This window comes from Cajanus cajan, chromosome 11 (assembly GCF_000230855.2).
Source record: "Cajanus cajan strain Asha chromosome 11, NIPB_CcT2T_4, whole genome shotgun sequence".
Classification (NCBI taxonomy): Eukaryota; Viridiplantae; Streptophyta; class Magnoliopsida; order Fabales; family Fabaceae; genus Cajanus; species Cajanus cajan.
In genome coordinates this window covers 33,075,803-33,147,891 of record NC_138527.1, presented here as the reverse complement: position 1 = coordinate 33,147,891, position 72,089 = coordinate 33,075,803, and the positions used below count along the sequence as shown (strand labels likewise).

At 30.0% G+C, this 72,089-nt stretch overlaps 5 protein-coding genes across 9 annotated transcripts; 1 reads left to right on the top strand and 4 right to left on the bottom strand.

The window, feature by feature from the left end:
- The first annotated feature begins 18,737 nt into the window (after window positions 1-18,737).
- LOC109800442 (putative gamma-glutamylcyclotransferase At3g02910) lies at window positions 18,738-19,322 on the top strand. Its single transcript, XM_020361222.2, has one exon. The coding sequence runs from the start codon at window positions 18,738-18,740 to the stop codon at window positions 19,320-19,322; it is 585 nt and encodes a 194-aa protein (XP_020216811.2).
- Window positions 19,323-26,080: 6,758 nt separating this feature from the next.
- On the bottom strand, window positions 26,081-27,594 carry LOC114916037 (uncharacterized). Of its 2 annotated transcripts, none has more exons than XM_029271917.2 (3): window positions 27,435-27,594; window positions 27,010-27,168; window positions 26,081-26,486 (listed from the first exon to the last, which is right to left on the bottom strand). In XM_029271917.2, exons 1-3 carry the CDS (start codon window positions 27,464-27,466, stop codon window positions 26,294-26,296), a joined length of 384 nt encoding a protein of 127 aa, XP_029127750.2. In that variant the 5' UTR covers window positions 27,467-27,594; the 3' UTR covers window positions 26,081-26,293. The 2 variants fall into 2 exon arrangements, with proteins under 2 accessions (XP_029127750.2, XP_029127749.2); XM_029271916.2 differs by having other exon boundaries at window positions 27,415-27,588.
- A 14,123-nt stretch (window positions 27,595-41,717) lies between these two features.
- LOC114915992 (uncharacterized) lies at window positions 41,718-43,597 on the bottom strand. The gene is made up of 4 exons (XM_029271697.2): window positions 43,132-43,597; window positions 42,457-42,599; window positions 42,276-42,373; window positions 41,718-42,125 (listed from the first exon to the last, which is right to left on the bottom strand). The coding sequence occupies exons 1-4, from the start codon at window positions 43,325-43,327 to the stop codon at window positions 41,951-41,953; spliced, it is 612 nt and encodes a 203-aa protein (XP_029127530.1). The 5' UTR covers window positions 43,328-43,597; the 3' UTR covers window positions 41,718-41,950.
- Window positions 43,598-43,870: 273 nt separating this feature from the next.
- On the bottom strand, window positions 43,871-47,878 carry LOC109801567 (ubiquitin carboxyl-terminal hydrolase 20). 3 transcript variants are annotated; one of them, XM_020362673.3, is made up of 8 exons: window positions 47,186-47,874; window positions 46,982-47,102; window positions 46,569-46,679; window positions 46,163-46,329; window positions 45,724-46,053; window positions 45,488-45,610; window positions 44,417-44,975; window positions 43,871-44,324 (listed from the first exon to the last, which is right to left on the bottom strand). In XM_020362673.3, exons 1-8 carry the CDS (start codon window positions 47,546-47,548, stop codon window positions 44,023-44,025), a joined length of 2,076 nt encoding a protein of 691 aa, XP_020218262.2. In that variant the 5' UTR covers window positions 47,549-47,874; the 3' UTR covers window positions 43,871-44,022. The 3 variants fall into 3 exon arrangements, with proteins under 3 accessions (XP_020218262.2, XP_020218263.2, XP_020218264.2); XM_020362674.3 differs by having other exon boundaries at window positions 44,181-44,337; window positions 47,186-47,878; XM_020362675.3 differs by having other exon boundaries at window positions 44,182-44,319; window positions 47,186-47,878.
- Window positions 47,879-53,087: 5,209 nt separating this feature from the next.
- LOC109801448 (putative ADP-ribosylation factor GTPase-activating protein AGD8) lies at window positions 53,088-60,881 on the bottom strand. 2 transcript variants are annotated; one of them, XM_020362522.3, is made up of 7 exons: window positions 60,616-60,881; window positions 60,419-60,537; window positions 58,623-59,055; window positions 58,227-58,493; window positions 55,042-55,158; window positions 54,146-54,247; window positions 53,088-54,036 (listed from the first exon to the last, which is right to left on the bottom strand). In XM_020362522.3, the coding sequence occupies exons 1-7, from the start codon at window positions 60,688-60,690 to the stop codon at window positions 54,013-54,015; spliced, it is 1,137 nt and encodes a 378-aa protein (XP_020218111.1). In that variant the 5' UTR covers window positions 60,691-60,881; the 3' UTR covers window positions 53,088-54,012. The 2 variants fall into 2 exon arrangements, with proteins under 2 accessions (XP_020218111.1, XP_020218110.1); XM_020362521.3 differs by having other exon boundaries at window positions 53,454-54,036; window positions 55,042-55,164; window positions 60,616-60,824.
- Between the last annotated feature and the right edge of the window lie 11,208 nt (window positions 60,882-72,089).

The following is a 72,089-nucleotide window of genomic DNA, read 5'->3' as shown; positions in this document are numbered from 1 at the left end:
TAATATGTAGAGGGGAAAGAAACATATATTTTAAACATTTATAATTTTGTGGTGTCGGTGCTGGTTTTTGGCTTTGGTCGGTTTGTTAATGTGATAGATTTTTTAACTAGCTAGCTCTAGATCTTGTTTCAATAACGACCTACCTCTGGTTTTCTCCACTAAAAGATTTATTTTTCATTTTTAATATTTTAGGTTGTAACTGGATGCAGGATTGATTGTTGATTCCTCACAAACATGTTCCAAATAAAATGTCCTTCAACTACTTATAATTGATCCATATTCATAAATATTTTCCGAGCAATATATATACTACTATAAATTTTTATATTCAAAATTACATACAAAATTTGTGACATAAAAGTACGAAGAGAACATGAAAAGATCCACACATAACAATATATACGACATTCTATAAAGATTCTTTGTGATAAACAAGCAATTTGATATGCTTTATGTGCTGGTCTCTAGAGTCTAAACCAAAAAACTAAGAAATAAATAAATGTTTAGAGTCACCTATTTTACCTTAATCACGTGTGGTTGCAATATTTTTAATACGGGTTGAGACTTGCGAATCTTTAAGTGGATTTCCATCCCTTGGTGTAGCACAAGCTGTGACAATATTTTATGTAATAATTTGGAAGCTGAGCACATGAATTGGATTGTGAAGATATTTCTACGATATGTTTTGGTGAGTAACATTTTTTTTATTTTTCAGCTAATTCTTTTAATATATTGATCAATTTGATTTGATTTTTGCATGATTTGTTAAAATTGATTGTTCCTATTATAAATGTATTTTCGCCTAGCATTTGAGCATATTAGAATTTAAGAGAGCAAAACTAACATCTGAATCAATTTTCTACCTCCGTATTTCCTCAAGATCACTCACTCTTACTAATTAAAGGTGTGTTACTGATTATTTGTTGTCACATCTTCTAAACTGTTAAGTAAATTTCTGTCGTGTACCCAAATTGGCCATTTTTTTAGGGAGCAGGAAACATGGATTAGTTGATTCATCCAATCATAACTAACCGGAAGATAGTATTATATGCCTCTTAAAATTATTGACACAATAAATAAAAAACTCTTAATTAAAGTATTGATTATTATTTCTTGATCTTTTGTTGCCTTACAGTTTTTTTTCTTCTTCATTTCAACCAAAACACTGTGTAATGTATAAAAGGGCTAGAAGTACGAAGTTGGATTGCGTTTTAGATCGATTTAAGCAAAAATACCCATGGAATACATCGACCGTTATGGATGCTTAAACATCATACGATATTGGGATATCAATAAAAATTAATCTAGATGATTTTTATTCATTTTTTAAAAAAATATGTGTAATCAAAAGTTAATAACTAATTTCTCAAAGTATCAACATTTATTTAAAAAGTTAATTTTTTTCAACAAGTATTTTTTTATACTGTGAATTACATATCAAATTTTTAACCACATATTTAAGAGGACAAAATTATCCATTAATCAATAAATTAACCTTGATGATAGAGCCAATAAGAGGACACAAGATTTGGAGGTGTAGCGTTGCCACCTTGACCGCCAGTGATAGAAAAACATGGAAGTTTCACAACCTTTAAGATTATGAGAAAAATTATATGGATGAGAATTTGTGTTGTTTAAAATGATTGGAATATTGAATGATGTGTTCTACTCAATATCAACTTTAGAATTGGTGGAAGAAGAGATAGAATTTTCCATGCTAGAGGTAGAGGTTATAGCCATGAGGATTAATTAAGGAGCAAATGAAGTAAGAGGCATAGGAATTCAAACACCATCAAGGGTTTTAAAATAAGCTGGATCTTGTTAATTAAATAGGCATATAGATGCTTATTATTCATATATATTAATTTACAAACGAATTCAACAAACTCCATCTGTCTAATACTCTAGAAGAAATTTAAAAATGAAAAACGTTGGTCACGATGACAATACATATAGAAAACAAACTATGTAATAGACTACACACCATATGAGCCACCAAGATGTCAATATTTAAACAAAAAAGAGTAAAATAGTAATATGTGATAAAAAAAAATTGAAACATATATATTTATTTAAAAGCTGCGGCATTTGATTGCTAAAGATTATGAGAGGATACTGCTGCTGAAGAAAACAAAGACAAGAAAGCAACTCGAAGAAAAGGAAACCGATCTTGAATTTTTAATCATTCTCGGTTCAACAAGAGTTGAAATTCCCCCTAATCCTGGTGGTGGTGATGTTTTCCTGCATTAACAAACAAACAATTGGGCAAAATGCCAAGTCGTGTCCTATTTTTTGTGTCTTTTTCTCATCAAGAATAATTAATAAACAGAAATTTGTATAGTATTTATAAAATTGGATCTGAGAATTCGGGATATTCTTGAAATATTTGGTGTTGCATATATACATATACATAAGCAAGATAAACCAAGGTTCGTAGAGAAGCATAGGAGAATGTTAAAGGGAGATGAGAGGAATAAAGTGTGTTGGCAATTGGCATACGTGTGAAGAGAATCTTGGGGTCTGACACGTGCTGAATGAGTATGTGGTTACAAATAGATATTGAGGGAGGGAGGAATACGATAGATCATGCCCCAATCTAGTAAACTGCCAAATGAAATTGGATACGATAGGTGATACCTCAATCTAGCAAATAGCTAAATGAAAATGCACATACACAGTGCATTAACCCTCACTCATGATTTTTGTTGGGTATCAGAAAGAATGAGCGGAATGCGGAAGCACCGGATCAAGTTAATTAGAGATAGAGAGAAGTAAGTAGAGAGACAAGAAATATAAATACACACCAAGTTTACGTGGAAACTCCAAAGACGGAGAAAAAACCACGGGCGATCAAGAGCAAGATAATTCCACTATGTAGAAATAGGAGAGTACAAAAAGTTCTCTAATATCATGAGAACAAAGAGATAATCTCTCAAATATAGACTAAAAATACTCTCTTGAATCTTTCCTCTCTATGTATGATTTTTCTCAAGTGTGTAGATTGCTGAATCAATTGCAATTTGCTCCAAATGCTTGATGCCTTATATAGGCATTGAGAAGAAGCGTATGCACCCAGAATAAGGAAACCTGGAACAAAACAAGGAGCGAAAAAGAGGAAACCATGCATGGAATCATGGCCTAAAATCAAGGAAACGTGTTTTCCTTAAAACAGGAAATATGGAAGAAATTTGTGCCATAACTTTACAATCTCCACCTTGGCTCAAATTTAATAAGTTGTTCATCGCCAGATAAAGCCCCAGAGGGGCAATCATTTGTTGTAGAGACCAACCAAGCCCAAACAATGTTGAAACTTGGCATTCGGAAGTGGCTTAGTAAGCATATCTGCTGGATTCTCAGATGTATGTACCTTTTGTAGTAGAACTTCACCAATAGTAACAATATCTCGGATAAAGTGATGTTTAACATCTATGTGTTTGGGCTTGTCGTGGTAACGACTATTCTTAGTCAAATGAATGACACTCTGACTATCACAAAATACAGTAAGAACATCTTGTGTGAGACCAAGTTCTTTGACCAAACCTCGGATCCAGAGAGCCTCTTTCACACCCTCTGTTGCTGAAACATATTCTACTTCTGTTGTAGATAATGCTGCAATAGATTGAAGTGAAGCTTTCCAACTGATAGCAGAATTACAGAGAGTAAAAATGTAGCCAGAAAGAGATCTTCTTCTATCAAGATCACCACCATAATCCGAATCAACAAAACCTGCAACATTATTAGTTGTAGCTTTGTTTCTGTCAAACACCAAGCCAATATTACTAGTACCTTTAAGATACCGAAAAATCCATTTTACAGCACTCCAGTGATCCTTTCCAGGATTATGCATGTATCGGCTCACCATGCTAATAGCATATGCTAAATCAGGTCTAGTGCACACCATAGCATACATTAAACTGCCAACTGCACTAGCATATGGAACGTGTGACATACGCTCCATCTCTTCTTTTGTTTGTGGGCAAAGGTCTGAAGATAACTTGAAATGTGCAGCAAGTGGAGTAGAAACAGGTTTACAATTATTCATATTAAATCTGTCAAGTAATCTCTCAATATATTTTTGTTGAGATAAGAATAATTTACCAACTTGTCGATCTCTATGAATCTCCATGCCAAGAATTTTCTTAGCTGCACCTAATTCCTTCATCTCAAACTCATTATTGAGTTGAGCTTTCAATTTGCTGATCAAAGACTTGTCACGTGATGCAATCAACATATCATCAACATAAAGTAACAAGTATATGAAAGTTCCATCAGGAAATTGTTGAAAATAAATACAATCATCATATTTACTCCTGGAATAACCTTGCCCAATCATAAAGGAATCAAATTTTTTATACCATTGTCTGGGTGCTTGCTTGAGGCCATATAAAGATTTCTTTAATTGACAAACAAGATGCTCCTTACTAGGAACAACAAATCCCTCAGGCTGATCCATATAAATTTCTTCTTCCAGCTCTCCATGTAGAAAAGCTGTCTTTACATCAAGTTGCTCTAATTCTAAATCAAACAGAGCAACAAAAGCAAGCAAAATACGAATGGAAGTATGACGAACAACAGGTGAGAAAATCTCATTAAAGTCAATACCTTCCTTTTGATAAAAGCCTTTAACGACTAATCGCGCCTTGCATCTAGGATCTTCAACCCCTGAAATGCCATCTTTCTTCTTATAGATCCATTTACACCTTAGAGGTCGTTTGCCTTTGGGGAGCTTTGTCAAATTCCAAGTGTTGTTCTTGTGAAGACTTTCAATTTCTTCATTCATAGCCACTAGCCACTTAGCAGAATCAACACAAGAAATAGCTTCACTATAGCTGGCAGGTTCAACATCATCATTTACCTCTTGTGCAATTGACAATGCATAAGCAGTCAAATTGTCATCAGTGTATCTAGCTGGCAATTTTATCTGTCTTCTTGTCCTATCTCGTGCAATGTTATATTCTTCCTGTTGCTGAATAGGATGATCATCACCATGATCATCAATGCTAGACTCAGTGGTAGAGGAAGATGGAACATCAACATTAGGAGCTACAGATTTTAACTTTAACTCCACCTTCTTGTTAGTACCTTGCAGATTATTAGTACTGGAAGAAGACACAGATGATTGTTTTCCAGAAGATAATAATGCATCCTCATTAAAAGTCACATCTCTACTAAGAATTAATCTTCGTGACTTAGACTCAGAACACCATAAACGATAACCTTTAGATTCAGATGCATAACCAAGAAATATGCACTTAATAGCTCTAGGAGCTAATTTTCCATCATTAACATGTGCATATGCAGGACATCCAAAAATTCTTAAATTAGAATAATCAATAGGATTACCTGACCAAATTTCTTCTGGAATCTTGAAATTAAGTGAAGAGTGTGGAGATCGGTTGATCAAGTAGCAAGCTGTAGATGCTGCCTCGACCCACAACTCACGTTGATGCCATAACCCAGCATTTGAGAGCATACAACGAGCTCTCTCAAGGATAGTTCTGTTTAAACGTTCTGCAACACCATTCTGCTGGGGTTTACCTGGAATGGTTTTGTGTCTAGCAATACCATGATTTGCGCAGAACTCATTAAAGTCACCTTCACAGAACTCCAATCCATTATCCGTTCTGAGCTTCTTGACTTTCTTTCCTGTCTGAGTTTCAACAAGAGTTTTCCACTTCTTAAAAGTGGGGAATGTTTCATTTTTGTGCCTTAGAAAATAGACCCAGACTTTACGAGAAAAATCATCAATAATAGTCATCATATAACGGCATCCTCCATAAGATGGAACTTTAGAAGGACCCCAAAGATCAGAATGAATGTAATCAATGGTACCTTTTGTGCGGTGAGTTGCAGTGGAGAAGCTAACTCTTTTCTGCTTCCCAAAGACACAATGTTCACAAAACTCCAACTTACCGATGCCTTGATTACCAAGGAGACCTTGCTTGCTCAGAAGGTGCATGCCTTTTTCACTCATATGGCTCAGGCGCATGTGCCATAATTTGGTGGCATCTTTATCAGACATAGAAGATGAGACAGCTGCTGATCCTGTCACTATAGATCCTTGCAAGATATACAAACTACCAATACGGTTAGCTTTTAATAAAACAATAGCACCTTTTGATACCTTTAGAACTCCACCTTCAGCTGAATACTTGCACCCAAGAGACTCTAGGGTGCCAAGAGAAATTAGATTTCGCTTCAAGTCAGGAATAAAGCGAACATTGGAAAGAGTCTTGATAGTGCCATCATGAGTCTTGATCTGAATAGTACCTATTCCTGCAATCTTGCATTGGGTGTCATTACCCATCAAGACAACACCACTATCAACAGGTTCAAGAGTGGTGAATAAGTCCTTATAAGGACACATATGAAATGTACATCCAGAATCAAGAATCCATTCAGTTTTGCTCCTCTTATCAGAAGAGACAGATATCATAACATCACCATCAGAATCAGTTTCAACATTAGCAGCTTCAGCAGGATTTTTACCTTTTTCTTGCCTTTCTTGTTTCTTTTTCAAGATAAAGCAGTCGGAGATATCATGCCCAAATTTCTTGCAATAACGACAGGTTTTGTTGGATTTACGCCCTCTGGATTTGGATCTACTTTTCTTGTTACTAGTACTCCCTTTTTCTTGAGTTCTACCCCTGACACTTAAACCCTCACCCTTGTCCTCAGAGTGGATATCAAGATCAAACTTTTCTTTGGACAACAAATTAGATTTAACATCTTCAAAGGATAAGGTATCATTGTTGCTATACAACATAATTTCTTTAAAGTGTTTATAGGTAGAAGGTAATGAGACAATCAACAAAACAGCTTTATCTTCATCATCAATTTTAATTTCAATATTTTCCAAATCCATGATAATAGAATTAAACTCATTAAGATGAGATTGAATAGGAGTACCTTCGACCATACGAATCGTATATAGTCTTTCTTTGAGACGAAGCTTGTTTGCGAGACTTTTGGTCATATAAAGAGATTCCAATTTCAGCCACAAAGCAGCAGCGGTTGTTTCATTTGCTACTTCACGAAGAACCTCCTTGGACAAGCATAGTTGGATTGCTGAAAGCGCCTTTTCATCCAACTCGTCCCATTGCTCATCAGTCATGTTGACCGGCTTTTTGGCTTTTCCATCTAAAGCTTTCTTCAATCCATTCTGTGTAAGAACGGCTTTCATTTGGACTTTCCAAATAGAAAAACAAATCTTGCCATCAAACTTCTCAATGTCAAATTTAGTGACGGTAGACATATTGAATCTCTAATTAAACAAGTAGCTCTGATACCACTTGTTGGGTATCAGAAAGAATGAGCGGAATGCGGAAGCACCGGATCAAGTTAATTAGAGATAGAGAGAAGTAAGTAGAGAGACAAGAAATATAAATACACACCAAGTTTACGTGGAAACTCCAAAGACGGAGAAAAAACCACGGGCGATCAAGAGCAAGATAATTCCACTATGTAGAAATAGGAGAGTACAAAAAGTTCTCTAATATCATGAGAACAAAGAGATAATCTCTCAAATATAGACTAAAAATACTCTCTTGAATCTTTCCTCTCTATGTATGATTTTTCTCAAGTGTGTAGATTGCTGAATCAATTGCAATTTGCTCCAAATGCTTGATGCCTTATATAGGCATTGAGAAGAAGCGTATGCACCCAGAATAAGGAAACCTGGAACAAAACAAGGAGCGAAAAAGAGGAAACCATGCATGGAATCATGGCCTAAAATCAAGGAAACGTGTTTTCCTTAAAACAGGAAATATGGAAGAAATTTGTGCCATAACTTTACAATTTCAATTCATCAACATCATTTCTCAAATATGTGACTCAAAACCACTTCATCTTCATGTATACACCAGGAAGAGTCTACCTTAGGGTGGTAAAACAATTGGACCGGATATAAGTTCATTTCAATACTTTCTTCACAGGAAATGCATATAATTAAGACTATATTCACATATTTTAATTATAAATATCTGTAAATTAATCTCAATTATGTAACTTTTACAATAAAATATAAATTAAAGTAGAGTTTAAAATCTATATAAAATTTCATGATCAATTTATCAAAAATCAATTTTTTTTAAGAATTGTAAAATTAAATATATTGTACATGACAATTTTGTGATTGAATAATTATATAAAAATCTTTTATATTGTCAATGGATATTGTTCAATAAAAGACTCAACCTGTAATAGTGTCACGATGAAATTGTTCATATTAACATAACAACAAAGTCAAGATAATTTTAAATCAATCTATTTACGTTCTAACCTAACCTATACTAATCGAGCTAGTTATAATCACAATATTTTTGACATAATCACCATATTATTGACTTTGTCATGCATAACATAAAAAATATTATAATAAACTATCTATATGTAGAATAATAAACTTTTCCTCTTCTAAATCGTAGAATTTAAAAAGATCTCGTGCACCCAAATATGACCCACTCTCTTATTATGATGTTATATATATATTTTGCTTGTTTTTAAACTCACTTAAACATCAGAGCGTTGGAAAGTGATTATAATCTTGCCAAAATTGACTATTGCGAAACACATTGCTATTTTTTTATGAGTTGCGAAACACACTGCTATTAGAAATCTTATAATATTTAACTCATTAAAATATGTGAAATTAATTTTAAAATGGATGCTCTAATAGACCAGCTAAATAGCTAATCATATGGTCTATAGACCATTACTTTTAACGGTGTACGTTATTAATTGTTGGTTTAATTTTTAAAAAATAGGAGAGAGGGTTATGGTTCCTCACTTCCTCTTCTCTCAAACTTCCACGTTCTTCTCCTTTCTTCTTCTTCCTTCTTAGTTTTTTGTTTCCATTAAAATAGCGATTGCATGTTTGTGGAATCTGCAAAACCTATACTTGTTCAGAGTCAACGACTTGAGATCGAGCTTCGAAGCAGTTAACGACAAAACTGAGCATACCCGAGACATGAATCCCCCAAGCCCAATGTCGAGTGTCTCCTAAAGGACGCAATGTGCAAAATTGTTGTAACAGATGAAAAACGTTTCATGCACAAAATAATTTTAAATAAAATGGATGAAAAATAATAATGAAACTTATGATAATGCATCTTGACCATTCACTTTTAGATTAATAAATTTAAGAATAAGTACATATTTATTCATCATATATATAAACCATATATGATATATTGGTTCATGTTAGCCGTCGTCTAATTTTAAATACTAGCTAACCAAACAAACAATAAATATATATTTCATTGGTTTGAAGTGAATTTTTCGTTTTCAACCTTATACAACAGGACACACCACATCATGTGGAAATGGTAAACTAATATCTTTCATTTTTTAAGGAGAATCGCGGAAAAATGTCTTGTTTCCTAGTCAATCAATATCATTCTTCAAAAAATAAAAAATAAAAAATAAATAAATAAAGTCTTCCTGTCGACCAGTTCCATATTCAAATGTCCTAGTCTAAAATTCGTGACATTATTTACAGATGGACTGGAATCACCTCTCCCATTAAACTTGTGTTTCATTTTCCATATTTTTTCTTCTAATAATAAATCATTAAAAAGAGGACAACATTCCAATTTTTTTTTCTAATAATAAATTATTATAAAGAGGATAACATTCCCTTTCTGAATTAATAATTGTTAGTTTTTTTAGATGTTACTTTCTAATTAAAGGGACAAAAAATAGACAGAGATGATTTGAGTCACATACGCATACCTCTTGTGTCTATGCACTAAGCAATTTTTAAGATAAAGTAATTTTGGGGGGCGTTGACATGCAATGTATGCGTACAGCTATGCAGGTTGAGTGAGAACTCATCACTCCAATGTGTCTACAAACTTTATCAATTATTTGTTTCTCTCACTGGTAAAAGAATGTGAAGAGGAAATCTTGTTCGTTTTTTTCTAGAGCAATATTATTTTGTTTACTTTTTAAGGTAAGATAAGAAGTGGATCCCATTTATACAGACCAGATTGGATTCATCATTCTTTTGGAATGCGAAGCACTCATGATTCAATACAGAGTACGTGCTATAATTTATCAATCGCCGAGGAATTATTCATTTACAATTATTTATTTCTTCTTTGGGATAAAGCAGCAATACTGTTGTCCAAGTTACCTTCACCCAACACCCGTACCCACAGTTTCTCTCTTTTTCTCCCCTAAGGAAGACCATAAAATATCTTGGTGAAAGGAAAATCAATAACAATAATAATCATATTCGATCATACGTACCAATATCTATCCAAATTTTGAAAATCCAAAACCAAAAGGAAAAGTACAAACTTCTTTGTTTAGATGAGTACATTACAAGTAAATTATTAGATTGGAGGGTATGGATTAAGCAGGAATAACGTAAGTGAATTAAACACCGCTACATTCCATCTAAAACCTTCTAATTATTTAAGATGGAAAATGTTGTATTATTATTGGATGGTGACGTGGGAAGAGATGAAGCCTAAAACAGCAAGGGGATATTTGATAATGGGCCAATTGACAAAAAACATATATAAGGTAGCATATACATATTACATTAGAGATCCAAAGTGTTGAGAATATTATTAATAAGTGTATGGAGTTTTGTCATTTATGTACGTGTTACTTAACTTATTCATTTTGATGTAATACACAAGAGTTATTATGGGTGACGCTAAACTGAAGAATCCAACACTTTTAATACTAAACATAAGAAAAGCATGGCATGGCGAATGGAGACAGAGGGTGGCAGTGAATGGTAACTTTCTTTGGATGGAGCGAAGGTAGGAAAGGGACATAGGTAGAGGCCAAAAGGAATAAGGCAGGGTTTGGTTTGTGATTCTCTTACCCTAAATCCAAGTTAAAGTCCCCACCAGAGAGAGGCAGAACATGCATGTGCTCCCTGACCCATCATGCATGTGAATGTGTCCACGCTGGATAGGGTACTTGAGTACTTCAAGTTGCAATGTTGCAATGTTGCAATGTTGCAATGCAAATGGTATTTTGTATTGCCCGCAATGAACCTGCCATTTTGAGTTCTGGATAATGGATCACGGATGTCCCTCCTTCATACCACTTCTCTTTTAAACGTGTTTTTGCCTAAGGATTCCGTGCGACAGACAAACATACGCACAACATTCACAAATCATGTACACTCTCCTTTTTTTCCCTTTTTTCTTTTAATCAATAAACTTTCACATAATGGTTAAATAATTGTCAGACGCGACAGGGCTCCTTTGCCAACTGACGGGTGTACAGTCGACTGTACAATGACTCTCCTTTGCGAGAAGTACCGTCATTCATCCAGCTCAAAAGTATACCTTATTTTTTTAAAAAAAATAATAATAATAATAACTTCATGGATAAAATATGTTCTTCTTTCACCTAAAATTTCCTAAATTTGCTTTTTGAATAACTTGATTGAGTTGGTTACTTTACTTTGAATCCTTAAATTATAATTAACATTAAACAGCCAAACATATACTTTGAGGATAAGTGGGGTATTTTCTCCGAGGTTCATCTTGCAAATTGTTTGAGTTTCATTTTGATGGAGAACCTTATTTTATCATTTAAAATATTTACTTATAAAAGTAAATATAGTTTTAGAAAACAAATAAATCCGAAATTTTATGGAGAAAGCTACTTACTTAGCAAGTAGTACTGTATTTTGTGGTACGTGCATTATTGTTGAGTTTGGTATGTTGTGTGGTTGAATGGCGCTAGTTTCCAAAGGATATGGTCCCTTGTAAAATGAGTTGGGGACCTTAACTTTTTTGTAGCAACAAAACCACAAAATTTTCCTTCAATTAACGGTAACATCGCAGAGATGAGATCGGAGTCTAAGCACTTGGACTCAATAATTCTTGGGCCGTAGCATCAAATCAGACAAGAGGCAATGAAACGAAGCAGAGGAGAAAGGTGTGCGTGGTTGAAGTGTTACCCTCATGCCAATCCTATTCTGACAACTTTTGTGTACGCGTGCTTACCTAAATCACCACACACAAGTCTGGAACAACACATTTTCAAAATCCAAGTTCTCCAAAACATTGTGCTTCTATAATAAGGATGACATTACTATTGAGTTTTGGGGAAGGAAAAATCATTATCCGGCCTCCATTATGGCAGGGCTATTTAGCTAAGCCACAAGATGCAATGATTCATCGTCCCTAGTTCGTTGCACTTTACTGATTTTTATTCTAGTTTTGCCAATATGGCATTGCTGTGGGGCTTTCGTGTCAAGTAATTAAACTCTCACTAGAGCAGGCATTATTAATTATTATTGACTCGTACTCGTATGTTATGGTAACATAACGTGCCAAGGCAAACAAACTATGCTAGCTTTGTAGCCCATATGTAAGTCGTTTATGGGCCGAGTGTTTTGTGGCTCAGGCCCATAAAACAGAAATGGACCTAAAGATATAGAAGAATGATAAGAAAGATGTGTAAGGGAGGAAGGGAGGAAGTGAAGATAGTAATGAAGAGAGCGAGCGAAAGGGCGAAAGCGCTGAAGAAAGGGTTCATGTGTGGCCAATTATTTTTTTTCTTTTCCCGGTACAGACACTATACCAAAATTAACTTTGTGTGGCCATTATTTTGTCCTTATCCTATAAATGACTATTATTTCTTTTACAAACAATTAAATAACAAATTATGTATCCAGAGTTATTGATACTATAATCGATATTTATATAAAGTATTAATAAATATTTATTAAATTATCAAAAAAAATTTAATTTTAATGATAATTCTAGTAATCATTTTAAAAGTTATATAATTTTTTTTCAATTATCTCCTTTTCACTTATTTAGTAAATTTTATCTATTATTAGTAAAATCTTAAATAATTTATTCTTATTATTTTTTTTATAGATTGCTTGTATGATATTTCTAAATGGCATCATCTCTAAAATACTAGATAAAGTCTCTCTCATATGAATGTCAATATAATATATGTAAATTCTCAAATTTTCCAAACAATAATCATTTAGAGATTCAATGTATCATACCACTACTAATAGAAAGATTTACGTTTTTCATAAAGCCTTCATTATTTGGGAAGAGATTGTATAATGACACATCTTCAAGGATCAAAACAACACAAGTTGTCATTTCCAAATATTAAATTGTATATTAATTCATGATCGTTTGTGCACTATTTACAATTGAAAAAATTCAACTGTCTCTTTTCCTTACCTATCTAATAGTACAGATTCAAAAAAAACTATGTAGGTAGAGACCAAAAAAGAAATCTCGAAGTAATTCGTATAGTTAAATAATTATTTTTCTTTTTTGAAATTATTTTTAATTACCTTAATGGAATAAATCTTGGTAATTGAATAATTAATTCATAATTTATTGGTTGATTATATCATTAACTATTTCTCTTATTGTTTGTTAGCTTATTCCATTTGTATTTGGTAGTTTGATCGTGTAATTTTTTTGTTTCTCTATTTCCGAAATATGAGTGTGTGCATAAGATATTCTGATATTGCAATATAATTATGATTATAAATTGTTGCAACAACACAAAAGGTTTAATTAGTTAAATAATCATCTAACATTTGTCTATCAAACAAAATCTCTACTATTAGTTTTTGAACATCATCATCATTTTCTTAAGAAGCTTCAATAAGGAAGTGGAGTCATCATCTTTAACCATACTTTTTTGATTTGTCTCTGTATATTATAAAGACACAACTTATTGTTAAATATAATAATAATAATAATATACAACAATAATAATTATATACATTTATTAACTTTTCATTTACATGTTATTAGTTTTGGCCATGCTCCCATCAATCTATTAGACTCTTGGTCAATTAGTTTCTTGTTTACAAGAATATGACTCATTAACATTGGATTTAGAACTTTAGAATGCCAAGTTATAGTAAAATGAATCTCACAAATTGCACAACAAACACCAACAAATGTGCTAGAGAATGAAACACGGGAGGTAAAAGAAACAATCCTAGAATAAACAGTGATAGAGGTTCCTGCCACAAACTTGTAGCAATATAAAACTTGGTTTAACTTAATAAAATATCATAGAAATTAATGAGAACAAGATTTTTTAATTATGTATATAGATGTTACACAAAAATTCTAGTGAAACATAAGAAAATGGAACATATTTCAAACTTGATTGAACCATTTGCCTTCAAGATATTACTATAAAGAGTTGCAATTTTTTCAACTTTATATTCTTGCTCATAATCAATATTAATACATGCGACCTAATAACAAATTAAGTTATTAGAAAACAAATTTAAATTTTAGAATCAAAATTAAAAAAAAATGTTTACACTTGTAATATTACCTGCTTGAATGAACTTTCAAAGTTTTGAATCATAGGTAACTCCATGCAAAAAAATGTTTATAAAACACTTTGATCATGGAAGACAATTGTGATACTATAACTTATCTTAAAGAACATAATTATTTTCAATCTCTTAACAGATGTATTTTCATATACACGAATTTGTAAATCAAGTCTTAACTACACGCTTAAAGAAGATAATTATCTGTCAATTGTGCTACAACATGTACATTGGGTTAAAAATAATTGTTCTCAAGCCTTAACTCAATGCTTAAAGCCAAAACTATGATTTGCTTCTTGACTTATGCTTTCCTACAAGGCTACAAGATCAAGCTAACTCACAAGCTTGAAGAAGAATAGAGAGCCACACACGCTACTATACAAAGATCATTCCATAGCCTTCAATATATATACATAGGAAAAACAGGAAATCCAATAATGAAGATGAAAGAATGCGAGAGTCCAACCAGGTAATGATTATTCCAGTAATGATTTTTTTTTATTGAATTTTGCTTGAGTTGTATCTCTTTACCCTGCAGTAGATACACGAGCTATATATAGTGAGCAAAGATACAAGTCATCCCAGTATACAGATATAGCTAAAACAATGTGTCAATTGAACTAAGCTGTAAGAGAATGTGACGCTCATTCTCTTACCCAATTCACGCATGGCCGCTTGAAGGATACATGGTGGACAAACATAGAAGCGTTCAGTGTCACCACAATATTTCAGTAGGATCATATTATTATGAAGTAAACATCAAACAATTCCATGATATTTTGCACATTGCTTTGAGTGCTTGCAGTGCTGTTCTATCATGACCTCCTCTTGAGGGCGGAACAGGCCTCTTAGATCTTCATGTTATTGGGAAGCCTCTCTTTCACATGGACCATCGACTCTGATATCACTTGTTGTGGAGATTACCACATATATACATATGTCTCCATATTGGTGAGATATTGTCCATTTTGGACCTAAGTCTTCACGATTTTACTTTTAGACATCACTTAAAAGGTCTCTCAACTAATGAAAATAAATATGTATATAAACTTATGTTCATCTTCTTATTTAAATGATGTGAGACTTTATTTGCATTCCAATAATAAAATGAATGAATAGAGTCTACAGACCTAATTAGCTTTCTAATCAAGAACCCATCAATTCAAAGAAGAGATTAAAGATATCAGTACTCATTCTATATGCAATTACGTCATGTTTCACTTTTTAACCTTCCTCGATGCAAAGACGACTTCACGAGCACACAAAAAGGCAATTAAAGATAACAAAAGATGTACTAGAAAGAAACAAGCATTGTGATCAGAAAAAAAAAAAAAAAAAAAAAGTAGTCTCTCGAATTAAACATGACATGCTAACGTTTTACCTCAGCGCTGGCAAAGATTAGAAACAGAACATAGAAATATCGAGTTTGACAGGTATGGACAGGGACAGATCCATTTATATGGGAGTGGGGACTAAAATTTTAATCTTTCTCATTTTTATATATATTATTATTTTCTTTTTATAATATGTATATATATATATATATATATAATATTTTAATTTATTATAAAAAATATTAAATAATGACATACTAAAATTATTTTTATAAATATTATAGATATAATATATGTTGATATATTATTAAAAGTGTAAATATAGACAACAGTGACACTTTTTATATATGCCTATATGTGACATTTCTTATAATGATTATTTTTTATATCTAATATGTTAAAATATATTAATATTTTATTTTATTGTGTAATTTTTTTCACTTTAGGATAAATTTGTCTTAATTTTTTTTAGGCTAAAAATCTATTTTGGTCCCTTATAATAATTGTTTGTTTCAATTTAGTCCCACTTTTATTTTTTGTTTCAATTTGGTCCCAAATTAATTAATTGGTTTCAATTTGGTCCTAAATAAATTAATTGATTTCAATTTGGGACTTCTGTCCAAATTATTTAAACGGAATTAACTATTCGCCACGTGGATTGCACGTAGATGCATAGGTGGATGCCACGTGGATGCCAATTTTTTAAAACACCCGGAACCGGAACGGGTTATTCTGGTTGCACTTTTGGTGTGTTAATTTTGCATCCGGAACGACCCGTTCCAGGTGCAAAATTAACACACTAAAAGTGAAACCAGAATGGGCCGTTCTGGTTTCAGAACGGGCCATTCTGGTTCCAGACTGCTAAACATAAACTATCAATGATTATAGTTCACAGTTGAATCATGGAAGGAAAAAGACCCAAGGTACAAAGCATTTCAAACATTACCCCCACTAACCAAATGCAGAGACAGATCTAAGTTAATGATAGTGGGGGTACTTGCCCCACTAAGATTTTTTTCATTCTTTTTTTATATATATAAAATATTAATAATTTTATAAAATATATATTATTAATTATATTTTAATTATGTTGTTATATCTAATATAATAAATATATTAATATTTTTTATATATTTTATTTTATTATTTTATTATTTTTTATTTTGTGGTAAAATTATCTTCATTTTTAATGAAGAAAAAATTTACTTATTTCAAGAGTAAGTCTTGATAGATTTATTCTATTTAATAATTAATGTTTTATATCAAATTTTTAAGAATTTAATTGTTAAATTAAAAAGTTTTTCATGTATAGATCAAATTTATAAAAAAATTTAAAAAATTAAAAATCATATGATATTTCGTTAAATTAATTCAAATTAACATATAAAATATTTTTGTTTTAAATGAATGTAAAAATTTAGAGGACACTAAAAGAAAATAAATTAATAATTTTATTATGTTTAACCTATTAATTTTTATCATTTTATTCCTCTAATTTTAAATAAGTTGCAAAAAATTATAAAGTGACACTTAAATATTTCTTCTGACAGAAAGAGAAAAGAAAAGTTATTACTTTATTTATAAGACAATTGTATTTTATAAAAATAAGTAATTTTAAAATTTTTACCATAAAAAAATATTTTTCAAAATTATTATATTTTTAATAAAATTAATAAAGAATATTCTATTCTCAGTTTTGGAACAGGCCGTTCTGAATCCAGAACGACCCGTTCTGATGTATTGTTGGTGTCTTAATTTTGCATCTGGAACGGCCCGTTTCAGATGCAAAATTAACACACTAAGAGTGCATCCAGAACGGCCCATTCTGGTTTCAGAACGGGCCGTTCTGGTTCCAGGTATTTTTACAAAATTTGGCGTCCACGTGGTATCCACGTATGCATCTATATATATATATATATTATATGTCCTATTTCCATACTTGTACATGATTAAAATTTATAAACATTTAATTTTCTTTTTAGAATTTACTTAAAATTTATGTAATTTCTTACTATTTTTTTAATTTATGTCAATTAAAATTTAATTAATATAATTTTGTAATTATTATTTATGTTATAATTCTTATTTTTATATTTTTTTTATAAAAAAATTAATATTTAATTAATTTTTGGATGAATACATAACGAGTATAATATATATGATATTCAACGAGTATAAAAATGGAGACAAAAATTTTATGTCCACAAGTATGTGGGCGAGATAAGTATAAGATATGAGGACGGGTAGAGAGAAACTCGTGCCTATTCTATTGTTATTTGTCATAGAACATAAGAAAGTTCATTTGGAGAATCATTTAATATTATAAAAAATAATATTATAAATTAGTCATTCTTATAGAGATAAAACTTAAATTCAAGATTTTGAAATTTAAAGATTACACATAACATCAATTATTTTAACAAATATTGATAACTTTTAAATTTTTTATTAAATAAAATATAGAGGTATAAAATATCTCACTAATCTCATTAAATATTGTCTATTTTTACTAGCATTAAAATTAATAGTTAATAAATAATAAATTTTTATCAACTAATATTTATCACATAATATCATGTGGTATATAATTAATTTATCAGCTATTTACTATTGTCATCTTAAAATTATCACTATAAATTAATTTTTCAGTAATGAAATCAACTGTTTTTTTTTAATATACAATTTTAGCGTTTTGATTTTAAAATGGAGAAGTTAATCTTTCTAATTTTAAAAATACATAATTTTAGTCTTTTTATTATATTAAAATTTATTAATTTTTAAGTTTCAACATTGATTTATATTTAAGTAATATGTCATTTAGTAATATTATATTTAAAAATAAAAAATTTAGAAAATGTGCAAATGAAATTTATTAATAAAATAAATATAACTATCAGTTTTAGTATTTAATTCTATAGGTATTTTTGAAATAAACTTTTCATTATGATTATTAATTGCATCTAACTTTTAAAACTAGTTTGTCAATGAATTATTGTGATATAAAAGAATAAATGGTATAGTTTTGATAGGAAATGAGAGGAAATGTAGTATAGCGAATAAAATAAGAGTACTAAGGAATGAGAATAAGGGAAATGGAAAAAGGAATGAAGGCATTATACGATGTTTGTTTTGTGAGTGGCGAAAATTGTGTTGAAAGGAGTGGGACATTGGTGATGGAGAGAGGGAGCGGAAAGGCGAAACCCCACCGCGTGTTCTCGTACGGCACGCTCAAGAAAGGCTTCCCCAACTACGCTCTCATGGAGGGCATCCTCCGCAGCGACGACGCCGTTTCGCTCGGCACCTACTTCACCCACCACCCCTACCCTCTCGTCTGCGGGCCCCACGGCATCGGCTACCTCATCAACCTGCCCGGCTCGGGCCAGCGGGTGAAGGGCGAGCTCTATGCCGTCTCGGATGCCGCCGTGGCTCTGCTGGACGAGTTCGAAGGCGTCAGCGTGGGGTGTTACGAGCGCCTACCGCTGGTGGTGGAGGCGGAGAACGGTGGCCAGAGGGTGGAGGCGGAGGCGTACTGGGCACATAGGAGCGTGGGGGAAGCGTTGTGGAAGATGAAGGGAGAGGTGGGGCTTAGCGAGTACGGAGAGAAAGAAGCCCGACAGTATGTGAGGAAGGAGGACCGCCCTGGTGCCAGAAACGCTATTCTAGACCTTCTTCCTTAATCACTAACGTTTAATAATATTAATCTGCATGCCAACAAACTCTCTCCTATTACTATTTTCAACTATGTCCCTTCTTCAATGCTTCTACCCATGTTCCTGATTGAATAGCTATATATATATCTATATCTATGATATGCATGCCATTGCACCTACATATTCATTCATGTTTCATTAGATCCATTCAATCACCTTATGATACGATTTGTTAGGAAATTCAACTATGTTAAATTGCAAGTAAGATTTTGATAATTACAGTATGAACTAAAATATACAGATAGAAAAAGAAAGAGAAGATTAAATAAATGACAAATAAAAAGTGACGGGCTAGTGTGATGGCGTAAACGTTTTTACTACAACTTGGATGTTGGTATTCGTGTTGGATTAGACAATCGCCTCGAACTAACTTAAACAAGAATTTTGCACTTGCCCTGATGTTGACGACGTCAAATCCGCAAAAGGCAGCGTTGAATGGTTGATGCAACTTGCACGTTGCAACCTCCTCTGCACATGCTAGACCAAGCAAAGCCATATCTATCCATTCAAAATTGATTTTCTGAATTGTCATCATCCAATTAATCCACGACTCAATTTTCACTTGAATCCTCTTGTTGAGGAGCTGATCTTAATATAAATCTTATTGTCATCTGATTTAATAACAAAATGACACTTGTCAATAATTATACGGTACAATATTTATTCATGTGTACTCTTTTTTTCTTCTGAGGATTCGGCATTTTTTTTTATATTTTAATATATCTAAAATTAAGAATTTTCCAATTTCATTTCATTGCTCAATCACAATAATTTTTTTCTTTCAAATTTTCAAAGTTATTAAATGTTTTGTAACTAACCGCAATTAAGAATAATGTACGTCATTTATTCAAATTTAATTGTTTTTGCTCAATTTTCAACATAAAATATTTCTGCCTATATACTTTCTATTTTATGAGTGAACTGTTATGTTATTTCAATTTTCTTTTAATTTATTTTTTATTTATATATTCACTGAAATATAATATTTTCACACTTACCTTTATTCTGTCATACCAATATTCATATATATACTATATTAGCCTCTCACCCAACCATTTTTGCTAAACATTATTGTACGTTTAGCAATTCTCTTGTAGTGTGGAATATAAGCTATGGTTTAATCATTTTCAAGAATGAACAACATCTATTTGAAGCTAAACAAAATACAGGTTATACTCATTTCATTATTTTTATTTATACGTAGAAACAAATTGGTGCACATTTATTGCGTTTTAGGAAGCTCGCAAAACACAATACATAATATATAGGTTAAATTCATTTTTTGTCCTTCATATTATTTATTTAGTTCAATTTAGTTATTATGTTATTAATAGGCTTGATTTTATCTCTTAATTTTTTTTAAATGATGCAATACATTTTTTTTTTATTGAAACTAACGTCATTATAATCACGTGTATAAAAATTTCGCATCATTAGATCCAATTAAATAGAAAAAATCACATTACATTAATTTTAAAAATTAAAAAACTAAATTAAACCTTTTTTAATAATTAAGAAAAACAAATTGAACTAATTAAATAAAAGGATAGACAAAAAAAATAATTTAGCTTATTTTAAAATCATAGATTTCATAACAAAACTCTCTTTAAAGAGTCTAACTTTCAATTCAAAACTAAATAATAAAAGAACGCATGTTAACACCTAAAGTGAAACAGGATGGCAAAAAATTAAAATAATATGAAGTTGCTACCAATATTTATTTTTAGGAAAATATTGAAAAAATTCTCTCAAAGGAAATTAAGGTCTTGGAAACCAAATTTTAAGTTCGGCTGTCATTTACGTGTAGGTAGAATATTAACATTCTACAATATTAGTTAAAAAATGGTTGCCTTTAATTAAATGTGTAAAATTAATACTGCTTTAAAATTATTTATTTTACCCTTTTAAAAAACTAAATTATTAATTAAGCATTTGTTTGTATATTATTTCATTCTTGAATTTTTTTATTTTTCTTAGAAGAGAGAAGAATTATTGATTTTTATAATTATCTTTTGAGTCGACAAAGGTGGATCATTGCTCTTATGTATCATTAAGTGTAATGAGTAAATCAGACTTCGTATTTCTTTAGATAGATAAATTTGAGTTTATATTTTTAATTTTAGTTATTTTTATTCTAAGAGTTATATTTCGTTACTCATATAAGAATAGGAGATCTAAAATGGTTATCACAATCATTATTAAGTGTTCGTAATAATGATAAAAATAAAGAAGATTCAAAATGATTATTGTACTCAATTTTATCATTTAGAAGATTTTTTATTATACATTAAGGTTTTAGTGATAATCAAATATGAAGGAGATCCAAAATGATTATTGTTATATTTTATTATTTTCACAATAATCAAACAGGAATGAGATCTAAAATGATTATCACTATATTTTTATTAATACTTATTTTTGGACACAATTTAACATTTTTTTAGAAAACTCAATCACTCTAGTCAAACAAAAAGAAATCCAAAATGACTATCACACTCAATTTTGTCATTTAAAAGATTGTTTAATATATTTGACGTCATTTTATATATGGAGATTCAAAATAATTATCACTATTATTTTTCAGTAGTATTTTAATTTTTTTTAAGCTATTTAATTATTTTAAAGAGAGAATTCACAATAACCAAATAAGAAAGACATTCAAAATAATTATCGATAAAACCTTAAATCGTTACAATAACTACATAAATAGTTATCACTTATATTCATTACTAACAAATATTTTGTAAAATTAATCTTATATACATAATATTATATATCATCAAATTAGTTTATTGATTAATATAAAAGAGAAAGAAAGCCTTAATCCCAAAACCAAACATGTTAGGAATTAGTAATATATAGAAATTCATTTTATTCTGTTAATATTATAAACTTATTAATACTAAATAATAAAATCACATTTTCATCTCCAGGAGACCTAACCTGTGCAACACATAGTTTCGAAATCAAATGTCATGACTAAAGCAATAAAAACTGTTCTTACCGGAATTTGTCGTAGGGACGATCTTCCAAGTAAGATTGGTGAGCCTCCTTCACTGGTACACTGATGCTCCAAGATGGGGGTGGTACCTGCAAAAGAGACTCTGATGCTAATGTTAGGGTTTGTATGAGTAATAGTCTCGTATAAGTAATGCACGTACCTTGGAGTGAATTAGGGTTGCTTTGGGCTCTGAGCCTGAGATAAGATATGATAGCGGATCTCGTCTAGGACGAGATCTTCGGTAATCAGTGATTAGATAATGGATCTCGTATGGGCGAGATTCTCGGGAATCAGTTGTGATTCACTTGAATGCCGAGCTGACGTCGTATGACGCGTGCCCGAGATCATCTTGCACTGTGATGCCGAGCTGACGTCGTATGACGCGTGCCCGAGATCATCTGGTACTGTGATGTCGAGCTTGGAGCTGGTCAGTACAAAAACCAACATTTTACGAATCCAAAACAATAAATAAATAAACCTATGCAATAGTTAAAATTCATGAACCCAATTGTTTATAATGCTGCAATGTTAACAAAGGTCCTATATTAACCCAAGAAACATGTTGGATATATACATATTTGCACACGGTTAACAGAAATTTATATTTAGTGACGGTTAAATACCTCTTTTGGTCCCTTATAATGTTTTTTTGTTTCAATTTAGTCTCACTTTAATTTTTTGTCTCAATTTGGTCCCCAATAACTTAAACTAGTGCAATTTGAGACTTCCGTCCAAATGATTTAGACGAAATTAACTGTTGGCCACGTGGCATCTACGTGGATGCCACATGGATGCGCACGTGGACACCAAAATTCTGGAAAAAACCTGAAACCAGAACGGCCCGTTCTAAAACCAAAACTGGCCGTTCTGCTTTTAGAACGGGACGTTCTACTTTTAGAACGGGACGTTTTGAATTCAGAACGGGCCGTTCTGAATTCAGAACGGGCCGTCCCAGAACGCCATGCTTTTTATTGTATTTTTTTTATTATATCTATATTAATAAATATATAATAAATAAAAAATACAATAAATTAATATTCATTTATGAAAATCTAAAAAAAAATCAAATAAGATAAGACCTTCCAAAATATTTTTTTGATTTGAATTTATCCAGTTCAAAATCTTGACTAAAATGCCGCAATGTATTTCAAAAATTGAAAATAAAATTCAAGGTTTAGGGGTACCACCTCAAGAACAGGTTGTTATTGTTGGGGTACATCGTCAATGACTTCAAGGAAAAACATTGTTTCGTTTTATCCTTGACTGTATAGTATCAATTTGGTAGTAAGTGGTTCACTCTAGTTTGACTAATAATGAAATAAAACTTGTTATCATTGTCCTTAGTGATACACTGCATCATCGTTATTGATATACTGTATAGCCCAAATGTTTAGCAATTGAAGTTATTAATCCTCATTAACAATATTACCAAATCTAGTGTTTGAAATGTTTTGTATTTTAGTTTTTTTTGCACGAAATTCTGAACCAGAATGGGCCGTTCTGGTTCCAGGTGTATTCAAGTATTTTTTGATCAACCTACGTGGTATCTACGTGGCATCCACGTAGCCACCAGTTAACTCCGTTTAAATCATTTAGACGGAAGTCCCAAATTGGAACGATTTAAATTATTGGGGACCAAATTGAGAACTAAAATTAAAGTGAGACTAAATTGAAACAAAAAAATATTGTAAGGACCAAAAGAGATATTTATCCATTTAGTGACCAACTATATACGAAGAAGGCAAAAGTAAGACTACAATATGTGATCATAAAGTCACACATGAAGTAAATATATACGAGGTTATGGAGTAGTAACTAACCACAAAATACAAGCACAATGTTAACAATTAACTTATTCACATAAAACATTGAACAGTTACATAATCAACAAATGTAAAATAAGTAAACTGGACTTAAGCATAATATACAGGGATAAGAGGCAAACCAAGTTTGAATGTAGGCGAATCTGGTAATTAGTTTTTTTTTTGTTTTTCACAACCCAAAAGTAGTGTAAAATAAGTCATGCCAAGGTTTGAATCAACAATGGTCGCACTTGGGCCAACATGAGTCGCGGATGGTGGTTAGACAGGCATAGCTTCTCCTCCCTTGTTTCACTGATTTCCTTATTTATTCTCCTCCATGATCTCTTAAGATTTCCATTTAATTTTCATATTTTTTTAACTCCTTTTCATTCTTTTGTTTCACTATATCAAAATTGTTGGCTTTTTTCATTGCTTATATAGTGGATTGAGGACTTCTTTGTAACTCCTTTTGATCAAAGGATTGAGAGCGGAATAATGGTTTACTTGCATGTTACTGTAAATCTCAAAGATGACATTGAATGTGGCAGCCTAGCTAGCTACCTAGGCTCTCTTGCAATGTAACTTCTTTCGAACGCAATCTTGGTTTCTTTTCTCTTTTAATTTTATTTTTTATTATTTTATTTTAATTAAAAATGGGCTTAAGACAATCCAATAAAAACAATAAAAGAAAATGGGCATAGACCTAATTTGCTCATCATAACTAATCATCAAATAAATAACAAAAAAAAAATTATGTGGTATTCACAATTATTTCAAATTTTAGTATTTTTCGGAAGAAATTTGGTTATTGCAATGCATAAGTGTTTGATTGTATGCATCAAAAATATATATGTCAAACTACGGATCATGAAAAGTTAAAATCAACTTTAATTGCCATATCATATTAATATTAACATTTTATTTTTTTATTAATTAATATTTTCAAAATTAAAAATAATTTTTGATTCATTTATATATTAAAAATACCCCCATACATAATTTGTCATGTGCATCTCCCAAGTCCACGCACTAATTTTATTAATACTTATGCTATATCTGGGTGGGAAGAAAAAAAATAAGAATAAGAATACTTTTTTTTCATATTTGGTTAGAAAAAATTCAATTTTTAAAAATAAAAATAAAAATTTTGTTTTCTTTTACTTTTTCCGTCTTCGATTTAAAGTTCAATTTTCCCCCTACTCTGAACTAAACATAGGGTTAATTAAAGTTTATATTTTTAATAAACAAATTTACTTTTTTATGATTTCTACATTGTATTTGAAATTTTTAGCAAATAATTATTCCGAAAAAAATTAATATTATGAAAAAGTTCTAAAGATCAAATTCATCCATTATATCAACCGATTTATGGATATACATTTCAACATAGTTGCTCGAAATTAACAAAGTCACGCCGAACTTACTTAGTCATGTTTAAACTAACCAAATCACATTTAGATTAAGATAGTTACAATTTGGCAATTCACTCCGTTACAAACTATTGACGTAGGATACATTTTTCTTTCTCTTGCCTATCACCATGATTGATATAAATAAGGATTCATGTCATAGGCTGGATCATGCTTTCTATCGATTCATGTTGTTACTCTAGTAACTCTACTCATTCTCTTAATGATTTGGGCGTTTAAATGTTTTGCAGGTGGTTTCCATTGTGGTCACTCAATCAAATGATCATCATCATGCAAGAATCGATACTTGGGCTAACTTTTGTATTCTCCATCAGAACATTGGTCTCATCTATGGAAAATAATTTTTTTTCCTTCTTTTCTAGGATGTTGAATACGTGTAGCCACCAAATCACTGGTTTTGAAACACTCCTCTTCCAGAGGACGGATACATATCTAATTTTAAAAAAATAAATAAATAAATAAATAAAAATAAAAAAAGTGGATCATATCAGCTGTCCCAAATGTTCATTATTCAGTAATTAACATTTCATTTGCGAATTTAGTCTATTATCTCAACTACAAACTAATACTGATCACACCCTTTATTACCAATCAAACATAATACCGATGACAGAACATTCATTTCCGTTATTACTGATCAGTGATCAGTGATCACACATGATTGTGATGATATCATAAATATGCAGTTGATGGACTTGTCCTGAATCATTTATCTTTAACAGTACAAGAACACTGTCCAGCGCATTCAGCAAAGCCCTTGCCAGAGCCTGCGTCAGGGCCTTCAGTCCTGAAAATAACGCAACTCCACCCTTCACCACACTTGCAAAATGCTCCCTTGCCACTGCTACCCACAACATCAGGGGGCAAATTTATTTCTTTGGACACTGCTTCTCCTTCACTGCACCACAATTATTTTAACAACGTATTGCTGTTCAGTACTTTGCAAAATAATTAGATGTAGCTAGCTAGCCGCGATGGTATAATTTTAGAGAAATGATCATATATTTTACGTTTGAATGACTCTTTTCAGGATACGTATGTTGGATTTTCTAGACAATTAATTAGAAAGGACAAACAGCTGAAAAAACAGAACCAATTTTTTTATTTTATTTAAAAATAAAAATAGTAATAATTGAAGTTAAAAGAAAAAACATCTTGCGAAATGAAAGAACCGTGAAAGGCTTTAATGTGTAAAGCAGTTCATTTTGATTGGTAAAGAAATAAAGAAAAAAGAGTACTTATATTTTCTTTGAAGAAGATTACATCTTTACAGTTAATTAAAGATATAGTTACCTAAAAAAATGAAAAGCAAATAGGGATATCTTCTATATATATTATTATAATTATAATCAATTCCAATAATCAATATTTAATTTGTAGACTTCAATAAGTATAAGTCATGAGTGGTTTGTTTGACATACATGGTACAGGTGCTATTTTCACCACATTTAACAAAAACTTTGCCTGCATCAGGCCCCTCAGTCTTAGTTATGATACATGTCCAACCCTCACTCATCTTGCAGAACGCGCTGCCCTTGCCCAAGCCCAAGCCCAAGGTTTTATCTGCAGCTGAGACTTCCCTACAGAAAGAGTTGATAAGCATAGTTATACCTTAACCTCAGCAACGCATAAGGATAATTTTTCTGGGCGATTTTATTCAGGTTTTAGATATAAGATCGTAGTATATATCAATCATATATTTCATAGATGTTTGAAAATGGAACAACAATATAATTGGCACCACAAGTTATTGAAATTAATTAAAAAAATATAGAGAAATGAAATAAAGGTGATTAGTAAAGTAATAGATGGTACAGAATAAAAACCAATTATAGACTTTCGAAACCTGAGACACTCCTGCTCTTGGGGGGACTCCATATTCTCTTAGTGATAAGAAATTCATTTTAATTTGTATGAGGAATTACTCGGGAACGACGTAGAACATTAGAAAGTCAATAGTATCCTCCATACTCAATAATTGAAGCATGTTTAAGGTTGGGCTATGTTGTCCATAAATACTGACATTAAAAATATCAACACTGCAGTCTATATCATTTACCCAGCACCCTCCAATTTTGTGAACCCTATCCGTACTAGGAAAGAACATAAATGATACTAAACATTTTTTTTAATATATTTTACATTATTGGATTTTTTTTTGGGTATGTTTTATTAAGATATCCGACGTAGTCCATTTCTGTGAGTCTATAGGGAAAATAATTAAAATAATACTTGCTGTATATTTTCTTTAATATATTTAATATTTTGCATTGTGGAATGAGTTTTATGAAAAAAATTGTTAACAATATCCAGTGGCATGGCATCCATTTAAAAAAGGGACACGTGAAAACATTATGAAATGTGCTATTTATTTATTTATTTTGCACCAAATGTGTTACTGTTATTCTTTTGCTTTTTAAATGAAAAACTGTTTCCCTAGAGTTGGGGCTCTTGTACAGAAATGGGCCTAAAAGGTCCAAGGCCCAGAAGTTACAAATGCCCTTACACCATAACTATTTAATTATCATGCCTACACTTCACAGTTAAGAAACTTTTAGAATCCTATATATCAAATCGATATATGCCAACCAGACGTTATTTTAAATGGACCGAACTTGATTCCATTAAATAAGATTTTGGATTGGGACTATGTAGGTGGAAAAAATATAGTTAAAAAGAGATGTATTATAAGTTCATACCAATATGAAAATGTGTATATAAATTTTCTGCTCTCAACAATATATTCGTCTAACAATAATAAAATAAGTTTATAATACATTTACAAGGAAGTTTTTAGATTGAACTCATTTTGAGAGTCTTAAATTTGATGAAATATTATTTAATCTTTTGCTAGCTGAATTGATGGATCGATTATTATCGTTCTTTCTTTTTTTCTTTTTTTTTTTTTTTTTTTTTAGGATCGCACATGTTGAATAAAATATCTATATACATCATAATACCGGTGATGGGAGGAAGAGAGCATATTAAACAGAAAATGGGAAGCACTGTACTAAGGAAGTAGTGGGTAATTTTAGTGGATAGTTTAGGGAATAGATGGAAGAAAAAATAGTATTGACAAAAATCAAATTATGGGTAAAAATAAAAGTAACTAAATAATTAATATACTTATATAATATATACAGAAATTATTAAAAATAAAATTCATAAGTAACAATTAACCCATTTTTAGTTTTTAAAGATATAAATTTAAAAATCATAAATTATATATATATATATATATATATATATATTGAAAAAACAACAACAAAAAATCACCATACGCCTATTAATATTTTAAAATTAAAATATTTAATAATCAAAATATAAATTAATTAAGGTGTTAAAATTTAAAATCATATATCATAAAATCATGAAACAAACTTAAAAGTTCCACGACTCACATATATAAATAAATATAAGTATATAAAAATAGTATATCATTATATAATAAAAAAATCCACCACTGCACAATTATAAAAATCAAATAAAAAAATATCGGCAACATTTAAAAGAAATTACTAAAAAAATAACATATAAAATAAAAATTTAATTAATTTAATTATTAATTTAGTAATGTAATATTGTGTATTTTATTATTAATTATTGATTTTATTAATTCATATATTGTTATGATTTAGTGGTTAATTAGTTGTTGAGTTAACGTGTATAAAACAACCAATATAATCTATATGGGGTAAGATAAGTATAAAATGACCAAAATCACTGAGGTACAAGATTATGGGCCAAAATTTCAAACTAAGTATCAGAAAAAGCGTAGTATTTGAAGGGTAGTCGACGAGTTAATTTCACAGGAAGTTTAGCTATTCATGCTAAGGTTGTGGTAGGAACACATCAACGTGTTCCACCCTGATAAGAAATTAAGAATATTAGACTTTCCTAGTTCAAGTATCAAAATTTGATAAACCATGTTGTATTGTTAGTTGGTTTGGTAGGATGAAGTCACTTAAACTGCTCATTGTATTGTAAGAGATTTCTTAGTTGAAAATGCTTGAAGACGCATTTAATTGATGTGCTATGCATATGATGTGTTAACTTGTTGTGTTATTCATATGTTATGTTATTATTTTGAGTTGTAAAGTTGATCTGTACAATGTTAAGTTGTTGCCTTAAAGAGGTTATTGAATCCTAAGTTGATATATTGTTATGTTGTACAATAAGCACCTTGTTGAATTGTGATGTGTTGTTAAGTTGGAAAAACATGTATGAATTGCATGATGTGATTTATATGTTGATGTTGGTAGTATAGTTGTAGTTTTTCTCCTATACTTGTTATGTTTTTTTCTTTTAAGTTTATTCCTACATATTTCCTTGTTATGTGTTGATCATACTTAATTAAATCACTGTATATGTGTGTATGCACACGCATGTGTGCATGCGTACATGAGTATGAAAATATGCACATTCAAGATATGTGGTATAATCCCATTAGAGAAGTGCCTTTATGTTTTTAGTACATATCCATGTATATATAATATTGTATTTATATTCAAAAATTGGTTGTATGGTAATTCTAATTAGTTAAATTTATATTTTCTGTTACTTACTGTTAAACTGTAAAATATAAGAAGCTGTCAAGTCATTATAAGAAAAAGGAAACATGTAAATAAAAATATTGTTAACAATAAATAATTATAATTTGTTTTCCAATTAAAGTTAATATTTATGTTAATTTGGATGAAGAAATATAATTGTAAAATATTTAATTTGAGAGGGAAAATGAAAAAAAAAGAAAACAAAACAAAAAAAAAGACACACAGTTTATATATTTTGTCATGGCAGGATTCGAAGGTAGGTCTTTTCATAAGACACATAAGTTACTCTACTTCTATAAATTATCTTAGATAGCTTCACATAAAGTAGGTCGAATTTTCATAACATCTTTGTATGTACAATCAAAATTAATACCAAACTTCTGTCAATAGATTAAAAAAAAATAATCAATTATCTATTAAACGTATTTGACCTTATCAGTTTTCCCTTCCTCGAATTATCCAGTTAGCATGAATCCTACCAAAAACATACACCTTATTTTATGATTTAATAATATTTCATCTACACAAATAAAGATGGCAATGCTATTTAATATATTGTTGGAAATATAGGTAGAATTTACAAAATTGAAAAGATAAAACCCACTAAGACTAAGTAATGACCTTGGATGTCATGTACTGTATGAGCGGGCCTTTTTAAATAATATTGATCTCATCTTATATCATGTGATATGATTAATATTTTAGCAAAGAATGCAAGTAAGTTCCACTGAGTTAATAACATCAAATAATGGAAATACAACGCATTAATTCCTGTAGACTGCTAGTAGTGCTTACCTATGTTAGCGTTTATTTTGCATGGTAACTCATGTGTAATGAAGTAGTGGGTAACATACATTGTTGAAGAGTCAAATATTTGTGCTGAGAGATAAGCGTGAATGGAAAAAGGGTAATCCACTAGAGAAGCAGAAAGAGATGGGTGGATCCCGCAATCTTCCAATTTTCATGTGATCCTCCACTACATACCATATACTTAATTTCATGTACCCCATTGTTAAGGCTAGTGATACATAGCTGGAGCTATAGGTAAAGGTCCATGCCTTCAAATTCAAGCAACAACTTGGTGTATCTTTGTATTGGTGTTAGATCCCATCTAAATTCACGTTCTATTAAAACTCATTTTTTGAGTCTTGAAAAATGAGAATTTCTGTCATGAACCAAACTCTTTTCCATACACATGCACTCTTAATTGACACTTGAGTTGAGACCACCATCTTGTGCACCTTTCCGGTTCTGTTAAAACTTTTGATGTCCCGATTCACACATGTCCACCTACATATAGGTTCTTCTTCCGACGGATTAATGTTAACATGAAATGGATTAGAACTGGTGCTAATCTATAGGGGTGGAGAGTGGATTGGTTCGTTATCTTCTATTCATAATTTATGGAATTATAAATAGAAAGTAACCAATTATATTACCTGTTTAAATACATCACTAATGCATCTTATTCGAATTGTGACTTGTATACATATATTTGGTACCTAGCTAGTACCAATTTAATATATATTCTCTATTTGCTGGTTAGAAGGAAAAAAAATGAAATGTCCTATGAAACCACATGGTGAACGCAAGACGGTAACTTTATTTGGTTTGATTTCATATATGTATTTATATGAAGGAAAACAACAAATCATAAACAAATTAATAAGTTGTTTTAAATTTGTTTATATGATAATATATAAATTTATCGGATTCATCTATTTTGCCGAAGAAAGAGCAGTTCGTTAATTTTTGGATGGAAATCACTCGATCAATTTCCAAAATCACTTCAATGGAGTGGAGCAAGTGGCCTCACAAATGATCATTATAAGGGTCTTTTCCCTTTTATGTTTGAATCTAAGGGGGGCGTTAATTTGTATACAAAATCTTTTTTTTTATTTTAAATTGAAATTTTTATTTTTATTTTATATGTTTGGTTCCTATTTGAAAATAAGATTTTCTCAAGAATTATAATTTCGGAAGAACAATTTTTATCCCACTTTTTCACAAAAATATTTTCATGAAAGTTGAGAATTTATCTTTCTTGAATAAGAGAGAAAAGTTTTCTATATATATAAAAAAATTACATTATTCTTTTTTAAAACAAAAAACTTAATTAATATTTTTTATCCATTATCACTTGAACAATAAATACGAAAACGTATTAATTTTATTAACTAATTAAAAAATAAATTAACTTAAATAATTCATTAAGTATATTCTTTTAATCACTTTCAATTCTATGTTTTTTAAGAAAAAAATAAAATCAGTGAAACGTTTCATTATAAACTTTTAATAAATTATTTTATTATGTTTTATATTATCATTTTTCTTGTTAATCTAGTAATAAAAATTAAAATAATTATATAATTTTCATAAGATATGATATTTTATAATTATTTAAAATTTATAAATTATAAAACTACATTGCTAATTTTTGTTATGATTTTTAACTTCTAACTTTAACCAGTTATTTCAGCAAAATAACGTTATATATGTTTTTTTTTTATTTTAGTTTACTTATATTTTAATTTTTAACTGTTATTTTGATTATTAATTTAACTTTTTTTATTATTATTAATCATGAAATTTATATTTTATACTCTAATTTATTTTTTGTATAATTTAATTGTATATAAAATATTAATTTTCATGTAAGATTATGACACAAGTGCATCTTTCAAAAAAAAAAAAAAAAACTCAATTACTTGTAAAAGATGTTTTTGTAGAAAAATATTTATATAATAAAAAAATAATATTGTAATCAAATATAAAAAATTATTTTTTATAAAATTTATATTAATATTCTGACAAATTTTAATGAACAATTAAATAAATTTTAATTATTTCAAAAGTTATAACTAAGAAAAACAAAAATGTGTTGGAAAGTAGGAGATCATAAGATGCAGACCCCAGTACGGTGGACGAGCCGGAAAAAGCACTTTATACGATAAGGCATTTTTTCATTCACTGCAACAGAAATTATTTATTAACAAATTAGTATTAGCTAACATTTATTATATTTCTTTCTCTTAAAAAAATAATTAACTACAAATATAGTTATTGTGCATTTTTACTAATGAGAATTTTTATATTGAATTTATTCATTATAAAATCACTTCATTTAATAATTCATAATTTATATTAAATTTTAATAATCAAATTATTAAATTAAAAGTCTTTAATTTAACCATTAAATCTACACATGATGGTTATTTGATAGTCAATAAAATGAAATGTAAATAGACATTTTTTTATATGTTGTTGTAGGAGCGGCAGAGAATCTAATCTCAGTTTTTACTTACTATTGTAAGTAGAATACTTATAAATTTTATTTTATTTTAATTTAATTGATAAATTTAAAGTTTTAAATCTCTACGATTGGCGATCTTTACAAATTTTGAAATTTGACATTAATTATTAGGGGCCTGGGAAAATTGTTAGGTTTGAGTGTCTAATTTTTTAAATATTTTTTTGAGTCCACCATAATTGATAGAATACGACACTGTCACATGTATCCTGATCATAACCTAATTGGATCACTTATTATTCTTCTATCCTTCAAAAAGTACGCACTCATATAATTATCATTTAGGATTTATATCTAAAATCTTAAACCCTAAACATTTTTTTTAATGGATCATTAATTATCATTGAGTACTTATTATAAAGTAATTCATCTCAAACCTATATCGTGACTTTTAATTATATTACTGTTAAAAGTCAATAACTTATAATTAGGATATTATGTTCCAATTACAACACCTTACGATATCGTGTAGGATTGTAGCTAAAAAACAATATAAATTTGGTGCAAATAATAATCGTAATTTACCAAATAAATTGAGTACAATATTATTTCCCTTGTCCGTTCTAGCCTTTGTTGTATGAACCACTCACAACACGATAATCATATCACTCAACAAGTTTTTGCATTATCTAAAAGCAAAGGAAGGCTTAAAATATAGTGTACACAAAATTAAAAGCCAATTGGTATATCATGCATGATCAATACAGACCAATGAACAAGTTGCTGCATGCTGAAATATGAAACAAATAGTTACCCTATAGCCAATGGTGCTAAATGTGAATTAAATAGATAAATGATGACTAGACATTCTTGAGAGAAAACAGATAGATGTTCTATGAGAATATGAGATAGAAGTAACATTTATTTTTGCGTAGCGAGCATAATGAGAATGAAATGAAGGTAATGGTTGACAGCAAAAGCACACCAGTGGGTCTATTAGTGCGATTTTTTGTACTTGTACCCGACCAACTTCTTCATGTGCAGTGGGCCACACTTCGCTGAATTAAACGCGCTATTGGGCCCCTCCTATTGACTAATGGGCCAGGCCCATTCCTATATATACGCATGCACTTTGCATTCTAAAACCACGCTTTGCAATGGCAACTTCTAAGGTAATTCTCAATAACGTTCTCTTTGTGTTGTTGTGTGTAGGCATTTGCTCTGCCGCTAGAACACTCCTCACTCAAGAGGAACATGCTAACTTTGTTCTAGGCCACGGCACTGTTGGAGTTGTTGCCGGCGGTTATGCCGGTGGTGGAGGTAGTGGTGGAGGTGGAGGCGGAGGCGGAGGCGGAGTAGAGCTCGGCGGAGGTGGCTATGGAGAAGGAGCTGGCGGAGGTGAAGGTGCCGGTGGTGCATATGGTGCTGCGGGTGGTGGACACGGTGGTGGTGCAGGAAGTGGCGGAGGAGGCGGTGGTGGTGCTGCCGGTGCTGGATATGGAGGAGGCGCTGGTAAAGGGGGTGGTAGTGGATATGGTGAAGGTGGAGCAAATGGAGGTGGTTATGGTGGTGGTGGTGGAAGTGGAGGAGGAGGAGGCGGTGGTGCAGGGGGTGCTGGTGGTGCTGGTGGTGGTTATGGAGGTGGGCAAGGGAGTGGAGCTGGTGGTGGATACGGTGGAGCCAATGGTGGAGGATACGGAGGCGGAGGTGGAAGTGGTGGTGGCGGTGGAGGAGGTGCTGGTGGAGCACATGGAGGTGGATATGGTGGTGGTGAAGGAGCTGGTGGAGGATATGGTGGTGGGGCAGCTGGTGGTGGTGGCGGCGGCTCTGGTGGTGGCGGTGGTGGAGGCTCTGGCGGTGGCGGTGCACATGGGGGTGGATATGGAGCTGGTGGTGGGGGTGGTGAAGGTGGTGGCCACGGTGGTGGATACTACCCTTGAGATTAATAAATTACCTTAGAAAGTGTCCTCCTTGTGGCCATAGTAACAATAATAAGTGTATGAGTATGGTTAGGGGGATGCTTATAAACTATTTATGCATTGTATTCTAATTTTTATGTTTTACATATATGTCGAATGGATTGGAAGCTCGTCAAGACTTACAATGGTCTATTAATAATACATATTTTGCAGTATTTTAGATTGCATGTCCTTCCATTATTACTTTCTAATTATGTCAAGAGAAACCAGACAGATCTTCTGCAAACCGTTAAATATCTGACCTAAATATTGGCCAACAATTAAAGGAATTGATGTCATGTTTAAAAAATAAAAAATAATAATAGAAAAAAATAACACAAATAAGAATGTCTTTCTACACGTGCAAGACCCATTTATCATATCAAATAACTTCAGATATGAAATTTCATTGATTCGATTTTTGGATTCAAGTTTTAGTACAACATTTCATAAAATGTGTAATTTTTTTTTCTTTCTATATATACAGATCACCATCTTTTACTAGAGACAATATTCTTATATATAAGTTAGATAAGATTATTATGAGCTACAAAAATCTATCTTTAATTCATACAATCTAAGTTTTATTTATAGATTTGGAAACTTGTGTTACAGTCCACACAAGTAACACCCCCAAATGATATCATAATAGAAACCAAATTAAGGCCTGCGGATTGCTGCTCGAACTCCTGTGAGTTTTCGACATCCGGATACATTACAATTTTATTGCTTTGTGAAGGTTGTATGCCTTGCTAGGCTGCAAAACATATGCACGATCCAACCTATTTTTCTACTTTCTTATTAAGATCATTAGAAATTTGGAGGAATCGATCCATTAGGTTAGACTACAGAAAGAGAAATAATGAGTTGCAATATTTCTTCAACAATCAAAACATTACTGAACACGTGAATCAATTGTTAAAAAATTATTCTGACTTAATCAGTGATCTCAAGTTCAAGTTCTTAATATATAATTGTATTAAATATTTGAAGAAACTTTGGAAATTGTCACTCATAATAATCATATCCAACTTAAATAAGATTATTTCTAATGGAGGAAAGATACATGTGATATAAATAAAAGGATAAAAAAACAAACAAAAAATTAAGGAAGACAATTAATGGAAATTATAGATAAAGAGGAAAAATTAGTATCGTAAAATAGATCGTAATATAAATAATATAACTCATTCCCTAACCAGCAACATTCACAACAAATTCATTTAACAATAAAGCGTGTTGAAAAAATGGTCGAGTAACGTGTTCTCTATGTCTAAAGGTAAAACTATTGAAACAGATTTTAAAAAAGAAGTGTAATATGATTAGTTGTTGGATTATTAGAATAACATAAAATATATGTTGGTGTTCAATTGAATGTCCCCACTATATTCTACTTATTACAAAAATCCCCGAGGAATTTACTGATAAATACGGTATATATAATAACAAGCGAGCATCAATTAATTTCAGTTAAAGTTTGGTAAGGTGATCGATCAGAATCATCAAACATCTTTCATCTATCACGCCTTTCTTTATTAGTGTACTAATTTATGAATCACACTGTAAAGCAGGAATATTTGCGCCCAATGATACTTGCTGCATAACAATTGAAATGATTCACTAATTACAAGTCTAATAGCTAGGCTGAACGACATGAATTTATCACAAAAGGAAAATAATATAAGAAAGAATGGCAGACCCATTGAAGAACAACGTTAAGAAAGCAATATGCTGTGCTAAGTCGTCATGAGTGGCGGTGGGAGCCGGCTAGAAAGAGTGGATAAGAGTAGCTAGTTAAATTAGGTTTTAGGTATAAAGTTGAAAGGAGAAAAAGAAAAGCGAAGGTTTGTTGGAGTAGCTATTTGTACATGAAGTAATATATCCGAAAACCTAAATATTTCAAACACCTTAATCACACGTCATTTTTTCTTTATCTCTCTTGTGCATTATATAGAAAAGCATTTGTTAAAAAAACTTAAGTTATTAAATAGATCCCAGTAAGAGATTAGTGATTCACTTAATTAATAGAGATACCTTGATTTACCAAAAATTTATTGCGTCTATCAGTTGTGTGTGTTTTTTTTAAGTATATTGTGGCATATATATATTGGGTATGTATGTTAGCATATTTGGCATCCAATAAATATTTAGCTTTGGTATTTGTATTGCATGTTGGGAAGTGGAAGACAGCAGAAGCACACAAAGAGAATGGTGTGAGTCTACATCGAGTGTGAGTGTATCTTTGTATGCTCGCATATTGGGCCACACTGTGGGGACGTCCAACTCTCAAATCCATGTGCTTCAACCACTCTTTGCTCTCAACGCGCCTTCCCAATCCCTATAAATATCCTTTAACCTTCTCCACCTCCAAACCAACCTCTCTTCTCTTCATTCTATGGCTATACACAGGCTTCCAAGTGTTGTTTTCTTAGTACTGTTGGCTCTAGGAGTATGTTCTGCCAGAAGAGCCCTTCTCACCCTTGAAGGCGGCTATGGTTTAGGCCATGGCATTGGTGGTGGTTATGGTGCTGGTGTTGCTGGAGGTATTGGCGGCGGCGGTGGCGGCGGTTCAGGTGCTGGTGGAGGATATGGAGGGGAACATGGAGTTGTAGGGTATGGAGGTGGTAGTGGGGGAGGACAAGGTGGAGGAGTAGGATATGGTGGTGATCATGGAGATGGATATGGTGGTGGTGGTGGAAGTGGTGGTGGTGGTGGTGCAGGTTATGGCGGAGCTGGAGGAGCAGGTGGAGGATATGGTAGTGGTGGAGGAGCTGGTGGTGGCGGCGGTGCAGGAGTAGAGCATGGTGGTGGTTATGGTGGTGGACAAGGAGGTGGAGGTGGAGCAGGTGGAGGGTATGGTAATGGTGGTGAACATGGTGGTGGATATGGTGGTGGTGAAGGAGGTGGAGCTGGTGGAGGGTATGGTGCTGGTGGAGAGCATGGTGGTGGATATGGTGGTGGTGGTGGATCAGGTGGAGGGTATGGTGCTGGTGGGGAGCATGGTGGTGGATATGGAGGTGGACAAGGAGGTGGAGGTGGAGCTGGTGGAGGGTATGGTAATGGTGGAGAACATGGTGGTGGTTATGGAGGTGGTCAAGGAGGTGGAGCAGGTGGAGGGTATGGTGGTGGTGGAGAGCATGGTGCTGGTTATGGAGGTGGTGAAGGAGGTGGAGCTGGTGGAGGTTATGGTGCTGGTGGAGAGCATATTGGTGGTGGGTATGGAGGAGGTGGTGGAAGTGGAGGAGGTTATGGTGACGGAGGAGCACATGGAGGTGGATATGGTGGCGGTGGGGGCGCCGGTGGAGGAGGTGGATATGGGGCAGGTGGAGCACATGGTGGTGGTTTTGGAGGAGGTGGCGGAAGTGGTGGTGGCCATGGTGGCTATGTTCCCTAAGAATACGTACTACTCTACAATTAATTCACAATAGATATCCAAGTGCCCCCTTTGATGTATCAAGAATAAGTATGGTATTATTAATGACCGAATCATAATCACAATCATACCATCAACATTATAAGCACTTTTACGTTGTCAACTCATGATTTTTATGTAACAAAAATATTTCTATAATTATTAATTGCAATATTATGGAACTGTTTTCATACTTCCCTTCTATCGTTATCGTGATTATATCTATATGAAAGAACATTTTTAGAGTTTAACTTGTTTGTCAACTCGTGTATATATATATGGGCTGCGTTGGAGTTTATCTATATTGAGAAAGCATTTGTTCATGACTTTTTACAAGTTTTAACTTTTAATCAAGTTTGTGAACAAGAGTTTTGATTGTAAGAGTGAATAAAAAAAAAAGTTTAATGGAAAGGAAAGGTGCGTTTTTCCGTTTTTATTCTTTCATTGCAATGGTGGAATTTTAGTACAATTGCAATTTTAATATTAAAGTTTTAATGAAGTAATTTTAGTTGTTTATGTATTATAATAATATGATTTTGATTTTAATTGAATAATTTTAATTTTTAAGTATTATAATTGTATATTTTATTTTATATTTAAAATCAAATAATTTTAAAATTATATAATGTGTGTATATATAAGATTCTTTGAAAATATTTATTAATATAAGAATATAAGAACAATTAATAATAATTTTTAAATTAAAAAAATTATAAATAAAGTTATCACATATTAGTGTTATTGTAATTCTCTTTATTATTGTTGACATCTTTATTATTGTAATGATTACCACAATACTACCTCCACTCTATCACATACTATTGTCATTTTCGTTATTATCATTGTCGTTGTTACCACCACCACTATTGTAATCACTGTTATCTTCACCATCATTAGTGGTAGTGGTGATTATGGCAACAAAAAAGAGAACTCACAAATGCAGAGTACTTTTATCTAATTTATTTCTTTAAAATTCTAAAGAAATAAACTTATGAGACTCAATTTTTAACAAGAACCTTGTATACTTTTTCTGTTTGGGATCAAACTAGACATCTATCTGGAGAAACCTTCTAAAGCACTTAAACATCCTTCAAGAGTTTCTTAACTCCCAAAGTCTCTCTATCACGGATTAAAATCTTCTGTCCCCAATTCCTGTCTCCAAACCCTGTCCCCCCAATCATAAAATGCCATCTCAATTAAATTGCCACATCATTACTTTTAATTTTATTTTTATTTTTAAAAAAAAATGTAACTGACGGTTCGCCTCCGTGCCGGCCTCGACGCAACCGAACCGTTTATTCATGCACTCGGCGACCTCCGGCGGCGCCACCAGCAACGTGGCGGCGAAGCTGGCAGCGAGGTACCCGCAACAGACAATCTTTGATAGCCTGTACAAGGCGGGACTGGACTTCGGAATATACTACCCGAACATCCCGGCGACGCTATTCTGCCGCAACCTAAGGAAGCTGAAGTACGTGCCGAAGTTCCACCTATACGACTTGTCGTTTAAGCCTTCTTCCTCCTCCACCCGCGGGGGTTTCGTTTCGGCGGCGTCGGAGGGCGGGAAGAGGCGGAGGCTGTCCGATCTGGAGAGCCTTGTCGTGGGCGGCGGCGGAGGGACCGCGGCGGCGGCGGTGGAGGAGGAAGAAGGCTACATTTGTGACGTGGGAGTGGTGGCAGCGGGTTGAGCTCCGGTGAGTCGTTGAGTTTGTGATATGGTGGCCGGAAATGATCGTCGTCGTGACTGGAAATTGAGTCGTTGCGGGATTGACAGAGTTAACTACCGTGCCGAGATAGAGGAGCTCCGTCGCGGGGGTTTCGTTTTGGTTACACTTTTTAAAAATAAAAATAAAAGATAAATGTAATGACGTGGCAATTTATGATTGGGGGACAGGGTTTGGAGACAGGAATTGGGACAGAAGATTTTGATCCCTCTATCACACCTAAAAACACTACACACTACATAATTATTGATAAAAACACAATAATTAATAAAAACTTATAGTCTTATAGTTAATATATATAATATTTTAAAATTATGCAATTGTTGACCTATTTACATATAATATAAATTTCATTCATATATTAAATTATATATAGTTACTATTACTATATAAATAAAATGTATATATATTATTAATATATTTATAAATAAATTAATAATTTCATAAATTTAAATTAGTATATTAATATACTATTACAAAAATATAATATATTTGATAAGATAGATATATTAGAAAAAAATAAATTATAAATATTGATACATATGTCATCTATTAATATTACATCAATAAAAATTATTAAATTTATAATGAGAAATAAAAATTACACAATTACAAAATTTAAATCACTAAAATTGCAATTCTGAATAATTAAAATTGTATGACTGCGTAAGGGGGAAAATGCATTTAAGCCTTTCACTGTTTTAATTAGTAATCCTTTTTGCCGGAAAAATGTATGACTATACTTTCATTAATCTTATTAACATGAAAATTCAGTAAATGAAGTTTGAATTTCGCCATATAGAAGTGCGCTACAACTTAATTGATTTGATTAATAGAATAATTCAATAAATATGTGAAGATAAATTTTAATATAATATTTCTTGAATTTTTATTGATTTAAAAGTATGCTTGTTTCAAAATACTTCAATTTATAAAAGTAACACAGTAATTCCCTAAATATTAAATTGATTATAGAATTATGAATACTTTAAGAATAATTTAACAAATAAAATTGATCAATTATAATTTATGGATGAAATAAAAATATCTAATGCCAAATTTATTTTTTAAATAAGTCAACGTAAAATTTTAAATTTCTTTTATTTTGAATTAATTAATTAAAGTAAAGTAATATAACTTTTTTCATATTAAAAGAAAAACTTTTAGGTGTTTGTGATAATCCATGGCGTGTCATAGATATATACGAGAAGAGAAAGACAATTTGGAGGATCACACATCGTGGAGGAGGCAATTTGAATATAATTTTTAAAGTAATTAAATAAAAAGTGTAAAAAGATCTTTACACTATCTGCATATTCATTATTTATTGGTATTGGTATGTTAAATAGAATACAAAATAGTATATATGCGAATACTCTGTTCTTGTTATTTCTGAGTTTACTTTCCAACACCCTTGACTTTGACTAAGTGAGTTACCCTCTTGAGGCATATATTTGTCATCTCTTCACTTATTCTTTGATTCCTCAGACACTGTCATTTGAGGCGTAGACGGTGCCAATTCTCTAGGAATATCAGTCATCCGCATGCTTTTGATCATGTCAACCCTTCCATCACCATTTATCATGAAAATGTTGCATGGAATTTTTTTAGCATAGAAATCTTTGTTCCTTTTATGAGATCTGTTCCATATAGCATTTCCATGAGCCAGACATGAATAACTAACAAAAACATTTCATTTCAACTCAATCTATACCAAACAGCAAATAAGATCAATTTGGAAGTAATTAAATCAGTATGATTGAATCAAAGTTTAATTCCAACGAAAATACCCGTCAAAGACGACCCATGTTGGAGAAAGGGTGGCAACTTGCTCCACAACCAACAGTCGCAGAGGATAACCCATTACAATTTTCTTCTGTAGCACAACCTGTGATGATAATGTGCAGTTTGCAAAATAAACAAATGAGAGAAATGTGATTGTAAAGTTGTTGCCTGAGTTTAGTTTTGTACCCCATACTTTCTGCAAAGATCTATAACCGCTTGACGCTTCAGACACTTTACATCATTTCCGCACCCATTTTTCTCCTTCACTGGATCTGGATGTGCATCTTCCAATTCCTCCGTCCAAAATACATTTCTTGTCTTCAAAAACACTACAAAACATTACACGCTTTCTGGTGAGATAATTTTCCAACATGCCTTCATCGTCATCGATTACCTCGCTTTTAGGAACACTAGTTGTTAAACGTGTCATTTATCGTGAGTTAATTTCCCAATACGGTTTTTTATGAGGGAAAGTAATAGATTTGATACTTGACAATTGATATTACCGGAAAGGTAGACAGAAACTGGGGATGTAGAAATGAGCTGTAAGAGAATATATGTCTATTTGTTATTTACCGATACAACAATTTTTTACAAGAAAGAAAAGGAAGAAACGTGAGACGTAAAAAATGTTGCGACAGTGAAACATAAATATAAAGTGAGTTGCGTACTAGTAAATTGTTTTACGCTACTGTTATGATCAAAAAGCCTGATCAGGATTATAACCTCTAGGTAAGTGAGTTTATTGCTGTTTACGGAAGGAAAGTAACGAACGTTACTTATTTATTAACAGTAAAGTAATCCCCAGGGCCAGGGATATTGCTAAACCAATAACAGCAAATACAACTAAATTACACTCACGTGGAATGTTAAGCCATGGCATGACTCCTAGAAGAGTGACGATGCACCCAGCAGTAACTACATTGTCAAGTGCCCATTGAAGAGTATCTGTTGTAAACTCTGTCATCCCATCCATCACAACTACAACATGTTTGTTAGTGCTTCCTGGGCTTGAAAAGTCATGATCAGGAAGATCAATGGCAAGTGACTTGTCCATTGCAAGAAGCCTCAGGATTGTACGGTCAGAAAACAAAAATCACTGTTTGAAATAATTTCAGTTAATGAAAGTAGCCATTGAAAACCTAACTGAGAAAGGGGTTTGTTGCAGGCATAGTAATTCCTTATATAGATCATATTACCAGTGACCAGAACATTCAAGGGTCCAGACAAGCGCTTGACATGATCAAGGGCTGGTTAGTAATTGACGTGTTTAAATTTACATTAAAGAATATTTTGCCTAGTAATTGCAGCCCTTAGACATGAACAATACTTTATATTAGACAACTACCTTAATGACAAGCTAATAGGTACTTTGCTATTAACTAGACATTTATATATAAACGGCAAAGTCCAATTAAGGGAATCTATCATAAGCAACCCAGGAAGTTGGGGCAAGAAATCGAAGTATCAAACACTGGATTTTTCTGATATTATCAATGTTGGGATGTTCAGGATCACTTAAGATCGTCTTATTTATCAAAGTAATCATTTTTACATCCTTGTCCTCACTAGCTATGTTCTATCTGTGCAGACGGGAACATATCAAGACAACCAGTACGTTCATGCATTTCTCACTCAGGCTTGAAACTATACAATTCGGTCGAAGGTATTGACAAGTTATAGTAAAAAGATCACATGCTTAGGTTTTTCACTAAAAGAAATCAGAACATCTCCAAAACAACAAAAGACTATTCACTGTGAAATTCCAGCTGCCACAGGGCGACTGACAGATGTATGGTTTGGTTTTTTACGATCACCAAGTGAGTTGCTTTTTTTACATTGCGATGAATCCATATGTTTTCTCTTCTTGTCCACAGATTCTTTTGGACTAACAAATTGCAAAAGTGCCCCTCTCCTGGAACCAGGCATCTTGGTATTGTTGAGATATTTCATGGCTGCTTGTCTTTCAGAATCCCCAGCTAACATATTTGATGCTCTTTTACAGCTCCCATGCTTCTCCCTCTTCAAATGATCACGTGAGATATTAAACTGATCTGACAAATCCAACTAAAGATAATTAAACAGACAAGTCATTCATAGAAATAATGCTGAATAAAGGATATCTAGCGGAAGTATATTAAACTACCTGGAGAATCATCACGAGGGGAGCTGGGCGGAGTTATGGAATGGAAACCATCATTCTCTCTAAAATCGACAACTTCTTGACAGTTCAAGTTATTATCTTGACCGCCAATCCCCATATATGAATTTCCATCAAATATGTCACTGCCATTCAATATTTCATTCTCCATATTCAACACTTGGGCATCAACACTTTTAGAGCCATTTAAATCAACGCTTTTATTATTTGACCCAGAGATAAATCTTCCCCGGCCATGAGTAGAATTTGTAGTGTCATTCATTTCAAGAATAGTATGTCTTTCTTGACAATCAAACTGTGGCCCAGGACAATCAGTGTATTCACCAGCCCCACCTCTTTCAATATTTGAAATTATAATAGGATTTGATTTGCACATGCTGTCACCAACGTCTAAAACAGACTTAGGAGATGTACTCAAAACATTTGGATCCGAGCATTGTGTTTGAGATTCCATAATACTCGAAAACCATGGAGTACCCTCTCGTGCATAAAACAATATGTATGCTTCCTGAGACAGTACAGAATCCCCCGAGACCTCAGTAACCTGAACAAAAAACCCAGATACTACATCAACTCCAGAACAAGTAATAATCAACACAATAGTTAAAAAACACAAACCATATTGTTTTTTCTGTCTCTGTCTGTGTGTGTGTGGGAGGGGGGGGGCACAATAAATGAATATTTTAGAGATATGGATGACTGAACCTCTAAGGAAAGAATGAGGAAAGAACTAAAATCTTGCCCACATTTCAACCATTGCAATTCCAAATGCTTACATAGGTACTAAAAACAAATTTAAATATGATAATGTCACTTTTCTTGCTATAAGCATATTTAACTGTAGGCAATAATCATTCAAAGCTCAATATTCAACATGTAAAACCAAGTGTAAAAACTTTATATAAAAATAATAAATAAAAAAAACCTCAGATTTGATACACAAATGCCAATTAGTTATCTTGTACCATGAACAAAGCCTAGTAAGACAGTAAAATTTTCCTATTGAACATAGGATTTGCAAAATAAATAAGCACATCTACGGGGAAACAACGCTACCATTGAATCATCCATCTTATGCCATGTGTTGGGAGCAGAGCGAACAAAGCAGAAATAATGCCCTGAAGTAGACGAAAAGCCAATATGCACAACAATGGCATATAAATTATATTTCAACGGTACCTATCAACATAACAATGAGTCAGGCCACAGAATTCACAAGGGAATCAAGAATACTCTAAAACTACCCATATGCAATAATCAAGAAAAATGTAAGTTATAAAATCACAGCTCACATCATTGTTTTGATTAGAAATAGTATAGGGCTGCAAGTCTAACTCCAATGGGAAATCAATATGCTTATCAATCTTTTCAACAAGGACACCATCTGTCTTGAATCTCTTCAGATGAAATGCTGCAACTGATGGCGTCTGATCCAACATAAGCTGCTTCTCCATGGACACTTCTTCCTTGCAGTTATCACATCTAATGTTTGCATCAATGTTTTCCACCTTAGTAAAAGATTCCAGAGCACTTGGAAGACAATCTACATTTTCTATCTCTAAACTCATATCAATCAATGGCTCATAAGTATCAGAAGTGTGGCCACAGCGACAGCATTGAAGCTGACACACAAACACAAGTAAGGAACAGATAATTGTTAGTAAGCACAACATCACAAATCATATAGGAGGCATAAACCAAATTGTTTAACAAAGCACTTCTCCATCATACTTTGCTAATGAGACGACCTCCAAATACTTTCTCTACAAGATTATCACCCTCAAAATTTAAATTATTCTTCCTCAAATCTAGGAAACCTCTTTCCAGTTTATCCAAGGCACACTGCATAAACTCATGGGCATCCTCTTGCTGGTATCTTCCAAATGCAGAGGAAAAATCTGTTATGGGGTTATGGATCACAACAGCCATAAGTTGGGAAAAAATATTGCAATGTTTAAAAGTTATATTTCACAAGCCAACGTTGCAACAATCACTACTACTACTAATGACAATCCTTAATTCTCCTAGTCAAGTAATTGAACATCAGCCCACAGTGGTCCGCAAGCTAATTAAAAAATACTTATCATGAAAGTGATAGAAATAAATAAAAATAATAATAATAAATAAATAAGGATACAGTTCAAATTGTCCACAAATTTCAAAGGTGAAAGAGTCCTTCCTGAAGCCGCTAAGGAACTTTCAACCTGGTCTCGAAGAGCACAAATAACACAGAACCCATCCATATAACCTGAAATTTCCAATCCCAAAAATCAAAATCCTCGCAAAATAAAAGAGAATTCCTAAAACACAGTCAAACTACACACATAATTGCAAGGAGCAACAGTAAAGGTGCTAATTTACAAGATTCAATCCCTAAAACAATCAGGACTCTCAATCACAAAATTAATTATCTGCAATCAATAACCCCCCCCCCCCCCAAAAAAAAAAAAACCCTGCAAACTGTTACACCTTACCACAATATATCACTCAATAAACCAAAACTAAACACGCAAAAAGCATCAAAGATAAATTCAAACAAAGGTAACTCACCATCACAAGGAGAAGAATGAATGCAGGAACGAAGACCCTGCACTAGAGGCACCGTGTGCGTAAAACATTGCAGGATAGAATTAAGAAAGCACGTGTTGCCAAGATTTGAAAGCCCAGCTCCCTGTCAAACAAACACACAAACATTTAGAGAAAAAAATTAAAAACATAGCCAAAGAAACACAACAACCAGTCAACGACAGTCACCATCTTGGTAGGCACAACTTCAGAGGCGGATTCTCCGCCCACTGGACCGTCGTTTGCAGGTAAGAGCCAGTTTTCTTGGGGAGCACTCCACGCTTCCGGCGCCACCGCGGAATTCAAAGCCAAGTCATGCGACCACCGCGAAGACGAGCCGTCGTTGAGCTGCCGCACCGGCGAAGACACGCCGCCCTGACCAGAACCCGCCGAAAGAACGGAAGCGCCGTCGGTCGGCGACACACCGGAATATCCGTCAAAATCAGCGGCCGATTCGGCGTTTTCTAGGGTTTGGAGAAAGAGATTCGGTGCGGGAGGAGCATCCACCGGCTCCCCTGCGGCGTCAGCGGGCGAAGGCAGTGAGAGACACATTGAATTCAGCGACGAGGTTGAAAAATTAGGCACGATTTTGGTGAGGAAAGCGTTGGGGTTTTAAATTAGGGAAAAAAAATTGGTGTGGGAGTTAGGGTTTTGAAAGGAGGAAGAATAGGAGGGAAGGTGAAAAGCGTTTAAAGAGAAAGAGAGAGAGAGAGAGAAAGGGTTTGAAATGAGAGGGAAAAAACTAAAATGGATTTTTAGTGTGCGGAGAGTTTTGGCACCAAAACTTATTTTGACGAAAGTGACACAATCGCGCGCTCAAACTCTCTATCACCAAAACTGTTACTGTACTTCGTGTTGTTGCTGTGTATTCCCAACTCCTCCTTAGTCCTTGTTTCCCTACCCCGCCCATTTCACAACTATTTATATTAAAATCATTCATTAATTAATTAATGAGCATCACATTAAAATATTAAATGCATTTATTAAATTATATACCTATGGTAAATTGATTAGATTTATTTTAATGTAATATAGGATATGATCCATTTTTTTAAACTTAAAAGTAAGTGTTTTTAAATAAATATTTAAAAATAACAATTCTTTAATAAGTAGATGAGAGTTATTTCTTTAAAAAAAAAACACAAAACTGTTTATTGAAAAAAAAACAAACACATTAAAACCTAAAAATGTACTTATTTTATTAAAATATTATAAGAATTTTTTTAAAAAAAATATACCTATATTTTAAAAACTTAAATGCACTTTTATTTATAAAAAAATTATAATTGGAAATTTTTAGTCTTTCAAAATATTTCAATTATTATTAAACATGATATGTTGATTTTTTTACATATTTAACTATTATAGTGTGTTTGGATGAGAAATTTTACAAATTCAAAGAATTTCAAATTCTTGGTATTTGAATTATTTTGATTTCAATTTCTATCATTCTTAAAATATTTTGTTTTGATAAGTCAGTTCAAATTTCTTAAATTTTAAATTCTTTAGTTAGATATGATAATTTGATTCCATCACGATAAAATTGATTTTAAAAATATATTTATATGTTAAGATTTTTAAATTAAATTTTATAAAAGTAAATATTAACTAAATTTTAAATATTTAATAATTTAAAAAATTAATATTATATAATATTTAATAATTTTAAAAATATTTTTGAATATTCAATAATTAAAAACATGAAAAGATAAGATAAAATATATGAGTGAAATATAGGGATGGCAATGGAGCCCCATGGGGGCGGGTAATAGTAAAATCGTCCCTGCCCTGCAGAATGAAAATTGACCCCGTACCCACCCCATATCCGTGCGGATATCCATGAATTTTTTGAATACCCACGAATATCCATGAATATCCATGGATATTTATAAATTTTTTAAGAAATTAAAAAAAATTATATTAGAAATAATTTTAAGTTTATATTTAATGTCATTGAAATATTAAAAATAAAAATTTAATGTTAATTTTGAACTTGTATTTAACGTTAATTTTATTGAAATAATAATAAAAATGCAAGATAATCAATAACTTAAAATACATCAATTTCACAAGAGAAAATCTCATATCAAAAAGCTACAATAATTCAATTTCATAATTCTAAACGAAAGGAAACAACTTAAAATACATAAATCTTATTGTGATGACTAATGTGTGGGCTGTGCGGCTATGGAAAGAAAATAAGATGAGAGAGTGTAGTTTTTGGGTTATGTGGTACAAGAATAATTAAGATATTTAAGAAATATTATTAAACAGATACCCGCGGGTATGGATATCATCATACCCGCCCCCGCCCCCCCCGTTTATAAACGGGTAAAAAATTATTCGTCCCCATTATCCGCGGGTACCCAATTAGCCTATCCATTTATTATTCGTAGCGGATTTTACCCACAGATACCCGCGAGTGCGGGTATTTTTGCTACCCCTAGTGAAATAAGAAGAAAAAAAAATATGAGTAATTTCAAATTATTACTTTTTTTGAAAATTTGAAAATTTAATATTTCAAAATTTTTTACAAATGTATAAATTTCAAATTCTTTATAATTTTTCTATCTAAACAAGGTATTTCACTTCAAAGAAGTTAAAATTATTCAAACAAATGAATTACTTAATTCAAATTTTTCATCCAAACACAGTATTAAGGTATTGAGGTAATGATTTATTTAATGTTTTTAGTATTTAAAATGTTGAGAAAATTTGTCTCTTATCTCTCAAATTTATAACTGATTTTTTTTAGTCTTTGTAATTATGAAAATAGGTTATACCTTTCACATGAATGTAAGGTTTAATTTGAATTATTTAATAAAAAAATCAAGTTTAAACTTAAAAAAAATTATATAAAAGAAGTTAGGTTTAAACTTATAAAAAAGTTTATTAGACTTGATAAATCAATTTGTTTATCTATATAAAATAATGAAAAATTAATATACATATTACATTACTAACAATTTGTTTAAATAAATTTTTTTAATACAAAAAATATCAATATTTTTTTATATTTTCATTACACTTAAATATTTTTTATTTTTTATTCATACGAAATCAAAAAATCAAAAATAAAAACTCTAACAATTGCATATTTATTATTTTCTTCTCTCTTGATTATTGGTTATTTAGAAGTTTTCAAATGGAATATAAATAATATTTTAAAAATATATATAAGATTACTCTCTTTATTTTTTTTAAATCTAAATTTTAATAAGAGTGAAGTAAACTATTTTTTCTCATAAAAAGAAATACCCACATGCATATTTAAAAATATATTTGTTGACTTATTGATTTTTTTTGTGTATTTAACGTTGTTAATATAAAATAAGTTCTTTAACAAATTAAGAAGTCAAAGTTTAAAAAAGTTAAGTCAAAACTATGTAGAAGACTATAATAAATAATAATTCAGGTTTAGACTTTAATTTTATAAAATAAATATAGTTTATATATTCAAAGTTTGGCATGATCTAACTTATTTTCATCTTACTTGTATTTTTTTAAAATATTATTTTAATCCATTATGACTTTTAGTGTCATAAATATGAATGAAAATTATTAAATATATAGTTTGAGACTAAAATTGTACATAATTTTATTATTACTAATAAAAAAATATAAATGATATTATATTTTAATATATATTTTTAGTTCCTATAAAATTAACAAGTCTTGATTTTGATTCTATGATTTTTTTTTTCTTTATTTTTCATCTTTCTAGTTTTGTAAACACTATTTTTGGCCCTAATAAAATAAATAAATTTTGGATTGATCTTTATAAAAAATAGTAATTAAATTTCATCTCTTTAAAATTTAAAATCACTATTTTCGATATATAAAAATTATTTTAAGATAAATGAATAACAATTATTTTAATGATCTATACGAAATTTTACGAATCTTAAACACCAATATTATATTACTAACAACTATATGTAACACTTAAGACTTCACTTAATTTTTTAATAACAAAAAATAATTAAAAATAATCACACAAAAATTAAAAACTAAAAACAATAATTTGAATTTTAGAGGGACGAAAAATGAATAATTTTTTTACAAAGACTGATATCAAAATCAGCTAATTTTATAGGGACTAAAAATATTTTTAAGTCTATTATATTATTGGCATAAATAATATTTTTAATATTTGAAATAAAAATAAATAATAAAAGTCAAAATGTTTCCTTATATAAAATAAAAAAGTATAAGTATTTAATACATTAAAATGTTTAAAATTAATGCACTTACTGTAATAAATAACAAAATATTAAAGACTCTGATTCATAATAATATTTGGTAATTCAATTCAAGTGTCTCTTAACAAAAATCTTGGATTTATGTTCTTTGAATAGAGAATAAGTTTAAAAAAGATTAATTTTTAATTATTTATATAATTCAATTTAGATCATTGAGAATTAAAGAAAAATCAAATAATAAATGTTAAAGAAATATCTTTTCATTTGACTAATTCAAACAAATAAGTTGCTGCAAAATACTAGTATTTCCTGAAAGCATTGCATTGTAGAGAAAAAAAAATGTCACCTAAATGTTAGGCGCTTTGTTCTATGAAAAAAAAATTATTAATTAAAAAAACATACGTATTTAATGCATTAAAATCTTTTTAAAAAATCCATGTATGTTTTTAAAATTGTTTAATTAATAAAATATGTAGCTTTAAAATGTTGGATATTTATACAATACTTATTACATTTATCTAATATCGTAGGATTTGACTCTTTTAAAATAAGAAGAACATTTTAAAAGATAAAACATAATAATAATTGATTATAAAATTAAGGATTAAAAATTATGATAAAATTATATATATATATATATATATATATATATATATATATATATATATAGAAAGAGAGAGAGAGATAGAGAGTTCAATAATTTTATATCAAATGTGAATTTTGTAAATCCAACCATTAAATTATAACTTCATATCACTTTATATGTTTATATCAAATTTTGTTAAAATTGAACAACAACTTGAAGGTAATCAAAGTGTTCATATTTTATTATATTTTAAAATATATATATATATATTACGTTAATTTTATTTTATAAGAATGAAGTATCAAATCATCTTTGATTAATCTTTCATATTTTATTATTGTCTAATCCTTACATATAATTGTGTATATGGTATTAGTCATGAGTTACATGCTAAATCTTAAGTTTAATGTCTCTTGTTATCTTCATATGTATACCAAATGAATCATAATAAATGTAGTGAATAATCGAATCATTACTCATTTTATAAAGACTAAAAACATATTTAATTATATATATATATTATGCACACTAAAATACAACTTTTTATCCTTAAATCAGACTTTTTTACTCAATTTCATATTACCTAAGACTAAAATTGTGGAGCTTCGACATTAAGGATATCAGGTTTTTTAAAAATGTTAAATGTTTCTTTTGTTTATCAAATTTAATCTTTTATGGTTCGTGTAAAAACAAACAAAAATTGTCAAATGTTTCATAAAAGATATTCATTTTCAAAAAAATTATATGGTGCATGATGTATATTTTTTTTTTTAGAAAACTCCATATGAATTGATGTGACAAAATTTTCACAAACCTCTTTTATTTTAAATAATCTCTAATGTTTTTCAAATAAATATTTTTTAAAGTGAGTTTATACATGCCACCTCATTTTAAGCAATTTGTTTAATTATTATCACTCTAATGCAATTGTTTCTATTTAGAAATTGCTAATTAACTCACAAATATTTCTCTCTCTCTCATCTCATATTCCTTCTTCCACATGAACACACAAATACTTAGAAACCCAAAAAAAAAATTGTTTATATAAACAACTTTCTTTAGTTTTAACTTTTAAGCAACCTAAAATCACATGTAATATATATCAAAATGATATTTTATTATTAAGCACCTTTCATATTAGAGATGTTTTTATTCTTTAATTCAGTATTTTAATAGAAAAATACAAATACATCCGTTTGTGGAATGTATTAATGACATGAATAATTTAGAAGATGATATTAATTGTTTTTAACTATTAATAATTTAAAAAATATTAAATTCAAGTTGGATATAGATATAATGATAATAGAATGGAAGATATTTATAGACAACGAAGAAAATCAAATATATAAATAAAGATAAATAATGTTTGTTTGATAGGAAAAAAAATATGGTTTTAAATATGTATGACCAATTTCAAATACGTACGTAAAACCGAATGTATCTGATTTCGTTAGTAAGTTTCATCAATCAAGGATGTATTTATGACTTTGTTTAAGATTTATTGTTGCCAGAGAAGTTAAGCAATTACCGAAGCAATAAATGTAATTAAGTTATCTGACTCACTGAAACAAAAAGTTATGATACCAAGTACATAGACACAATGGAACATATATACACTAACAAAATTAGATTTTTCTGACTTAAGAGTTCAAGTATCATCATATGTATTACCTTGTCTTTGGGAGGAAGAAGAGATAAGAGAGGAAGAATAAAAAAAATATATAATGTAATGGAACTTTAAAGAATAGTTCCTCGAAATTTGGAAGTTAAACAAAGATTAACCTTTGGCTTCCATTTTGTTATTTTCTTCATCCTCACATCCATTTCATTGATTTATTGTCAATATATCTCACATATAGTTAGTTATTTCCTTCATCATTAATTATCGACAATTTATGTGTATTGTAGATGTTTTGTATCGTTTTTTTTTTCTCTTTAAGAGGTTTTAGTCTTGATATTTGTGGATCAAGTGTTGAAACTATTTTGCTATTATTTATTTTTCATGTTTTGAGACTCATTTAAAACATAAATAGTATATTATTATCTGGTTCTAAATAACTGCATGTTGCATTATTCTATTACATTCAAAACATCAGTGGCTGGTGACTCGGACTTTAGAGGTTTGCTTTGATACAAAACTTACAATTTTAGAGAATTCAGTCTTGAAGATCTATTATGAAAGTGAAGGCTAAGGAGCTGAGATTCTTCGTTGCTTCATCATATTTTTAAGAGAAAATATATTTTCGTGTCTGGAAAATAAGATAGGAAAAAAGATGGGAAGAAAATGTCAAATCGGGGACATGAGCAATGACAACAATGACAATGAATAGAGTCAAGTTTATAAGTCCAAAAGCAAACCTGGGTAGATAGTCGATTAAGGAGATCACTAGTGGCAAAATCAATGGATGAGTTATGTGTGGAGTTACCAAAAAGATCGCTACTAGAGATGGCAGTCGAACCCTAACAATAAGAAAAGGATAAATACAGCCAAACATCAAATTTTGAAGTTATATGGGACTTTAATTTCTCATTAAGAGTTTTTCACGCTAGGGACAAGTCACGCATTATCTCACATTAAAAAAAAAATACATAATGCTTTGAATTAAAACATGAAAGTTGTTTACCATTTTTAATTCGCTAAGACAAAGTTTGATATCTTTTTACCACATGATCATAGGTTTTTAACACTACCTTGGATTAAATTTCATGTGTTTAACACCTTACTATCCACATTGATAACAAAGAAAAATAGTTTAACTAATTAAAAAAAATGTTAAGAAAACACAAATAGACGTGATTTTATAATAGGAAATTATAACAATAAAAGTAGAAAAGTTTGATATCTTTTCAAAAATAGTTTTTGTTTTGTCTTGTATTATTTATCAAATAATGATTCTCCATGGATACTATCATAGAGACAATAAAAACTTGGGAGTACAATGGCTAGAAACAGAAGAAAAAGATGTTTCCTTCAATACAAATGCTTTATACAAATAGCCATTTGTTCAAAAGAAATTTTTTTTTTTAATCTTCATTTAAAATTCACTTTAACATCAAATTTTAAAAGTGATTTTCATCGTTGACTTTTATCACCCCAAATGTTATGCGTTATAACAATCAAGAGGTTAAATGATATAAGTAATAAGTTATCTAATCTTGTTACATTTCCACAATTAGGAAATGAAAGTCCACTACCTACAAAAAAAAAATGCGTATGCTCAAACAATATTTCAACAATTTATAAAAGAACGTACCGAAAACTTTGACAAAGTGACTTGAGCATCATTTGCATCCTCGTTTTGGTCTCCAAAAAATTGGAATGAGGAAATAGATTTAGCATTTGTGAACTTCTTTCTAGCTTCATTGGATTCCTGAATCTGACAAATGGTTAGGCATTAAAATATAAAAAAAGAGGAACAAATTAAAATAAGTGTCGTAAAACTAAGTAAATATTATACAAATAATTGGACATTAATATTTGAGGTTAAATGAGATAATTATACAAAAGTATGCTTATCATTCACATGTTAAAAGTATGCACCGTGAACATAAAACATTTAAATATGAAATATCATAATTACTAATTTTTAATAATTAAATTTAAAATTTGTCATAAACTCGAGAAAATAATGGGTCCACAAAAAAAATACACAAGGTTTATAAAAATAGGAGAAACGTGATACTTTATAAACATTCAATATAGCTTAGAGCAATATATTAAATATATTAAATCCGTTTGTTTAAGTTTTTTTCTTAAAAAATCATTTTATTTAATAAAATAAATAATTTTCTATTTTTTATGTGTTTGTCAAAACAACTTTTTTTCTTTTTCAAGTTTTCTCTTTTATTTAATAAATAACTTTTATCTGCTTAAAAAAAATATTTTAAAATCATTTTTTTTATAAACAGTATTTTTAAAACAAACTAACCTGTTATCATTAGCATTTTCTTGTAGCATTTGTTTGATATAAACATTACTAAAGTTGTCAATTTGAATTCAGTCTAATGGTTGATCTAAACAACCCTTAAATAAAGTCAGACTAAACCTTAAAGAATAGAACATAAATAGAATAAAGTCATGTTGGCCTAATCTGCTGAACTCGACAGGCCAAATGGATTAAGGTCGAGCTAGCTCACAAGCTTACAAATTATCCGGTTAAACTAATAAGAAAAATAAACTAAACTACTATCATTGTTAATCTGTAATATATTGCAAAATAATAGAATAAATTAAATATAATAATAGTTTTTTTTTTTTTTACTATTTTGTGTTCATTTATAGATTTGTGGACTTGTGGTTACAAACTTAAAATTAGGATTAACAGCTATGAAGGTTTTCTCGTTCTCGTTTCAGGTACTAATCATTTAAGCAATCATATTATTAAATGTATAGGATCTCTTAAGTACCGAGATATTGGGATCATACTAGATAACAAAGTTAGTTTTTGAAGTAGCAACAATTCGATCCTAAGACTTATAAATATGCACTTACCAGTGTATTATCAAGCAAATCTTTTATATAGTTATGTTGAATTTAAAGGGGTTTGGACAATGAATAAAATGTCAAATCCTTATTTTAAACTCAATTATAGAAACATAGATCATAATAAAATGTTTTTAACTAAACATGAATAGTTAAAGAATGCATTAACTACTATTTCAAGTAGAGTGTGTTTAACTCTAGATGTATGAACATGTAACTACTCAAAACTATACGACTATGATTGGTCGATTGCTCATTTGTAACTAATATATAGTATCAATTAATCATATTATAATTTATTTTTTCTTTTAATTTTTCATTGTAAAAAATAGATTTAATTTTTCAATGTATTTTTCTTAATTATGCTAATTTGCCTTGATGGCTTGACATGGGTCAAGTTGGACTAAAAAGTAACAACTCAAAAGAATATAAGTTAAACTAGCCTAACATAAAATAAATTTGACCTGTATAGGTTAGTTTAGACTAGGTTAGCTCGACTCACTTTACAACTCTAAATATTACTACCTCTAGTCGTAATCATAAGCATAATACAAATTATTAAGACCAAGAAAAATAATTAATATAGTTACTTTCAATTAATTATACTATAAATTCATGTTTTATTTCAAACATACCTTTTATTTTAAGTAGTTGCTATATTAAATGTTAATCAATTATAAATGAATGCACAAGAAATAAGGTTAACAATAAATAAATAATATTAAAAAATTTAACTCTAAATAATTTTAAAAGTTAATAATTATTGTTTATAAATAGAAAAATATTTAATTTATTACTTATAATTAAAGATAGTATTATGCAATAACTTCATTTGCAATCAATTCAAATCCCAACTGGTTAAGAGAGATGATGAATATGGGCTAAATAGAAGATGTAACACGCATTTTAAATTTAGTATCACTGAATTTCATAAGTATGCACCAACAAAATCTAAAAATAACATTTGACCCGTAATTAGAGGATCTTGCCATGACAAAAGGCTATAATTACTTAACTATAATGGATAAACAAAATACATAGTATAAGTATGCATTCAATACAAATATAAAAGTCGTGCATCAATCGACTAGTACTCTACAAATCATAAAACATTAATATAAACAACTCTAAATATTTGTTGCACCTTATTGAATTTTAAATATATCACCTATATAATCTATTAATCTTACACTATTGCATCCGAACAATAAGCATGGGTGGGCGAAATGTGTGACTTATATACCTCCATTTCGCTTTTTCTAGATGTAATACTTATTTAATAAAAATACAAAAGTTTGAACTTAAAAAACTCAAATGGATGAAAAATAATTAAAAACGTGTTTTTAAAACAATTAACAAATACTTGTTAGGCATATTTGTTTATATGATACATGAAATGCTTTTTAATTTTTTTTCTTCTTGCATATATGCTAACATTTTTTCTTTTAACTAAGAAAAACACAGAAACACAAGCGGGGACATAATAACAATAATAATAATCATGATGTGATGAATTTTTTTTATTTATTTATAGAAATGACATTGTAATTATAATAAGAAAAGTGCAAAAAATGTTTTTGATAGTTGACAAATTGGTAAAGCAACAAGGAAAGTGAAAAAAATCATAAATTTTATAATCTGTATATTATTTTTCATGAAAACTAATAAAATGAAAGATAAAGGTTAGAGTAAAATATAAAGACCCAAATATAAAGATGAAAAACTGCTTGAGAGTTTTCTTTGTTAATAGTAGAGATAAAACATGTGTGCTAGCATTGTCCCTTGAAACTGTAAATAATGTTTTGCCATGTGTATATATATTTTGTTAGTATTTTCAAGTAATAGGTATTCAACGTCAAACTTCAAACAAAATCATATATAATTTATTTTTGTAGGTTAATCACATGCGGTAAAAGTGATATTATACAAGGGTAAAATTATAGGCATGTGACTTACTTGCACTTTTGAGGAATTTGACCCAAACTTATTTGGAACATCATTGTCCATTCCAAAGTCTGCAAAGAAGCTAGATGACTCTGGTAAGGATGCATGCCTAAGCAGACGTTTACCCCCACAACTTGAATTCAAAGGAGATGATTGAACATTTTCCATATACTCAAATCGAGATGTTGGCGATGGCGCTGAAAGCAAATCATTGTTTGTTGACGAAGTAACTAAAGATGGAGCTTCTTCTGGTTTTTGCTCATAAAGAGACTCACTTGACTTCATAACACAAAGAGATTTTGTAAATTTAAAATATCTTAAATATAAGAGATCAATACAAAGACCAACCAATAATCTCAACGATTTTCTTCAAATACTATATGCAAATAAAGATAATTATTTACGTACCTTTTTAGTAAGCTTTCGTGCACCAAGTCCCCCGGTCTTGCCACATTTTTTAGCACCAATAGGCTTTTTGATAGTATTGCAAATTGTTGTATGTGAAGCTCTGGGTGAAGTACTGATATTTGGCATTTCAGACTTGTTCATAATATTTTCCTTTAGTAACTCAGTAGTCTTTAGTTGAGGAAGTCCTTCAACAACTTGTGCAGATTGGGAAGCATTAGGTGGTGATTGTGAACTCGCCTCCTCAATAATACTCTTAGATACTTCCTTTGAAAGAATTTGTTTGTATAACTCTGCAGCTCTCGATGTATATTTGGCCTCTAATTTACCACCGTCAGTCCATCCATGTTGCTTAAAGAAAAATCGTGCACGATTGTTTCCTCCAAAGCTCATCATTCTTAATTGTTCTTGGTTCCATGAGTCTAGATTTGTAGATCTGCATAGAAGAACATATAATGAATGAGTATTCAATTTTTCTTTTATTGATCTACTTTGCTCCTACATTTTAGGGATGACATAGGGATGACACCGGAATGGTTGCAGGTTTCAATATTTTTGTCCCGACTCAAAGTTATATCTTATATTCATCATTATTTCTATACTTGATGAATATAAAATTTATATCTCATATTTATCTTATTAGATATTAAATATGCTTGTATCTGTCTAAAAATTAATTAAATATTTTTTGTAAAAAATATTAAAAACAAACATGAATTTTAACATAAAATAATAATTACAAAATTACATTAATTACGTTTCATTCGAAATAAAATTAAAATAGTTTAAAAAATTATATAAATCTCAAGTAAGTTCTAAAAGTAAAATTAAGTTCCTAGAAATAAAAAATGAGGATGAGTATGAATACGAAACGAGTAAATATATACTCATTATCATTCTCGTACCCAATTTAATAAAATGAATATCAAATGTATTCATATTTAATCAAATAAGATATTTTTCGTCAAAGTCATGACAGGTTCGAACATTATTCATATATACATATTTATTTGTCATCCTTATTACTTCTACCTTCACCATTTTATTTATAGTTAGCCACATAGTCTATCCATTCAATAGTGCAAAAAAATAATAAACAATTTTTTCTTAAAAGCTAATCATAAGATAATTTCTCAAAATACATATAATACCAAATTGAAACACACATTTAATGTGTTTAGATAAAATATAAATCACTACAAACATCATTTATTTTTACCATTGTATTAGTATAAAATATTTATCGTTAAAAACAGTAATTAATTTCTGTTGAAAACCTTTAACATACACAAACTGATTATTTATCATCTAATATAATTTATTTCATATTCAAAATCAAAATATTTTTTAACTCTAAACCATAAGTTACTACCACTACTGCATCAATCAATATCACTTATGACAAATATTGCGTATCTTCGCTCCCCTTTACAAGGCATGCCTACTAGTTGCAGGAATCGCGTATTGAATACATTATTTGTCATAAGAACATTTCCAAATGTTTAATGAAACATAAGCATCTACCTACATTTATTTATCAAAATGGAGTTAATTCTACCGACAAGAGCTTTAACCTCCGTATATAATTATACATTTTATCAACTCTTTTATAGATTAAAGAATAATTATCTCATTTTAGAGACACGAGGTTTTCCGTGCATCTAAGACAAATTTCTCAATTATGTAAAAGTCTTTAACTCTTAACCCAAACATGTTGAGTGAAAGCCTTATAAAACCTAAACCTTATAAAACAAAGTCTTAACATGCAATTACCAACATTAGAAGAGAGTGTATCTTGCCTGACAAAACTTATGTGGACGCCAAGACTGCGATGCGCAGCGGAGCAATCAATGCAGAGGAAGATTCCGTATGTGACAGAGGCCCAAGTTGGGTTCTTGGCATTACAATCAAAACACATCTGAAATAAAATACAGACGAGGATCTAAACCTAAAAGGCACAAAAAAATGAAGGAAGATGAAAGTGGTAATGCGAAACCTTGTTTTCAGACTTTGCCTTGAGCTTTCGAAACACAATGTTCTTGTCATTGTCGGTGAAGGCATGGGAGGCCATGGGAGCGTGACAGGTAAATCAACAAAAAATGGGAAACTGAGTATTTAAAGAGGCAGATTATTTATGGAATGAATTAATTATGGGCTTGTCACCTTCTCAGGTTAGGGGGTCAGGGTTGGTGGTAACACAACATCGCACCACTCCTCTTTTTAAGCAAGAATATCGCTGATATTTTGCCATTATTTATCTTATTTTATTTAAATTTATGAGACTATGGAAAATCAACCAATGTTTAATTTGCTTTGCCCATGAACACTATCTTTTTTAATCTTAAACTTTAATATTTTACATGCACTATTTGATGTTTTTATTTAGTGACATGATATTTATAAAGCCTTGACTTTTGATATTTATAAAACCTCACTTAATTTAGGACTTCCTATATTTTATTTTTGGGTAATTTCAGTTCTGAGACGTACATTCTCAGACTATTTTGCGATAAAACTAATCAAATTTGAAAATTACTTCCCAAAACACAATATAATTACTCTTCCGAAAAGTGTGCTTTCTAAATCCTCGAGTTGTTTTTATTAACATTATAAAAAGTGTTTTTCATTTTTTATTTTTGAAAATCACATTTCAGAACAGTAAATAGTGTTCTACAGAGAGATGTTTCAAAAGTAGTGTTTATAGAGTGATATTGAGTTAAAAAAAAAAAACACATTAAGAAATTAAAAATATGGTTCAAGACATATGTGTTGTGGGATCATTAAAAGATACAATAATAACACAGATAGTTCACATTCGTTCAAGGATATGATGGTAACGCACAACATTGAAGTAATTTTATTGTATAAATATATGAGTATAATATGATGAAATTAAGGTGAAATCTTTTGATAGAAATAAAAGAGACAACAAAATCAATAAGGATTTAATACTGTGAATTGTAAGATTATTTGTTTAATTTTGTTAAGTTAATGATTATGTAATTTTGTTGTTTTAATATCTTTAAATTCTAAAGATTAAGAAATTTTTACAAGTTTAATTATTTATGAACTGTTTTGAGTTAAAGTTAAAATTGACTAAATTTAATAAAATATATATAAGATTTTTTTAGACTTTAACTTTAAAAGTTTGTTTGCTTAAGAAACTTTGAGAGAAGTTAAAAAGAAAATTTTTGAAATCAAAGGAAAATTTTCTTTTTTTGACATCACAGGACTACTCTAGTCCTTTTCCAAAACTTATTAATAGGAGTTTAATTAAGATTCGAAACCTTAGAATTGAGATTCGTAGATTGTAGATTGGGGATGTTTGACCCAACTAGGGTAAATATGGAAATTTATTACAAAATTGAGATTGTTTTGAATCTTATTCCCACCTTGGAATAGCAATGTGAGTGTTGTTGGTCAACATAGTGTCACCCCATGTCACATTTTTTTTTATATAAAAAACTAATTTAAATGTGAAATCAAGTGGCGTGCATGAGTGCAACTCCAACTACATTTATTTTAACTAATAACTAATTTTAAAATAAGTGTCATTGCCTTCAAGTGAGAGATAAATTTTTATTCTTTTTACATAATTAGTGTTGCTATCCTTCAATAGGGGACTAACTTTTTAAATTTTTTTATTCTTTTAATTTTTTCTTACTTTATGCATGTGTTGCTGTATAGGAACCCACTATTTGAAAAAAAAAAAAAAAATCAATGTGTGTCAATGTCCATGAGAGCATCATTTAAAAAAAAAAAATTAACTTCTGTCGTTGGTGTGAGAAACACCACAAGAAATAATATATTATACATTCAAAATGAAGGGCATGTGATAGTGTTGATAGAAATGAATACAACTAAATACCGGAACAAGTAAAAATTCAATATCTTTCACGTTTGGATGGGAATGAATAAAAGATAAAAGAGGACAATATAATATTTTCTAAAATAAAGTAATATATATATATAGACACATATATCAAGTCTTCTTTTTGGAGACAACAACTTTATAAGAATAAAAAAGTTTAAAAAGTTAGTCTCCTACCAATAGATAACGATATAACATTGTGTTAACTAATGGCACCTGTGTTGACTATACCAAAATAGGAACAAGTTTTAAAAGAATTTCATTCATGTAATAAATTTACATAATGATCCTAGTTGGGTCAAAAAGTCAAGGAAAAAAGGTATATAAGATTTTCTTAAGATTTGGACTTAATTTAAAGTATCATTTTCTTAAGAAACTTGGAGAGAAGTTAGAAAGAAAAACTTTGGAAAGAGAGGAAAACTTTCTTCATTTTGACTTTATAGGACCGCATAGTATTTCCTTGAAGCTCATTTGTGGGAGTTGATGAGACGAGATTCGAAGCCTCAAAATAGAGAATTGTAGATCGAAGTAATTGTACAACGAATGCCGAGAGTTTGTGTTCTTCATGCATTCTTCTTACCTTTTTCTTGTTTTTGATCAATTCGAGTTAAGGGAAACTTGTGCATTGATTATTGTTATGTTGTATATGCTAATTGTTGTCTAAATTCTTCCAAAATGTGGTTGTGTTGATTGAATTGAGAAGTGGAACTCTTATGTTTTGAGTTTTGGTTGTTTTTGAATGGATTAAAGGGAATATGATGATTTGAAACTCTTATTGGTTGCATGTTGAAAATTTTGTTACATTTGAGTTGCTTATAGTGCATAATTGTTGTTTTATGGGTTGCAATTTGGATGTGGTGGAGAAATGCAAGTGATAGAGCCAAATTGTGATTCTACCTATTACAAAAATCTCCTTCATATCAGGCACAACTTCATGGTGCTAATCGCGATGCAAGTCAGAGGCACTTTTCTTATCTGACGTTGGGCGCGAGATAGCTAGCGCCATACGTGAGTCAATTAGGAGCTTTCTAACGTGATTATGTCAACATATGGATTGAGGAGCATCGAGTGTATTACCTTGGGAGCCTTCTAACTTGGTGGTGTCGGGCCATTTTAAGTGAGATCGAGCATGATCAAGTTAGTGGCTCCCAACCTAGATGACGTCAAACTTAAGTTTGGTAGTGTCGAGTGCTGTTTAGAAGGATACTCTTTATCTCATTGACATCGGGGTGCAAAAGGATTGAGTTGAAACTATCATGCTGGGCATGAGTATGCTAAATTGAATGTTAATAACATGTTGTTGTACGTTGTATTGTGAATGTATGAGAAGTAGGTGGGTGTGTAGTATGTTGTTGTGTTATGTTTGAGGAATGTTGTAATGTTGAAATATCTTGATGAGATGCTTGGTGCATATAATTGTCCTATGTTGTAGACTTCGAACTAGACGAAAGGTAATATTTTTAAAAGTTTAAATATCCTATCATGTGAATGTGTTATGGTTCTTTAAGAACCTACAAAAACCTTTATTGACTCTTCAAGTGAAGTGTAACAAGTGTTGAGTCTTCTCTAAATCTTTAGTTTATATTGTATAGATAGACCAAGCCAAATTGGTTATAAGCAACAAAATTAAGCAAGATATGAAGTTGATGGGCAAAATCCTTAATTGATTACTAGAAAGGTGCATGGTATCGCGATGATAGTTAGTGGATTATACATATAGGTGACTTGGTTAATGTATGTCAATATCACGAGTCACGACAGACTCATACCCAAGCTATATTATTCTTGACAACTAGTACTAGGCTTTTCTATTTTAAGTGGCAAATTCAAAAAAATAATTGTTGTGAATTGATAACCAAATTTTTTGTTGATCTAACAAGTCTAAGGAGATTGTGGTGTTAAGTTGGTTTGATAGGGTCAAGTCACTTAGACTACTCACCTGTGTTGTGAAAAATCTTAGTTGGAACGTGTGACGACACATTATGTTATTGTGCTACTAAATTGTTGTGTTGTGAGATGATATGTTGTATAGTTATTTTGTTGCTAAGTTATTGATAAACTGTGTTGTTTATATACTAAGTTGAAAATGATGTTAAGTTGTTAATTTATGCTATATGATTAAATGTGTTGTTAAGATGGGCACTGGGTCGTAGTTATGTTGACACAGTGATATGTATGGTGTTGATATGAAGTTTGAGTTGTTGAACTGATTCATGTGTCTTACGAAAATAAGCTAGTTGTTATAGTGTTGATATGAAGAAATTGTTAATATAGTCGTATCTTACTTTTATATTATGTATCACTTTATTATTTATGAGCTTGCTCTTGTATTACTTTGCTATTGGATTACAATAATCGTATTATGGAAACAAAATAAGTTTAGGCAAGAGGTTGAGTTGCTCTTTGAGAGTCATGCTAGAAATGACAATGTTTTGTTTTGAAGTTGTTATGAGACAACTTGTGCATAGTAATTTCTTGACTAACAACTTATGATTTATGTTTTGCAATATGGATTATTGTATATGTGTGTGCATAATTGAGACGTATTCCCCACCTTTAAGAACAAGTCTACCTAGACTTTATCCATTTAATAATTTATGTTATATATACATCAAATTTCAATGATTAAATCGTTAAATTAAAAGTTTATAATACATAAGTAAAGTCTTCAAATATTTTTAAAAAATTTAAAAATCATTTGGTACTTTATTTCATTTGTTCAAATAAACACACACGCACACATATATGTATATATACACACGAGGAAGTATTAAAAACAATTTATAAGCTACTTTAAATTAATGAAATGAAGTATCAAATGATTTTTAAAATTTGTAAAAATTTGCAGACTCCATCTATGCATTACAATTTTTAATTTAATAATTTGATCGTTAAAATTTGATATAAAACATAAGTTATTAAATTGAATAAGTTTACCAAGACTTGGTTTACTAAATAATTCATGTTATACATCAAATTTCAATGATTTAATAGTTTAATTAAAAGTTCATAATTCATAGATTAAGTCTGTAAATTTTATAAAAATTGAAAATCATATAATTTTTTTTTCTCTATCTCTCTCACACGCGCGCGCGTACACACTCACACATATATATATATATATATATATATATATATATATATATATATATATATATTATTGCATGTATATTCAAAATCTATTTGCATGATAATTCAAAAAATTAAATTTGTTTTTTTATTGCATAGTTGTTAAGTTGTAGAAGTGTATGGATCTCTCGAATTCATACAAGGTACAAAAAATAGTTCCGTATATTTATTATATAATGTGTAATTTTAGTATAAAGAATATTTATGATAAAAAATACTAAAATAAAGGAAGGGGAGTGTATTTAGCGAAAGAAGAGTATAAACTGAAAAAGCCCTGGTCTGATTGCATCAGATCCAAAAGCATGCTAATTTTCTTGATTGGACATAGGCCCTGGCTAATTGGGCCTACTTATTTTTGTAATTATGGACCCAAATATTTTTCCGAGGAGTGATGTGGTGATGCCTCTAGTTTCCTGTGCAAATCATTAACATCTTTTTTCCATTTTCCTACTTCATTGGTTCCATCGAATAAATTAATAATATAAATCTTATACCCATAAATTGTCTAAAAGAAACATTAAAATATTAGGTGCGCTTTAAAACCAAATGATAAGTTAGGTAAAAAAATTAAAAAGTTAGACGAAAACAGAAAATTGAAAGTTGATAATTTGAATTAAGTGCGCGTTTGAGCGAATATTTTAAAAAAAAAATTTAATTAAATTAAGTTAGGCTAAAATTGAATTTCAAGTAGGGATGGCAATGCGACAGGTCGGGTACGAGTTTCATGATACCTGTCTCCGTTCCTGCGAGTCAAACTCATTCTCATCCTCGTATCTGTACTCGTATCTGTACCCGTCATGTATATGATTTTCTTTCGCATATCTGTCCCCATCAGGTATCGGGTATACCGTACCCGTTCTTGTCAATTTTTTATTATTTATTTTTTTATAAAAAATGATATTTTTAAATTATTTTTTTTATTAATTATAATTATAATTAAGTTATTTCTCTACCTCATATTATAATAAATAATCACACATAAAAAATATTAAAATTATTTAATATAATTAAATTGAAAGTGGATATTAAATTAAAAATAAGAACAGGGATGAGTACGGGTACGGGTACAGGACAACTAAGTACATACCCGTATCCGTACCCGATTTAATATATCAAATTTTACTTGTACCCATACTGTACTCGGTCAAACTGGATATTCTTTGTCAAAGTCGGGACGAATTTGGGTATTACTCGCAGGGCATATTTGTCATCCTTAATTCCAAGTGAAGTTATTTATGTTTAAATAGTTTTATTTTAAAATTTAAACTAGTAGCAAAATTCAGTATAATTTTTTTTAACGAATACAACAAAAGGTTAAATTTGAGACCGAACTCAAGTTATTCATGTAAATCAATTTTTATTTTAAAAGGAAGGTAGTAGTAATTTTAGTATATTTTTTCTTCATTAAATGCAAAATTTTTATATAAAATTGAGCAAATTTAAAATCAAATCTTCAACATAAAAATTGATTCAACATAAAATTAAATATTTTTTTTTAAGAAAATCACATTAACTTAACATATCTTAATCTCTAAATATTAAACGCGAAGAAAATTATCTTGTGAAAAATTGTTTTTTAGGTATTATTTTTTATTTTTATAAATTATTTTAATTTCTTATATATATATCATTTTATTTATTTATTATATTTATTTATATCAATTCTTAAGTATTAAATGTGAATAACTATCTTTTATAAGAATTTTTTAAGGATTATCCTTTGACATAAGTTTTTAAGATTTTTTTTAACATTTTATCTAGTTTATAAATTAAATTTTAATAATTTAAAATATTTTTAAATCTAAATTTCATAAATATATTTAAAATAAATCTAAAATATAGTTTATATTTTAAAAAATATTTATTTATATAAATTTATATACAATTTATATATTCAAATACTTATATATTTAAATAAAATATTTATTTTTATATATAATTTATTATAACTTTTAGTTATATATAATAAGTATTTCATTAAAAGTAATGAACAAGATTTATCGATAAAAATTTATCATCAATAAAATTGATATATACTTTCTATCAATAATATATTTATTAAAAAATATATTAAATATAAAATATTCAAATAAAAATACTAATTTAATAATAATTTAACATAAATTAAAATGCACATCACAGTCAAAGACACACAAATGGCTAATAGATCATAATGATTATTTTTATTTTGAATATTTTTTGGTTGTTTTTTGTTCACATATTACCTCCAAACTTTTCAACTTTAGATATATTATTATATACTTCTTCCGTTTTGTACTGATTACAATATTTTTGTTTTTTTTAAATAAATTATATTTTTAATATAATATTAATTATTATTTTTTAATTTATCTTTTCACAAATAATTAAATTACCTAAAAAAATAATATGTTTATTGAGAAAGTAAATTATTTTAAAAAATATACACTTATTATTTTTAATATGCGTAAAAAATTTAAATAATGGTCATTGTAAGATAGTGGAAATAAAATTTTTCTTTGTGGTTGCCAACACATTTGTCCATCTCAGGTACATAATCCTGAGAGCTGGCGGCGCAATTTTTTTAAAATAAAATTATTATGTCATTGATATATTTTTTTTAATGAATATTGAATTATATATTAGTGGAGTCATGATACATGTGAGTATGTGACTCTATGTATTTTATTTAAATGAAAAAACAAATTCAATTTAATACACATATTTGCAGTAATTACAGTAGGAAGAGTGTGGATTGAATTTTATTTTTTTATTTACACTTGAAGAGTGATTTTATTTAAAGATAAGTCAGTTATAAAAAAGATATAATATAAATGAAAAATAAGAATATTAATAAATAAAAAGAGGTAGGATTATTAAAGGATAAATATATTATAAGAAAAGTGAAAACAAAATTTAATATTTTCTTTATTTATTTTTATAGATTACGGGTAAAGTTTTTTTAGCTCTCTTTAAATGAAAAATCTAACTACGCCGTAGGCACTAGGTTACGTATCATAATGGATTAGTTTGTTTATACTTAAAATAATAATTGTAAAAAGTTTTTTTTTTAATTTTTTTAAAAAGATAAATTTTGTTTCTTAAAAATAAAATAAAAAATTAATATTTAAAAATAAATAATTTAAATAAACACATGAAAACATAAAAAAGAACTGCTTAGTTTATAGAATAATATTTAAAAGAAATTAAACAAACAGATTGAACAATAAGAAAACCAAGCTGAGCCACAGAATTCATAATAATAAGCTCTCGTGAGTCGTGACCCAGAAAAGACATGCTTTACATTTGCATCTAATTAAATCGCATCAACCATGTTGATTTCGTCGTCATCAAATCAAATACGATTGATTGAAAAAGGTCATTGTCACTTTAGTTGGATGTTTTGGTAATATATCTGAATCCAAATATCTACGGATCATGTTGTATATTAATTTGTGGTCTAAATGATGCTGCAAATATTTGATCCTATTATTCATCTGGAGCCATTTTTTCAAGAAGAAATTTGTCATAGTAAATAAAGACAAAGCCATAGCAAATTCGTAATTGAAAGTAAGTAATTCTTGCCTAGCCATAAAGTAGAAGCATCATTTGATTTTGAACCATGTCCATGAAATATGCACATTACATATCCTCACGCAATATTATCAACTAAATTTTGTTCACTCTCATTGGTGAGAAGACAGCAATAATAGCATTATCATGAGCACAAACACAGAATATATTCCGCAGTTGTATGTTTTAGTACTATGTATGGCAGGGACTTCAACACTCCATTTTTTTTATTAAATTTTTTGTGTCTAAATGTATATATTTAAATTAATTGCATTTCTTACCATGCTAATATATAGTCGATCCATGATTTTATTTATCCATTTATAATTTCGTGGTTTTGATTACCCTATTTTAAAAATTATACGATATTGGTCTACCATTAATTTGTTTTTCGATAATACGTATATAATTATTTTTGTTCAAAATACTATTTAACTATGGTCAAATTATAACAAATCATAAACGAGAAGTTTTAGTGTTGTTTAGATTACAGTTCCATTACTGCTTCAAAAAAAAGATTACAGTTCCATTACGTTTAACTCAACCCATCACTCACACAGCTTTTCCTATTACGCATTAAAAAATGTAAAACTTCCATTCAAAGCTATTCTAACGGATTTTCAAGCATACCTTTATTGAATGTCAAGTTCATTATATATATATATATATATAGATATATATTGGTGAATATACAAGTTCACTTTATCTAATTCCAACTATATAATTGTAATAAAAGAAAAGAGAAAATGTGTTTTTAGTCTACGGTTTCAGTCAAATGTAGTCAAAGTTAATATATTTTCATACACTTTTATCAATTTATGCATCGGAAAAAAAGTTAATCTATTTTCATATAGATAAATTTGATCCTCAGATTTAAAAATCACATAGATTTAGTATAGTATTTTTTTTATATAAAAAAATTCACCACGTTTTTAAATCTAGGAGTGATTAAATTCTTGAAGACCAAATTTATCAATATAAAAATATAAAAAATTTAACCACGATTGGTAAAAATATAAGATTAAAAAGTCACTTTTTCCTAAAAGAAATGTTCATACTTCATACAGCGAGATACTAATGAAAAAAATAAAATAAAAATATAAAAATGTTTGTATACCAAAAAACATCATGCTATAAATATCTGGCCTTTTATACATGTATACACGAGTGTGACATTAAATTATGCACGAATAAAATTTATCAATAACGATATTAAATGACTAAAGTTATACAAATAAAGAAATCGTATGAATTAATATAAAAATATGAACAAGACCAATGACCGTGTAGAATATAATTTTTATTTTTAAAATCTAGGAACACGCACAACTTTTGTTGTCTTGCTGACAATTCGTCAATAATTATGAGCAGAGCCACAAAGTGCTTATCAACTAACATAAAATTATTTTAACTTAGTCAGCCATCACAACTATAAACAATGTAATTATATTAAACATTTAAAGTAGGTTGTATTATTATAATCGTTTTGTAGAACTCAAACAAAGTTGTTTCAGATACACAATGACTACATTTATTTATTTTTCATATAAAAATGTGATTTTTTTTTTACACGGAATCATGAAGTGATATTATCCATGTAATAAGTTTTTGATGCAAAAAACATATACTTAGGAGAAAAATAATTAAGAGTAATAAGGAAGTTGGTTGGAGATTTAAGAGTACCGACAAAATTGAATGCGTGAAGAACGTGCGCCTTTGGCTTAGGGGTTCACATGTCTAATTGCAGACCACACACGTAGCCATTATTGGTCATCTTGACTCTGCTCCTCAGACTTCCCTTTCATATATTATATCTTGCTTTGCTTTTCATACCTCAAATCTTCACATACCTCTAATCCATTTTCTAACCTCATTATATGATAATCAAACTGTTTAGGCTCATTACATCCTCTAAACTTTTTCCTTTTGAATATTTTATAATATATACAAAACTTTCAAGTTAACCCCAGAGGAAGGTTGATTGATGATGATGATGATATTCTGCAAAAGTGGAGGTCTATGAGAATACCTCATGCTTGTTAAAAAAAACTAACTTGTTACAATTACACAATGTTTAATTAAGAAGATCAAGAGACAAATCACATCACATAATAATACATTCCTTTTATTTGCTTGAAAAAAATTAAAGAAAAAGTTTATTTAAGAAATAAATTTTCAATTTCAAAATTTATATTTAATTTCATTATTTTCTCTCCGTCCAGACTGTTCAACTTTTTCTTTCATCTGCAATTTCTATTTTGTTTTATGTTCATTATTTATTTATTTATTTGTTGTTAAATTATTAATTTCAGTGGCCACAAAAAGCCGTCACTATAAATAAAAACCATAGTGACAAGCGGTAAAAAAAATGTCATAACTGACGACAAAAGGAAAAAATTAAAAATAATAATAAATAAGTAAAGTTAAAAGAAGGGGAGGAATAAGTTATAGTAAAAAAAAACAAAGTTAAAAAACTAAATACTACTTTTGCCAAAAATTTGTCATATATTTGATACCTTAATTAAATCGTAAGAATTATTAATTTGCGTAGCATTTGTCTAAAGTACGGGTGTTTGTGGTATGAATAGGCATGTGTTTAAATTGTTTTTACTCGATCTAAAATTTTGATAGTGTCAATTTCATTTAAAAAAAAACATAACATTATATTATATTATATTTATATATACACACATATACATATATATATATATATATTAAACAATAAAATTAAAGAGATAAACAATTACAATTACGACATATTTAATAATATATTTTAAGATAAAACAACAAGATATTGATATAAATATAACATTGTCACAAACAAATTATTATTTATTTAAGCCAGAAAATTATATTATTAAAATTTAATTGACTAAAAAATATTTAAAAAAAATAAAAATATATACCTATATATATAT

Excerpts from the sequence above, each read along its gene's own strand:
- LOC109800442 (XM_020361222.2), top strand. The coding sequence starts at position 18,738 with ATGGAAAAAGGAATGAAGGCATTATACGATGTTTGTTTTGTGAGTGGC.
- LOC114916037 (XM_029271916.2), bottom strand. The coding sequence starts at position 27,491 with ATGAATTTCTTATCACTAAGAGAATATGGAGTCCCCCCAAGAGCAGGA. Across the intron at positions 27,169-27,414 it reads GTTTCGAAAGTCTATAATTG|GGAAGTCTCAGCTGCAGATA; the intron begins GTTTTTATTCTG and ends CTCTTTCTGTAG. Across the intron at positions 26,487-27,009 it reads GAAAATAGCACCTGTACCAT|TGAAGGAGAAGCAGTGTCCA; the intron begins GTATGTCAAACA and ends ATTGTGGTGCAG.
- LOC114915992 (XM_029271697.2), bottom strand. The coding sequence starts at position 43,327 with ATGGACAAGTCACTTGCCATTGATCTTCCTGATCATGACTTTTCAAGC. Across the intron at positions 42,600-43,131 it reads GCCATGGCTTAACATTCCAC|TGTTTTTGAAGACAAGAAAT; the intron begins GTGAGTGTAATT and ends AATGTTTTGTAG. Across the intron at positions 42,374-42,456 it reads ATCTTTGCAGAAAGTATGGG|GTTGTGCTACAGAAGAAAAT; the intron begins GTACAAAACTAA and ends TTATCATCACAG.
- LOC109801567 (XM_020362673.3), bottom strand. The coding sequence starts at position 47,548 with ATGTGTCTCTCACTGCCTTCGCCCGCTGACGCCGCAGGGGAGCCGGTG. Across the intron at positions 46,054-46,162 it reads GAGGTCGTCTCATTAGCAAA|CTTCAATGCTGTCGCTGTGG; the intron begins GTATGATGGAGA and ends TTTGTGTGTCAG. Across the intron at positions 44,976-45,487 it reads ATAAGATGGATGATTCAATG|GTTACTGAGGTCTCGGGGGA; the intron begins GTAGCGTTGTTT and ends TTTTTTGTTCAG.
- LOC109801448 (XM_020362521.3), bottom strand. The coding sequence starts at position 60,690 with ATGGCCTCCCATGCCTTCACCGACAATGACAAGAACATTGTGTTTCGA. Across the intron at positions 58,494-58,622 it reads CACGAAAGCTTACTAAAAAG|TCAAGTGAGTCTCTTTATGA; the intron begins GTACGTAAATAA and ends TGTGTTATGAAG. Across the intron at positions 55,165-58,226 it reads CAAATTCCTCAAAAGTGCAA|ATTCAGGAATCCAATGAAGC; the intron begins GTAAGTCACATG and ends ACCATTTGTCAG.